Source organism: Xiphophorus hellerii, chromosome 22 (assembly GCF_003331165.1).
Source record: "Xiphophorus hellerii strain 12219 chromosome 22, Xiphophorus_hellerii-4.1, whole genome shotgun sequence".
Classification (NCBI taxonomy): domain Eukaryota; kingdom Metazoa; phylum Chordata; class Actinopteri; order Cyprinodontiformes; family Poeciliidae; genus Xiphophorus; species Xiphophorus hellerii.
In genome coordinates this window covers 9970233-10028723 of record NC_045693.1, presented here as the reverse complement: position 1 = coordinate 10028723, position 58491 = coordinate 9970233, and the positions used below count along the sequence as shown (strand labels likewise).

Genomic DNA, 58491 nt, shown 5'->3' with positions numbered 1-58491 from the left:
TGTAGATTTTAAGTGTATTACTGCTTTAGTAGCTGGCTTTCATTTGTAGCAGAGACAGCATGTTTCAAGTTTTATCCCACGAGGTAATTGATTTATTTTCATGATCCGTTGAAAATTGACTTCTATAATTTATGCTTCTAGTTTTGAGTTTTGAATTCCAGTGAGTTGTTTTGATGTGCATTTACATACATTCTGTTATGTGGTCATTTTATTCATATGTGTGCTTCCCTGTAGTATTTTTCCCTCAGTGTCCTGGCTCAAGTTCTCTCCCAGCTTCCATGCACCAGTTAATCAGAGTCACCTGAAACTTTTCCCAGTAATCATCCTGTTATTATACTCCTTTATTCAGTACTTCACTATCAGACTGTCCTGTTTCTTTGTGCGGGTTATGTTGTTCTTGTTTTGTTCTGGTTGCTTTGCCTGTCCCTGTGCATTTTTGTAAATTTGCTTTTGACATTAATTCATTTCCAGAACGATTCCGCCTAATTTCCGTCTGCTTTTATATTCACAAAAAACCACACATTTTTTTATTTGGTTTGATTCTAATACTTCATTTAATTGCTTATTCATTCATCTTTTCGCCTCAAACTCACTGTGTCATGGTGACAAATTGTTTTCTACCCCTTTACATATGTAGCTCCAAAGTGACAACTCTGGCACGGCTTTCTTAAGACGGGCTCTTTATTTTTTGCCGTGAAAACTACAGAAATAAAACACAAAGCTTTAGACATAGATACATTTACAAACAGACAGGTGACACGTGCTTTGACAAAGGTTACCTCGTGGCCGCCTGCCACTTCGGAGTTCTTTAACCGAATGATTTGTCGTTGTTCACTCTAAACCAAAATATTAAGCAATTAAAACACCATAAAACACCATAACCAATAAATTCACAAAACATTACAAACATAACTACAAAATGCCTTGACGACAGGACATGAGGCTGCTACACATAGCTCTGGCACGGGCTTTTGCTTCTTCTATGGTCATTTAAGTCTCGCAGCCTCACACATGCACACAAATCTCGCGATAACATTTGACAAAAAATAATTTGACACGAAATAAAATACAATCATTTAACACAAATCTTAAAACGTGAACCAAACAACTTAAAATACATTATTCTATCTTTTAGAAATAAACACATTTTTTCAAGAAATAAACTTTTTATTGACAACATAAATGACTCAAATTAGGTATATATTTTGTTGTAGTGAGCAAATTGATACATGGAGATAAACATTTGAATAATTCAACTTTTTTCCATTTATATAATATTGAACTGAGCATTTTCTCTAAAGTCTGCCACACCCTGTTTTAAACTTCTATGTGTTTAGACCAATTGATTCCTACAAAGTATGACATGCAACAAGGTAAATTTCTATTGCTAGACATTTGCTGAATGAGGAAATAAACTGTCAGCAAAAGGCAATTATGAAACTTATCCCTGGGAAATGAGTTCATGAATAGTCAGATGAAATCTGGTGGAAATCAAGTTGAAATGACATTAGATAAATGATCAATTATAGTGGTCAGTGATTGGTTTTGTTTTGTTTTTTTTTCCTCTCCACTCCCATGAGTAGTTACTGATCTCAATGAAGGCTGCCAACTTATTTCAGCCACCTCTTCAACATTTTGTTTGAAAGAAACAGCAGGATGCTCATTCAGCACCTGATTGTCCATGGAATTGCTCATAGGTAATCCACCTCCTCAAACCATATGTCTCTTTATTCTTCAGGAACTACTTTCCTGAAGAATTCCTCAATACTCCTTCAAAGATATTCCAAAATTCCTCAACTACCATAATACTAGAATTTTTTTTTATCTACAATGGTTTGTGTAAATATAGATATCCCTTACACTTTTTCACATTGTCAATTTACAAACAAGAAAATGTCAATGTATTTTGTCAGAACAACAAAGGTTTTTGACCTACATACTCTTTGTAGATTAAAAGCAACACTGCATTTCAGTCTAAACACACATAACTAACCCCCTTCAACAGCAACAAGCGAGTCAATAGGAAAATGAATGCAGTTACATACTGTCACAAAAGAGGAGACAAACACAAGCAAGAGAGGCGGAGATGGAAGAAAATGAATAAATTAATGAAATAGTGAAAACTTACAAATAAAATGGACCTAGGTCCAAAAACCTCAAACCTTAAACTGAAGATGGTGAAACTAAGCTAAATAAATTTAAAAACAAACCAGGAACGATTGGAGGCACAGTTATAGGACAAACAAAACATGGTTGAACAGATGAATCAGCAAAGAACAATGAAAACAAAAATCAAAAACCGGTGATCTTATATACTGTGTGGAAAACGCCACTGAATGCAGGTGATGTAATCATGGGATTAGCAACAGCTGTGGAGCAGAACAAACCAGCAGTCTGAGTGAAGAAGAATAACAGCATCAAAGAAGCTTAACGAAACAAAGAAAAGACAAACCATGTGGAAAAGGCTAGCAATGTTCTAAGGGAAATAAATGCAAATCACAAAATAACACAAGAATAAAATAAGAAACTATGCAAAGAATTAACTAATGGCTACAACTTACTAACTAGGAATAATGAACATAGGTACATTAACTGAATATGGAAAGACCTTTGAGCAATAATAAGGAACTCATAGTGATCAAAACACACACTTTTATGAAAACTAAAACTGAAACATCCAAGAATCACAACAAACAAAGGGCAGCAAAACGGTTGAGAGTGGGGCGAAGGTTCACTTCCCAGCAGGAAAACTTTAAATCAAGCGTTACCTCATTCTACCCTTCTGTGCCCTTTACCAAACTTTGGGTACTCAGGACCTCCAGTTTCTTGCCCCAGCACTGGTAACTTTCACTAAATAAATAAAGGTTCAACATTTCCAGTCTATCGTCTTACATTGGAAATCATTGAACCTTGCTCTGTTTCTCTTCAGATGAATTCCTTCTCCGTTGCTTTGTCCCTTGGCATCTACAGGTCTACTGAAGATTATTTTTTATACAATAAATTATTCTTTATACAATACATATAAGATCTTTAATCTTACATGTAGTTTTTCGGTCCAACTAAGCTTAAAAACTGGATACCTTGGCCATGTATTATGTTTCTGATTATGCTACAGAGGCAAAAATACAAAGAACTCTCGCTATTTGACAACTGCCAGAGTCACTGAGCCAAGCTAGAATTTTGGTCTGTCAGATGTTAGCTGAATATTACAGATGAGGGTAAATTACAAAATATCCCCATCACCAAATTTATCATCCGAACATTTATTTCAGAATTCAAATTTCTATCAAAGAGGTATTACGGGATTTATAAGTAGTATGGTCCCACTGTAATTATATTTGTTGTCTTTACAACAACATAGAAACTTTTCTTTAAAGAGTTTCTCCAGTAAATATGAACTTATGTTTTTTTTTGTTTTTTTTTTACATTTAAAACATTCTTTGCTGATATGTGTCTGCAGCTTGTGAGGTCATGACAGAGATCACATCAAATAAAACTGGATAGTGATCCTCTGCACACCATTAACAACAGCTTGAAGAAGTTTCCACAGAGACATTCTGGTATGCAATGTTGATGCTGTCCCCTTAAGGCTCATTGGCCCTCCTCAGCACACTGCACCCTCAGCCTCAGCCCTCTTTGAGTTAACTAGTGAACATTGCCCTTTCATCACTGTTGACTTGATCCAAAGCAAACACTGCACATTATGACAGAAGCAATAGATTTTTAATGTTGTCTAGCCTTTCCCTCCTGAGGCTTAACATGTCTCTGAGAAAGAACATGAACCTCAAGGCCCTTTTTGGGGCAAGATTATGCCCCATCTAAAATTGGAGAAAAAATAAAACCAAATTCCTATTAAGGTTTTCAAACCCATATGTATTTGGACCTTCCACAATGGCTCTTAATGCTTTTGGTTAAAATGGTGAAGAGCCAGTTATTTTTTTAAAGATATGATAATAAATGCAGATATGAGCAGTTTTTGAATATCAGTAATTTCACTTTTGAATTTCCACTACCAAATGATACCAAAAGTACAAGTAATACTTTTTAGATCTATCCGTCCATTGTCTTACATGCTTATCCCTTGTGAGTTTGCAAGGGGTACTAGTGCCTATCTTCAGTGGCTGACGGGCGAGAGGCTGGGTACACCCTGGACAGCACACCTGTCCATTGCAGGGTAACACAGAGACAGACAGGACAAACAGTTATATATGCACTAAGGAGTATTTAGAGAGTTCAATCAACTTGACAGTCATGTTTTTGGACTTGCTGCAAGGCAACAGTGCTATCCACTGCGCCACTGCACTTTTTAGATCTATTTTTTTTAATTAGTTTGTGGTTTATTTAAACATATTTTCCACAAATTTCAGAATGGAAGAAGAAAGTAAATCCATCATCATAACTTTTTGCAAAAATGTTATTTTCTTTTCTTTATTGAAAAACCTACAAATAGAAATCAAATGGAGATTCTTTAAAAATGACAAGTTCCAATAATAGATATTTATAAAGAATGGAAACCTATTTTTTTGAAAGGTTGTATAACGTTTGTGACTCTAAATGAGTTTTATGTAGTTGAACTGAGCTCATAAAATGGCCCATTGGGTTGTAAATATACAATTGCAGAGTGAGACTATAAATGATGCAAAATAAATGGAGAATATAAAAAAGAAGATAACATATTTTCTACCAGATAAAAACAAGGTTGCCCAAGTTTAGGAGATGGTGTACATATAGAGAAGTGACAAATAAAAGCCTGCATTTATAAAGAAAATGTCCTTATATAAGAGAAGGAGAAGCAATGACAAAACTTGAGTCCCTCTATCTTTGTGGCAAAACAAATTATTGACTGCAATGACATCCTTGCTGTCAGAAGGATGTGTACTTTAGGATTATCACAACTACTTGCTCCATCGTTTATGAAATATACAAATATAGAGCTCCAATATGTGCAGAAAAATTGTGGCAATTAAACATATCTACAATAAATATAAATTTTTCTGTGAAGCTGTGAAATTTCATACAAAAATATGGAGTCACTACTTTTGGAGGACTTTGTTGCAAAAAAACCCTCCAAAACATATCAAACATTTCAGAAAAAAGCAACCAATTTTAGCATTCTGGTAAGGAAAAAAAATCCAGTGACTTGAAAAGTATTTGTTGAGATTTTTCTTTTCTTGTGTTGTTTTCAAGGGGCATGAATGGTTTTATAGAGCACTGAAGCCTGAAAATGTTCTCATTTGGTTTTGAAAGACCAGCTTGGCATGATGGACCTATGTCATTAACCTTGTTTTATCATTTCAAGCCAAAATGTTAAATTGTATTAAGACCTGAGATGTTTGTCATTAAGTTGGCTTGTGTTTCTTGATGAAACATACCAGCACTCGTACTACAAAGGAAGTGCTGTGAAGCACTTCTGATTTGTAGCATGAGTGCTGCAGATGCAGTACAACCCTGAGAGAAGGCTCTTACATCATTTCATCTACTTGACCAGTGTAGATCCATAATTCATCATTGAATGCCATTTTCATTCAAGCCTACTTTCATTATATGAAAGTCGCGCTATCCCCAACACCACCACAGCACACCCAATCTTTGTTTCTTTCAATGTTACCTTGTTTACTTCTATTTTAATTTTTCAAGATTGTTTATGCTTGACTATATCTGTCCCTCGGCTGAGTTCTTATAAACTGCTGCTTCTGTACATTTGTCTTTCATTTCTGACATATTGCTTCAGTTTTTCAGTCGTGACGCTTTGAAGTCCTCCTTGGTCTTAGTGTGTTTCCCTTCTCCGTTTTTTTTTCTTTTTCTAAACTCCAGACACAGCTGATAGGGTGCAGACAGAATCATTTTGAAACACTCAGTGTTGATTTACTTCTTAGACTGAACTTTAAAGTTCTTTCCACAGCTTCAATTGACAACTCTATTGTCAAGGCCAGTAAAGATATTTCTTTCAACTGGAGATTCGGTTAGAGTTTCAGGCATAAAATTCAGGCACAAAATCTGGAAGTTCAACTGTTAAATATAAAATTTCTGTTTCTGTTACCTATGTTTTTTTTTTACGAGGTATGAGCATTTGATTGTAAGGACCTTTTATATGAAGGGAAAAAAAACAACCTAACTCACCATCATTTGATAGGAGTGTTTTTATCTTTTAATTTTATTTTTTACCAAAGGTAGTACAACAATTAGCACATTAATTCCATGTCTTGATAGTGAATATTTTTACTATGTAATGTTCTCTTTGAAAAACAGTAAACATAAAAGATGTAAATAGTTAGTTACAATGTTCTTCCGGGTCAGAAATAGCAGCAGGAATTAAAATTTGGTGAGATCTTTTTCATATTTAAAATAACAATCATAAAATCAGAAGAATTTCCTATGCTCCTCAACTTATGCTTGCAAATTACGTCCTTCCTCAAACCCAATAGTGACTTAACTGCTTCATGCTGATCCATTCTTGACTGGAAAAAAATATCTTGTATTATGAAGTATTGTGAGCCTATTGTGAGCCTACTCACAAAATTGTGAGAAGTTGACAATTTTCTATACTATAAGGCAAGGCAATTTTATCTGTAAAGCACATTTTTAGTAAGATGGCAAGTCAAAGTGATTTACATGATTAAAAGGAAAATAAAACAACAAATAAATGAAGACACTTAAATCCATTAACTCTCAAAAAATTAGGTATATTAAACGAAAGTAGGCATTTGTTATTCATGAAAGTTCTAACACAGTTTAATCTATTAACATCCAGTATTTCAAAGTTTCAATATTCATGCAAACTGTTGCTGTTGGTTTCGGCATAAGGCTTCTTTTTTAACGTCATGATGCTTAATATGTCAGACTTCTACCAACATTGGAAATATTGTGTTTTATGATAGTTTTGAAGATTGATGTTTACATGCTGGCCAGTGTGTTTTCTTTTTTTAATAAATAGATTGATTTTGTCTGAAACAAGTGTGAATATTTATGTTTCATTATGTTGATATCGTCTTGTAATATGCCGAATGTGTGATTTTCTTTCTTTTTTTGTATCGCAACAGTTTCGTACGTACATGTCTATGGTCTAACATTCATCCGTTTCGATGAATTATGGGTGTTTTGCGCCCTTTCGTCCACGTGAGCCAGTGTTTGGAGACCGCACTTCCTTAGCAACGAGTGTCTGAACCCGGAAGTACTTTCGTATGCTTCAGCTAACTAGCCATGGGCTGTTCTGGGGTACGAAAGAGTAAAAATAAAGTTTGTTATGATTAAAAGTATGAGGACAGGTACTGTTCAGGTGTTTTATACCCTTGTCCGGTAATTTGAAGGTTAGGAGCCAGTTCTGTCGCCGATATGAGAGGAGGGAGAACTGTAAGTCGGAAGCATCTTCTTATTGTGTTAGCAAGCTTTTTGTTAACACGCTAAAGTAAACAACTTGTTAAAGTTTTAATAACTTATTTGTTCATTATGTATTTTTATCCGTAAAACCGAAATATTACACACAAAAACGAATGGCAGTATGATGAGGAAAATTGTGTATGTCTTGAAAATATTGTTCGCTGCTCAAAAACTTACTAATAACGTACATTTATACGTAAAAAAAAATGTTTTTCAGATTTTATCCATACAAATCATGATAATAAATTGCATTCGACCTATCAAATGCAGATTTAAAACAGTTTTGGTTGTTAAAAGACCACTGATTGTTGATTACAATATTTTATTCTAAGTAGAATTATAAATACCTGCCTGTTGCTTTGTGGCTTCACTGATACAGTGCTACATACACATTGCTTTGCAAGAAGTTCTTATTGTTTATTTAGCCAGTCAAATAATTCCACTTTTAAATTTCGATGTTAATGTGTACATTTCTGGTCCTCTCACAGGTATGCTATGAAAATGATTTTGTTAAGGCTGCGTGACAGGCAACGATAAGCTTGTGAAGTTATGCTAAGGGTATGGAAAGTTTAATTAATTGTACTGAAGAACAGCAGCCTACTTCTGTGATGACCAACTCCCGGTCCAATCAGGAAGCATGCAGGAGTCAAAAGGCAAAATGTGCTGGGGGATTTGTCCTTGTGCATGCAGGTGAGTCTGGAATTTTTTTTTTTTTTTTAAACCACACATCCACTTTACTTTATTAAGTTCCCAAAAGGCATTTCATTTGCAACAACTAGTTTCAGCCATCACACATTCACGCGAACAATTAGATGAAGGTGAAAAAAATCATAATGTTAAAATGAGATAAGTTTAGAAAAAAAAAAACAATTTAGAGATTATAGAATATAAACTAATGCAGTTAGTTAAACCTTCTTGGTCTTTGTAGTCCTATACTTATAAAACCTCTTACTTTATGAATTATGTCACAGAAATCCTTTACTTGTGAAGCCTTTATTTACCAGGCAACCACCCTCCAAAAAAAACAAATAATTCTGCAAAAATCCTGACACACCATTTGTTTCTTCATACTTTTTTCTCCTATTTTAAAGTTCGTAGAAGTTGACCGTACATATGTGACACACTTCACAATGTTTCTAATCTTGTTATTTTTCTCTCCTGTTAGAAGAACTCAATATAATTATACAAAAAAATAAAACAATTTATTTTTTTTATCAACAAATAGCATTGGGTTTAGGATATTTGCAAATTGATACATTCAGATTTTTCTTTGATCTAATACAACATCCCAAATATGTCACAGGTAATTGAGTAATTTGCTTAGATTTAATTTAAAAAAATTAAAAATTATTGCTTGCTTTCAGGAGCAGGTTACCACTCCGAATCTAAGGCAAAGGAATATAAGCATGTGTGTAAAAGAGCCTGCCAGCGGGTAAGTTTACTTTGTAAATCTTGTGTTCCTACCCTGCATAAAGACTCACTTGCAACAAAAAATCTGTCAGGAGATCCGATAGCCTTTACAAAGACTGGGAGAAGTCTTCTGTTGTGTGCTAGGACTAGTTTATTATTGTGCGGTACAGCTGGCATTGTATTGGATTCTTGATGCTATATAGAAGTGGTGGCATCTATGAAGCGAAGCCTGTGTACTACTGAGACCTGGTCTTCAAGAATTTGAAGCAGGACTTCAAATTGTCTTGGCTGTAGCATAATGCTGTTGTGGTGTGATCTGCAGGATTTTTGCTCTGTCCTAAGGACTTTGGTAAAATGGCAGAGCATATGGTAGAATTCTTATTGAAAGGTAGCGTTAATAAATACAATATGTAGAAGAGTATATCTGTGGCATATTAGAGACATATTCAGTTGATATTAAAATTGCAGCACCACGGTTATTGTTTTCAAACAGAATGTTTTTGCAAATTTGCAGTTATCGTGCTACGTTCCACGTTGTGAAGAGCTTTACAAGTCTAAAGGCAGCCTTTGTGAATTAATAAATCAATTGTCAGTGTACAATTAAGCAATAAATCCTTCTTTATTTGTTTGATGTTGCTAAATATATTTCTTTAAAGTCAACCACAAATACAACATATTTTCAGCACAATTCCAACATTTGTGTTGGCTGTTCTGCTGAGATGCTTTCATGCATTTGTTGGGGAAGGGTTGTGGTGTTCTCTCAAGAGAGTCATCATTCTCTGTCATTTCAAGATAGTTTTCAAGAATCCAGTTCTGCTTAGACTGATTTACATATCATCTATTCACAATACAGACAAGGAGCCAAGTTTCACAGTTTTATTTTTTGACTTAGAAATGTATTTTTGCAACTCCAAATAAGTAGTTTATAATATTCCTAAAAAGTTTTCTTTGTGTTAAGGGTCGTTTTCTTTAGCACTGCGTAACATTTGTGTGCTGCTTTAGAGAGAAGTGCTTTAGACACAGCAGGGTACGTTTATGTTTCTCTGCATTAGATGCATTGTGTTTACCTACATTTATAGAATAAGATAATGCATTGCACCCATTCAGCGTTTGTAATTTTACAAACGCTGAATGGGTGCGATGTGATTTGTTCATTGTTTTAATTCAGTCATTATTATTTCCAGGCTGTAGACCAATTGAGAGCAGGTGCACTTGCAGTGGAAGCTGTGACTGCTGCCCTGGTTGAACTAGAGGTTGGTTGAATAAAAATCATTTCATAATGTAAACGAGCTGGTTTGTATGACTTTGACATGCAGTAAGTGACATATAGTTATTTAAAACGACTGCAAGGAAATTGTACATGCTTATTTTTTTGTCATCGCTTTTATCACAATAAACACTAGAAAATACCTTAACAAAAGATATTATCTTGCATACTAGCTGACAAAACAAAATATTTTGACAATTTCATTTTTAGAAGTAGATTATAAATGAGTAAACTCTGTTGGGGTATTATCTTAAATATTAAGCAACACTCCTTTCTTTAAATGATTTTCCTGATATAGATATTGTTTTTTGTCTACTTTCCACTTGATTTAATTGCTCTCAGGACTCTCCTTTTACAAATGCTGGCATGGGCTCCAACCTTAATCTGTCGGGGGAAATTGAATGTGATGCAAGCATCATGGATGGGAAGTCGCTTCATTTTGGCTCAGTCGGAGCCATCAGTGGTTAGTTTCTACTATATAATATATAATATACTGTATGTGTTTTGATATCCTCTCCAGTCTCTCACAACAACTGCAGCCGTCCATACCACAGGATTTATACACTAATTTTTACATCTTAAAAACAGCTAAAAAAAATATTATGTTGCTGTTTTATAAATCTGTATTTCCACATTTTGATTTCCCTTAGATTTTAACTACACTTGTACACTTGTAGCATCTTTACTGCATAGTTTTTATGCATTTTCTCTTACTGACTTTTACTTCCTTACATGACTATTCACATCTCTAGACATCTTTCCATTTTTATTATTTTCCAAACACAAAGGTTATTGCATTTTCACAAAGATTTTATAGTGAAGTTTCAATTCTTCCAAAAATACTTTAATCTGAATGGGTGAAGAGAATCTGAAATATATTCTCTATTGAATTTACCTTTAGATTTTGACTAGGTCATTCGAAAACATGCATGTATTTTGTTCTAAGCTATTCAATTGTAGCCTTGGCTGCATGTTTAGGGTTGTTGTTCTTGTAGAAAAAGGTTGTTCTTGTAGAAAAGAGTCTGAAGTCTATTACAACAGGTTTTCTGTAGGACTTCTCTTGTATTTAGCTCCATCCATCTTCCCATCTACTCTGACTAGGTCTACTCTCTAATTCCTGTTCAATAAAAGCATCTCTACAGCATGGCGCTGCCATCATCACTATGTATCACTGAGAGGTTTGTTCAGGGAGATGTGCAACCATCATCGTCCGTCACTGTTTTGTGTTAGTTTGTCATAAAAAAAAGTTTAAAGTTTATGCTTGTATTTTAACAAACTCTGGGAAGACTGAAAGGGTATAAATGTGTTTGTAAGGCATGTAACTCAATGAATTCATTACACTGTAATGCTCTGCTTAAATGAGAGACTTCATTTGTTTTTTTCTTCTCAGGTATAAAAAACCCCGTCTTAGTTGCAAGCTGCCTGTTGACTGAAGCACAGAAAGGGAAGCTCTCAGCAGGCAGAATACCACCCTGGTGACTATCAAGCCTCATGATCAAAGATCGGAATGTTAGCACTTCCCTCTTGTTAATTGTGCTGTCTTTCTGCAGCTTTTTGGTGGGGCGAGGAGCACATGATTGGGCAGTGGGACATGGAATACCTCCATGCCCTTCAGAGAAAATGGCAACAAGTGAGTATTGTTGAATTATTTCTAAACATAAGAAAAAAATCTTAGAATTTGTATTTGACAGTGAATAAACCAACACACCTTAAAAGAAATAAGAAGACTCGCTTTACTTTATATGGATGCAATTGGGGCCACATTATTTTGTCACATCCAGAGTTCAGTTTATCTGCATACAAGAGGAACAAGCGAAAGATGGAGCTAGCAGAGAAAATGGACACAGGACAAAACCAGACAAAGAAAAGACGACAATCAAGTGAAAACGTGAGTTTTTTTCTTATCAAAGACAAAAGGGAACATTTCACTAGAAGTGAGTTTCCACACAACTCAACCATTTATCCAGTCATCATGAAACTCAAGGAGAAATGTTTATATGCTATGAAGAAACTTGAGGATGCCTATGAAAGTCTAGCAAGTTCTAAAACTGTCTCCTAAAGTCTCATTTCCTCTCCAGAAATGAACTTATTTATTGAGTGAAAATAATTTAAATCTCAATCTGCCAGGAGTACGACTACATTTGACTTTAAGCTGCATTTAACATCACAACTGCAAATTGTGTAAATCTAGCAATTTACTTGTATATTGCCAGGTCTTTTAGGAAGGAGTACGGAAAAAAACAACGTTCATGTTAAAAGACCACAGATTTCAAATGACTGAGCTAAAAAGAATCAAATGTGTATAATTTGACATAAGTGACTGGTAATTTGAAGGGAAATTAGGAAAAAATGGAGCGAGAGATCAATAGGCAGAGTGGTGAGTATAGCGAGCGCTGTGCTGGTCTGTTGTAGTGAAGACATAGCTGAGCAGAAAGGCAATACTGTACCCTGATGTTCTCTTTATTGAACAGTTTAACTAGTGTGAAGTAAAATGGTTTCATTTCAATAAATTCTTGCACAACACAAGTTTTACTGTTGTAGAATTAACAGGATTTAAATGACAAAAAATAATATATGCCTCTATTCTTTCATTTTATTCTAGTTCTTGTCTTGTTATATCTTACTTATTTCTGTTTTATGGATGTTACACTACATGGTGTAAAGTTTGGTAGCCTGTCACTATTTAGTGAATCAGTTAAAACGTTCGTTCTCTTATGAACTCCCTGCCAATGGAAGCGGTGATAGAAAAGGGTGGGAACGTTTGTCTTGATTCACATGCGAATCTTGTGCAACGTAAATAAACATGTAGCATACAAACTTCATCGGAATTACTTTTTAATCGTATTTTGGTTTAGTAAACCTACAATATAGTTCACTCACAAAATGTTCAGTGCAAAAGAAAACAAATAGCTTTTATGGGCTGCTTGTTTATTCAAGTGACCAATGATTCAATGATGAATCTTTCTGTCAAATGGCTGTTATTCCAAAGGAAGTGTTTGTTTTTCTTTTCCAAATGCGTGACCTATTGGAAGATTAATTTGTGACTATTTGATGCAGTTAACAGCAGTTAAGAAATTATTCTTGGTTTTAAATTTGAAGGTGACATTTAAAAGGAAATTACCAGATTTAAAGTAACAACTTATTAGAAACATGGCCTCAGCTGCCTGTTTTTAATTTTGTGCACAATGTTCTTTTTATGCCCTCCTGACTCGTTACCAAGCAATAAAATCTTTCCTCTTTTCCTCATTCTCATTCATGGCGTAAGAAACACCTGTGTACTGATGGTGTATAGTTAAAATTTCTAAGGAGTCTAAAACATATTGACATAATTTTTATTTTCCCATGTTTTGGAGCCATCATTTACAGTGGAACTGAAAGGCATGGATGCTGTATTGCACAATGGTTTTTAATTTTGAAATTGCTGGCTCTGGCCTCGTTTTGGTCTTACAACCCCAGAGAGATGACTGATTCAAGAGAGCAGATGATGGAAGAGAAAAAGCCTCACATTGTTTTCTTTTCTTGTTTCTTTCCTTTTTATTCCAAAGTTTAATCAGGGTATTTAGGTTCTGGTGAACGTGGAATTGTGATCACATGTTACGATGCCGATTTGCACGTTTCACATCCAGATTTTTATTCATCATCCACTGTGGATTGATCACAGACAAATCACTTCCGACACAAACCGTAATCAGGGAAAGAAAGAGTCAATTTAAATTACAGCAGAGCATTTTTATTAAAGACAAAAGGGGAGGAAGGGAATTCGTGCTGTCCTTGCCTATTTTGTAAATATTCAAAGTATTGTCTTTTGTGGACTCTGAAAGATTCGCTATTTATTTTTTGTTGCCGAAATTTTTAGGTAATTATTTTCATTTGTGTTCATTTTATTCCATCCACGCAAATAGTTTTTCTTTCCTGGTGTGATGTAGGAAAACGGCTCAGGGTGCCTTGACACAGTCGGAGCTGTTGTGGTCGACTCAGAGGGGAACGTGGCTGCAGCTGTGTCCAGTGGAGGCCTAGCTATGAAACATCCTGGAAGGGTTGGCCAGGTAGGATCACCCTCTTCATCTATCGTGATACATTTATTCTCATAGTGGCTTGTTTTTAATATATATACACTTGTTTCTGTTATAAAAAGTAAGCACACAACTCAGAAAAATGCAGTGCTCTTCCAAAAGCATTAATTCGCCTATATTTTTTCCTACTCTGCTTCGCCACAACCACAAATGTCAGTGTAAGCTTTGGTAGAGCTGGAAAAATTCTATTTTAAAAAATATCAATTTTCAAGCTCTATCAGAGATTCTGAATTGTATATATTTCTGGGACATTTTGTAAGAATTTCATTTCAGCTCTGGCTATAGCCTGAGAGTTGCATGTCTTGTTGAAAGGAGAATCCTTATCCCAGTCTCATAAGGGGATGCAAAGACTTGCATCTGACAGGTTCAATAACCACATTTCTGTGCAAATACATGGCACGTTTTTTGGCTATTTTTTTAAAAAATATTTTGAAATCCATTTAATGTTGTCATTCTTCTAAATTAATAAACAGTAATTTGTGTTGGTCTGCCACGAAAAATTTTACATGAAGGTTTGTGATTGTAATGTAAGAAAAATGGAGATGTGGAAGGGGTACAAAGAGAGTTCAAAGTTATTATATAAATAAAATACACTTGTTCATTTCAAAATATATGTAAGTAAACAGATATATTTTGTTCCCTAGTTTGATGTTGGCTTTTCTTACAGATCTAGACTTTCATGACTCAAAAGATTTTTGTAATCTTTTGGTGATGATCATAACCACTATCTTCTGTTTCAACTGAAACATTTGGATTCATTGCTGCTTTTGATATAATGGATAATTCATAGTTGAATCTGACGGCCATGGCCTCTGGGGCAGCAAAGCAGAACATTTCCTCCAGTATGACCATTCAATTTGATATGATGGCCTTCTCTAAAATGCTGCCTTTGATGTCGACTGTCGCCAGATAACTGCTTTTCATTTATAGTTTCAGAAGAGAACATCCCAACAGGTCTGTTCTTTGTTTATGCTGGGTTCACTGGGAAACTATTATGGTCCCTGTAGTGTTTTTTTTTTTTTTCTTGAATAGCAGAGATACAACGGTCAGACCTTTGTGACCCATTTTCTTTCTACAATTTCATCAAACTCTAATCTAACAATATAGATTTTAACCTATTCTCTTTTTCTTTCAATATCTCATAAAAGATTATGTTTAGCTTCTGACTGAGAGGTCACAGCATAAAATCAAGCAAGGAGTCACCAAGTGCTTGTTGTTGTATCTCTAATTCTCGAACAAGATCTCCTCCTGGCAGACATTTAGTATATTTTTATGTTCCACAATCACCAAAATTTTACTGATCAATGCGCTTTTGGAAAGCCGAAACACAGCAGCTTGGATATTTCAGCAAACAGCTGTTACCACTGAAGCCTTACAGCTTTCTGTTCACCTTTTTTTTTCCTTTGCTATTTTAGTCTGGCGCTGCCTCAGCCTGATGTAATAACCCAAATAAACTTCTGGTTCCTAATGCATATTGCCTAAATTAATGAGAGTTCCTACTGCAAAATAACTTACCAGCATACTAAATGTTTTTGTTCAACATGATTGCGAATGTGTGTATAGTAAATGTTTTACTTTGAGCCAGTTACAAGTAGTCCTGGGTTTTTCTTTTCTTTAATGTAGGACAACTGAAAAATGGCTACAACATGAAACTTGAATGGATAAAGTTAGTAGCGTTGTTTGCCTCAAACTAATTAGCAAACTTTATGCTCATATTCAGCCCTGAGTCTTGGGCCTGCTAATTAGGTTGAAATAATTACTGCAGTCTTCCTTTCTGTTTTTATGCCGGTGGTAACATTTAGGAGTTGGTAATAGTTTTCCATTAAAGCTAATTCAGCAAACCCTTTCTTAATTTCCAGTTTTATTTCTCCCTGTTTTTATTTTAGGCTGCTCATTATGGATGTGGCTGCTGGGCTGAAAACGTCTGTAACATGAACTCTTACTCTACAGCAGTGAGTACCTCAGGTATAACCTCTTGTTCTACACAACTTTGCATTTCCTCAGGAGTTTGTGCTAAAATATCCCAGTGCAGTGACTCTGTTGTTTACCACTGGCCCATCTTTTTGTTTTGGCCATGATATGAATTAATAGACTGACTCAAGGCTAAAAAGGTTTGACATTGCTTTTGGATGACCTCTAAATTTTCCTGTTGAGAGATTCACATCAGTCACTTCCTGAGCTGATTGAGTCAACATACTCTCTCATACACTCATGGTTAGCCAGCTGCATGCCAGGTGCATTGCATAGCTGTGTGGATTTTTAGTGACATTTGACATGGGACACCTGCTGTAGATATACTAGGAGAACTGGTGTGAATTGAATGCAATAATGGGAAACTCACTAAGAATAGTTGTCTACATTTAAATGATCATATTTGACTTAACCTTCATGTGGGGTATTTTTATTGGGACTTAAATTTCTATTTATTTGTGAAAAAACATGTCATTTTATTTTTCCAGGTATGTAATATGACCCACATATTGGTCTTTATTAATTTCAGATGTGTAAAGGTGGTAGAGAGAGACCCTGGTAGGTTTTAGGGAAGTGCAGAGAAAAGTGGTTTTATAAGATATTGACTCAAGGGGACTATTACTTGCACATAGTTTACCTTCCGCTTTAGAAGTATGTGCTACTTTGTATTGTTTATCAGACAAAATGTAAATAAATTCAGGGGTTATTTGTGGTGGTAAAATGACAAAATGGGACAAACATTGCAATGAATCTCTGTGAAGTAAGCCCTGCCTTTCTTTGACTTAAGGTAACAGCTTTTTACCTACATAGGTCATCTCCAGTCAAGAAAAATTCACCATCCAGAAAACAGTCTTCCTTCTTTTGAGTAGATTATTGCATTTTGAACAGCTGTAAGTCTGCTTTCCTTTTAGTTTTAAAAATCAAGTCAATGCAGTCTGGTTTTGAATTAAGGCTGTATTCTTTTAAGATGTGTAGATGTCTCCAGCATAGCTTCTGGGGAACATTAGAAGCCTTTTGATGTGGATCTGTAGCCTAATGCGTCTCAGTGCAGATGAGCTGAGTTGATCAGACAGGCTTCAGCTTGAGCTTTATGTACTTGAACCTCTAATACGTCCTGAATTATTCACAGAGCTAACTTGATGGTGTGATCCACTGCAATTATTTGGTTGTTTCAAAGTAATTAACAAGAATCACTCCAAACTTGCTGGCAGATCATGGTAATTTTCTTAAATATGGTTGGTATATCACTCTCTAGATGATCAAACAAGATGACAGATGCTGTCTCTCTGCAGGTTAGAGGTGGTAGTTTTTTTATGCATTTCAGCTGATTGTTCTGTACCTGTTGCATTTCCCGAGCAGCATCTGAGCAGGGTGTTAGTGAAGGTTGGTGTCGGTCTGTTATCTCAGTAGATCAAGTGCATATGCCTCCTCCCTGTGTGTATTTTCGCTTCACCCTGTCTTACTATATTGTGGCTTCTTTGCTTTGATGTAACCAACACAAAGCCAGTCTTATGGGTTTGAAAAGCACAATGTGGGTTCCAGCTCAACACCTGTTTTTCATTTCCTAACTTGAAAGCCGTTTCCATCAAAAGAAACAGAAAAACAATATTTTTTAATTTGTCACAAGGAGCGTGAACCTTACCCTTCATGTCACCCCTTTTTTTCATTTGACAAAGAGCCACACACAATTCTTCCTCCACCACCTCTTCCTACTCCTCCTCTTCCCTTTTTCCGATTTAGTCAGATTTATAATATGTGGCTCATATGGGTCATAGTTTTATTACTTCATCTGGTCTTGGCTTTGCTGTGGTCACTGAGGCATCAGCTTAGAAACAGATTTCATCTGCAATTACTAGCTCATTTATTTATTTATTGTTGTGTTGCAAGTCTCAATTTTATATCCAGCTCTTTGTGCCACATTGATAATCTCTGGTTCCTTTCTTCTGCAAGGCTCTTTAGTAAACTGCAGAGTAGATGGCGAGAGAAGCTCTCTCCTTTGCTTTAGCAAGAGCTGGAAATCCCTCCAGGCACTTGGCCTGCATAGTTACTAACCTGCATTTTGTTCTGTTGTAGTTACCTGGAGGTTTATGGGAGCCTTAATTCGTATTTACAGAAACAATGAGGCTGTATTATTCCTCAGCCTTTATATGAGTTTTCACAAGCGCTGTGTCGTCAAATGGGTTTTATTTTTACTTTCCGATTCCTATTCATTTTTCTATGTAATCATATCCTTTACTTTTCAGAGATTTGAAATGTGTCTTAAGCGATGGAGTCAAAAATGTCATAATTTTTTTTTTATACTTTCTCTTGTTATTGGTAAATAACATTAAATTGAAAACAAATTATTTAGTAGTGATTGTCCAGCTCACTACTTGCTTTATATATTTCCCGCTTAGTTCTACAACGGTTCTTTCATCTTAAGTCTTTAATTAAAAGTCTTTTTAGCTAGATATTAAAGTAGGTGCGAGAGTGACCAGATTTTTTTCTGACTCTATGGTAGCAAGTAGTGCCCATCCCTCACATATTGCTTCAAATAGCAAATCAGCTAGCTGAATGAAAAAAAATTTTTTGCATACGAGAAAAGCAAGAATATTACTTCTTCAACAATATATACAGTATTAAGAAATATTTAAAAGTTTCAGTAATAAGTTAGCTTGTGGCCTGCTTGGTCTGTCTTGTTTTTCTCTTAGTCAAGTGATGTAACAGTGTAAAAATGAAATAAATATTTCAATCATCATGTCTACTTTGGAAAGGTTTGGGGGACAATAGCATAATCTGGGATGACTATGGTAGAAAATATTTGTATTCGACAACTTTATGTGTCTTAAAACTGTGTTGAGTTGACTGCCAGGATCTGTTGAATAGCCTGTTTCTTTCATCAGTGTGATGATGGCAGAGACATATTCCAGGATGACGATGCCAAGATTCGTTTTGCTTTTCTTTCTTTTTTTAAGTGGTTAAGGGAAGACGAGACAGTATTTAAATGCATGACTAGTGTACCACAGACTCCAGACAATGATCCCATTGAAAAATCTTTTGGATGCCCTGGAGATTGACTTTAGGTTGCAATCCGACTCTTCCATCCCTAATTAGACCAACTGGAAAACAAACAGAAAAATGCAGTGACTTTGCATAATGCTCAGATTTTTACCCAGAGATGATTTTAATGGCTAAATAATGTACAGACACCACATGACAATTTATCACAATGGTTTCCCCCACAATAGGTCTTCAACTTGAAAATGTCAAAAAATGTTTTTTTTTTTTTTTTTTTTTTTTTTTGCCAAGGTTTGTCAGTTTGATTTTAGGAATTTGTTGAGCCAACGTTTTGGCATAATTTTCACTGGACTGCTCCTTTTAGCAATATTAGAGTCTATGATAAAGACTCTTTTAATAGTCTAAAAATGTTTAGTGGAGTTCAAGTGTTTTATATTTGATTGGCGACATCACACCTTGATTTTAATGTGTCACCCGTTGGTATTTTGGTTTTTCACATACTAACTCAATGTTCTGGAACAGAGACCCATCTAACATATGAGGACCGGAATTGAGAAACACTGCTCTCAATCCTAAAAGAGCCAATTCACTACCTGTTTGGTCACTGGACAACATTGAATTTTAGTTGAACTGAACTTAACCTTCAATTGAAATGAAAATGATAAACCAAGCACCAAGACTGCAGTTTTCTGCATTTAGAAAAAAATCTAAATAATGATACCAATGTTCAGAAACTTTTAAAGGTATCCCAATGCAGCTTTGGACACTTCATCCCTTATTTCACAGCTAAAAGAGTTTTTGTGTTTAATTATTTGTGAAAGATTTCAAACCTAAGAACCAATTGCCATTCTAGAGATTTCTAGGTAGTTATTTTGAATTATAAAAATTACAAGACTGCGCAACCCATATACAGAGGCCTAAATCCTCTTTGGGTGTGGCCGTCCCAGCCCGCTGACCTTTGTCGCATCTCTTCCCCCTCTCTCACGACCTGCTTTCTTGTAGCGTCACTATCAAATAAAAAAGCTACTAGAGCCAAATAATTATGCACATTAAAAAAAATACAAGAAATTAGAAGTCTGAAAAAAGCTACAATATTGAGATAAAGAATGTGGAGAATTGTGTTTGATTTCTAAGTGCTCCACTTGGAGTAAAGAAAAATTCAAACTTATTCTTAAAGCCTCAGAGTTAATTTGACCTAAAAGCCATATACCCATTCAGTATATTAGAATATTGTTGAAATATTTTTTTTAGTAACTCCCTCACCAAGTAAAACTCATTATATGGAGTAATTAGGCAAAGATGGATGTTTTAGCTCCTTTATTTCTATATCGTAATAATTTTTTGCTAACCACTAATAAGATTAGACCAGTATAAAAACTATTTTTAGAAACGGAAATGTGGACTTAATGAAAAGTGTGTTTAATACTTGCTTAATTTCAAAAGCTATTTCTAATTTGACAAACGAGACTCATCAGGATATACAGTACAGACCAAAAGTTTGGACACACCTTTCTAATTCAATGGGTTTTCTTTATTTTCATGACTATTTATAAGGCAAGAAATCCCACTTATTAACCTGACAGGGCACACCTATGAAGTGAAAACCATTTCAGGTGACTACCTCTTGAAGCTCATCAAGAAAATGCAGAGTGTGTGCAAAGCAGTAATCACAGCAAAAGGTTGCTACTTTGAAGAAACTAGAATATAAGGGATATTTTCAGTTGTTTTACACTTTTTTGTTTAGTGCATATTTCCACATGTGTTATTCATAGTTTTGATGCCTTCAGTGTGAATCTACAATGTCAATAGTCATGAAAATAAAGGAAATTCATTGAATTAAAAGGTGTGTCCAAACTTTTGGTCTGTACTGTATATTCTAATTTTTTAAGGAAGACTGTAGTCTAAATCTATGACAACTCAAAATGTTGACCACATTTGATTTTCGCTGTGTGTGTTTTGTCAGGGTGTGGAGAGCATCTGATTCGCACTATGCTGGCTCGGGAATGCTCCGCTGCCATGCAGTCTGAAGATGCCCACCAAGCGCTGCTGGAGGCTATGCAAAACAAGTTCATCAGTGAGTCACCCGCATATGCCTTGATGACCACTATTTTCCAAACAAACACACATTTTCTGCAAGACAATGCTACGTTTTTGACAAATGCATTGAGGGAATTAAACAAACAGATGTTCCTCCTCATGAAGAATGAGTGAACCACCAGAAACATTTAAAAAAAGAATCAAAAGAGACAACTTTTAACGTTTTATTGTTAAATAGTAAACTGATGTTCCACACATCACAGACGACAGCCGCAGAAGATTTAAGAAGACATGCACATTTTGTTGCGTGCTTATTTGAAGGTGTAATTTTGCTGGATTCCCTGAGGTGGCTAGTTTTAGAGATCCTCGTTAAGTGTGTTTGCTGTGCAGTGAATGACCAGTCTGTGTTAGAACAGAGGAAACAAAGAAAACACAAGTGGATACATGTGGTGGTTTCAGCCTTGTTCTGGCCTCTGAAAGTCCATCTATGTCTGGCTCTGTGATGTATTTGTTTTCCAACACTGAGGTCAGTTTGAAGTTATTTCATGTTTCTGTCTGAATTCACATCAGGTTTAAACACAGCTCCATAAATCTTTATGGCAGCTCAACTTAATCAAAGCTACATGATGGGCTAAAATTGACTAAACGTCTTTGAAGCCATATACATCAGATTTTATATGTTAAGACAATAAAAATGTCAAACTTGTTTCACTAATTATTAGGGCCATAATTAGCCTTTTTTTCTCTTTACAGTTTGGAAGGTAGGGAGGAATTCAGTCCGGAAAGACGGTTCACCCTGGCTCTGCCTCTATCAACGTTTTACTTTTCACTAACATGGAAAGCATTCAGTTCTTCTGTTTCTTCTTTGTGACTGTCAAAGAACCATACAGACAGATCCCACAATAATTGCATTCATTCCAATTGATACTAGTTATCAAACAATGCAGTCAATTTAAGTTTGTTAAAATTAGTTTACAAAAGTTTGCCATCTAAGAAAACCCAGGAAATTGCAGAGTCATTGAGTTGTGGCATTCATTCTTCCTGAACAAACATGTATTGACTGTAAACAATCACTTACATTGTCTTGTTGACTTTGCAGCAATCAATCATATTTACTAAGCATGTAGCAACAGTGGAGAGGAAAAACTGGTCTTAAGCAGCTAAAAACCTCTATGAGGACCAGAACCTGACTCAGCGTGAATATGTATCTGCCAACTGGGTGTTTAGGAGTAGAGAAGACACAAAAAAAAACAGAAGCACTGACCCAGGAGTACTTTCTAGTTCAGAGAAAAGTAAGGAGTTAATGGCAACAGGAGCTCCTTTTAGGAGAGAATCACATCTAGCATGATTTAAAAGGCCTTAACATGAACAAGAGCACATGTAGTTGGTCACCAAAAAGCTCAGCCAATAGCTTTGTGTAGGAGAAAGGCAAGGTTAAACACTTAAAGACTATCACCTGTAGAAGGAGAATGTGAAATAGTCTCCAGGTCTTGTCTCAGATCAGAGTACAGTTCTCCCAGTGCCTTTATATGTTGAAATAACCCTTGTTGAGCTTTGCTCATTTTTTTTAAATACACTGCTGTTATTTTGAAGACAACTCTCACAAGGTAAATTCTGGGTGTTTCTGTGTCCTGCAACCAAAACCAAAAATTACATTGTGGACTTTTTAGCAAGTAGAAGTGACAAACACATACCATTCTGTTTCCCAGCCCAAACTGAGACTTTTGAGCCAACTTCAACATTTTTGAAGAACACAAAAAGAGCACTTTAAAGAGCACAGGATATTTTAATTATTATTGTTTACTTTTCTTGCTGTTGTTTTAAGAGTTTTGTAGTCTGTTTCTTTTACTAGCCTATCTCCAGCTAACGTTCCGGAATACGTTGTCCAGGTGTGTACCCCGAGAGGCGGTCTGTCGCAGGGCAACACAGAGACAGACATGACAAACAACCATACACACACACACCTAGAGAGAATTTAGAGACCAATTAACCTGACTGCGGGAGGAAGCTGGAGTACCCGGAGAGAACCCACGCATGCACAGGGAACATGCAAACTTCGTGCAGATAGACCCTGGGCCAGGAATCGAACCCAGAACCCTTCTTGCTGCAAGGCAACAGCTCTACCAACTGCGCCACTGTGCAGCCCTTGCAGTTTCATCATGCAACAAATTAGGTGCTTCTTTTTTCCAATTGGTTTTTTAATGCGAGGTGGGACAACTATTTACCCTGTTAATTTTGTTATTATTGCACATACAATAGTTATATTACCTGTCATTATCCCTTTTATTTTGCCCACATGAAGGCAGTGAAATATTTGTATTTAGCAGACTCCTAAAGAGGATAATTGCATCAGAAGAGAATAATCATTTCCAGTTGTTTAACTTGGCTAAAAAAAAGCAAATAACTCAAACGGGGAAGAAAGGTTTTCAATAAATCCCTTTCATTTGATTAAAGGGATTGGGTTATGTGTAGTCCACACCAAGGTTTCAATAATTGTTTCAAAAAGTCAGGCAGAAAAAATATGCCTCTGAAGTTCAATACTCCTGGATTTAATCCAATGCTAGGGGCACATTTAGGACTGATTGTTCAAGGAAATCTTTTCAAGTTTAAAGCTTATTTACATTTTGTGGTAGTTATGATTTAATAAAAGTGAGTCCTTTCTGAACATGAGAGCCGCTTACGTTTCAATGTTGGCCTATGATTTGTCTGATTAATAGCTTATTTGCACCTTTTACTACTAGCAGCTACATAAAGTTTTTTATGCACCGAAACTTACTGTTATCTTAAAACTTTTCAGAATAAAGGGTTTTCTGTGAAAATAGAACACAAAAAACTGGTAAGTCTCTTTATTTTCAGTTGGTTAGATCACTGATACCCAACATTGCGGTCGGGTCAACAAGTATAGGGTCTAGAAATCCTATACAGAAATTAAACTAAGCAACAAAAAGTGGTGAAGCATATTTACGTTTTAATATTTGAGGAAATAAAAACAGCTGCTGGCTGTTGAGACTGTTTGGGTTATTATTCATCAATTATATACCCACTGCACAGTTTAGGCATTAGATCAATCTGCTATTGTCTTGTGTCCTTTTTTGTTTCTTTGTTTGTGTATTTCTTTCTAAATTTTTTTCTAAATTTTGATTGAAAGAGATGCCGTGTGGACACAGATAAATATGTTGGCCTTTTATGTTTCTAGGCTCACCGTTTCTAGCCAGTGAAGATCGTGTTCTGGGTGGAGTTATTGTCTTGAGATGCTGCAGATGTGTGGAAGCACAGCCATCTCCAAATATTCAAGCTGCAATGGGTAAAGCATTAATATTTTCATCTCTGTACACAGATCCATTCCTCTAACACCAGTTCTGACTGTGAATATATAAAAAATGAACGATTGGTTGAATAAGTAAAAGTGGGAGGAGATGCCGTGGCTTTCCTCGCTGGTGGTCTGGGGTTTAACTTGTGCAGTCAGGCTCTGGTTTCACCCCCTTCATCTCAGATTCAAACTCAGACCTCCCACTTTGGAATCAACTGCTAATCTTTGCACAAGTGGCTCCTTCTGAGAACTGCTCAGTTTGACTGTTTGTATTCATGGATCTGGTTTCTCTACCTGCAGCTTTGAGACGGAGTCGTCTCTTTCTGCTAGGCTGAGATCTTAAGATCAAAATCAGGTTGAAATGTTTTCAAAGTTGTGACCATTTCTCACTACTTTGGCACTTGGCAAAATGTAATGTTTACTGGTTTTCGCCATTGTTGACGGTGTGGTGTCTGCTATGGCTGTTTATTTTTGTGTTTTTATTCTGTAAAGCCCTTTGAACTGCCTTGTTGCTGAAATGTGCTATATAAATAAACTTGATTGGTTGACTTCATAACTGTTGATGTAGGAATTAGCAGCATGTCACGTACTTCACATTAGAAAGGTAAAATGGTCCATTATCAAGATTTGCTTCTAATCTTCTGTGTCTTTGTGTGATATGTTGTAGGCCTTTCAAATTATGTACATTTTGTGAATTTGAATGCTAAAAGACTGCCTCATATTATTTATTCTGGATAAGCTTAACCCTGTTTTATGTTTTATTGTTCACTCGCAGTGGAGTTCCTGTGGAGTCACACCACAGAGAGCATGTGTGTTGGCTACATGTCTGCCCAGGACAGCAAAGCAAAGGTGAGCGTTTGAATTGCCAGATAATGTAAAATATGTTAATATTAATATATAATATATTTAATAACAGTTGTCCTCCATAAAAATTTTACAGGTTAAAAAAAGATTTTAAAAAAATAGCATACTGTTAGTAATATACTTTTTTGGTTTATAAAAGTCAAATAACTCTCGTGTTACAATTTTTTAATGTAAAGAAAAAACAAACAAAATCCTCAATTATTTTGTAGTGCAAGCAGTGTTTGCTAATGTTCCTGACATGCTCTTATTCTTACCTTGGTTATATGTGAACTTTATGCTGCAATTTAGTAATATCCTCGGAAAACCTTCATCCTCACCCAAGGATGTTACTAGTAGAGATGCACCAATAAGATTTTTGTACTTTAAAAAATAAAGCACACTTATTTCATTACAAATTCATGATTTGTGCTTGAATAGCCTCCAAACTATTCACATTCAACAGTAAAAAGTTACTTGCGTAAAGTGAGTGCAGCTTCAGGAGTCAGCCATCTCTGAATCTCCTGGGGCCGGGTGTCCACTTCCTCTTCAGGGACCAGTGGTGATTTTGATATTGAAGAGCGCAGCCAGGATCACAGCTGCTCCACCAAACCTCACACTGCCTCTGCTGGAGGGCGACTGTGGGATTTGAGCTGCGCCTCTTGTGTTATGCCATCTGCACACCAGAGCAGCTGGCTTTTCTGTCCGTCATGCTCCCTCGTCGGGCGCAAACAAGATTTCCCTCGCTGATCCCCAGCTGGGACCAGAGATGTTTTCTGCTCAGTGCCTACATACGTTCATTAAGGGGGTACCATGTTGAACAGCATCTGTTTTCTCTCTCCCGTCAGATGAAGTTCAAATAGCAAGAGATAGGAACTTTAAAGCGTTCAGACTGCAGTCCCAGCTGCTGTGGTCTGCTATAGAGGCCCACGAAGTGCCACCTGCATGGCCATGACCTTGATGGTAAATCTGTGGGAATGTTCAAACTCGAAGTTAGAGAAGAGTAGAAGCAGAAGTAGCTTGGAACAAAGTGTGCCAGTGTTGTCCTAAGACCTTGTTTAAAACAAAATGAAGCTTAAAATAACTAAAAATCTTGCAACACATGTATTTCTCACACCATGTTTTCATGCACAGTTTTCTGAGCTCAGACATTCACTGCCTTGGCTGTGAATCTTCAAACATTCCTTCCATTCCTATTGGCTGACCATTTCTGCCCAGCCAGAGTTCACCTTTCTCTGATTAAATGTGATAAAACATGAAAGGTGCTTTTACACAGCAGCATGAGTATTTAGTAAAGAGGTCACTGGGTTTCTGGTGTCTTTTGATTTGTTTTTGCTTCAGATAGCTTAGTGTTCGTAGAAAACCAGACAGAGCAACACTACATAGGGGACATTTCTGACCTGTAAAATATCACTTTAGCCATTTGTGATTGAACAGATTTGTTTTTTACCATGACTAACAAAATTTTAAAAAAGCAACATTTGAGTCTTCTTTTAGTAACAGACTTCACACTAAAGAGTGTTTTCAATTTAGTCTTTAAGCACTTAACATGGTGGATTTACTGGTAGGACAAAAGAGTGAACGTTTTGGTTTCTGACCAAACATTTTCTGGTCAAGGCCAATCTGGTGCATATTTTCTCTACATCTCAGCTAACAATTTAGCATGGATTGTCAGGCACTTGTATGGTTGTGTTATATTTCTCCCATTTCTAACAGATATCTGTTAAGTCTTTCTCTTGTCTCTCCACTTTTTACTGTGACACAACCAGTGTTTTCATGAAAAAGAGCATCTGGTTTTATTCAAATATTCACCTGAATTTACCCTGAATTAACTTCAGGGCATCAGATTATGTTTTGCAAAGCTACAAACCATTGGTTTAGACTGAATTTTGTTTTCTGATCACCTCGGTTGAATAAAGACAAAGAATGACAACACTACCACCATAGCTTTGTTTTCTCCATCTTAACCACTATAAAGATTTTCTTCTTCAATTGTGTAAAGCCAGAGAAAATCAAAAAAACATGCATGCTTTTCTGGATATTATTTGTTTTGTATTTTTTTTTTTAAAAAAATACTTTTTTTATTATTCATCTTTCAATGAGTTAAAAGTTAAAATAGCATATGATTGTCTTTGTAGTTATTCTAAGAGGGAAAAAATCTGAAAACCACAACAAAAAAACAAGAGCTTGGTTACAGAGCTACATTTATGCTTTCGTGTACACTGTGGTGTTAATGTGTGGCTTCTGTAACTCTTAAACACATTTATGTCAACAAAGAATGTTGTTTTTCTTAAACATTTGAACAATGAGCTGTCCTGTCCATGCTATATTTTGACACAGCTGTTGTCCTGTCATGTGGTTACTTTGGTCATCGAGTAACAAGTTGTAAACAGGTTTGCATGCCTTCTTTCTTTTCTACTTTATTTTGCTCTTTTTTGAAGTTATTTTTTTGTGCAGAATTTTTGCAAGTTTCTTAAACAGAAATTCTCTGTTGGTCAATAGCAGTGTTATCTTGTGAAGGAAATGTTAAAATTGACACCACTGACAATCCTAAAAGCCACATTTGATCATATTTAGACTTTTTTCTTTTTAAATAGGGCTTGAGCCTTGTTTATGACAGATGTGATAGAACGCCTTCAAGCATGCTATACAAACTCTTTAAATTTGTCAACAGTTATTTTCCAGACATGTCATTTAGCCCTAACATCATTTTGGGCTTTTGATTCCCATGAAATCAATTTTTTTTTTTTTTTTTTGTGCGATCATGTTAAAGTAACTAATTTTCCTAGTGAAAATGAAGAGAAAAACTTCATGACCAGTGGTTGCCTATCCATCGATGGGTTCTATGGTTGCCTATGCTTGCTCTTGTACTGCAACAAATGTGCAGGAATCAAACAAGAACTTTTGCAAAACTCTCACACATTTCCTCCATACTAGGATTTCTCAGGAAAGTAAGAGTACTCACTCAATCCTTTTCTGTGTTCCCAATAAGTGGCTGCAGATCCATTTGTTGTATTCCCAATTTCTTTTTGAAACAAATCAAAACAATCTATTTTCAGAAATTGGACCTTGCACTCTGCGGTACCAGGTGACCCCTCATTTTATATACGGTGGTGGCATTTTCAAGGCTGGCTTCCAAAGGCCACCAGTGTATCAGACAGAGCTTTTAAAGCAGGTTTTTTGCCATTAATATATGTTGAAATACCCTCCTTAACGTGAGTAAAAGCAAGAGAGTTAGTCTGTTTAGGCACTTGTTGCTGTTTTCAGAGTAATGTTATTATGCTCAAAGCTGTTTTCAGAGATTAAATCAGACTTGTCCCAGACATGTTACAGCACTGCTGCCTGTATAAATGCATAATGTGCAACATTTACTCAACATTTCCTGCATTTTTTTCCAAGCTAAGAACAAAGCCCTAAAAATCAGTATTTGGGGTATTACTAGCCAAAAAAAGCCATTAGAGAAGCATTTTTATATTTGCTTGAAATACATGTTAATCTCCTTTTATGAAGTGTAAATCCTCCCCTTTATCCTCAATGAATGTTTTTGTAAAACAGTTTTCCTCACTTGTTTGGTTATAAACCCTCCGATTTTTGCTGCTTAGTAATGCTGCCCTTTCTATCTTATAAAATTAACATCCCATTTTAGATATTTTCTTCTTTTCTTGTATTGTCAGATTCTGTATCTTGAGTTGTTTACATCAGAATAGCGTTATTACTTGACCTTATAGCTTTTAACAGGACACAATTCTTACATATACTGGTGTAAATACAGTATATTATAGGTTTAAGCTGTCTTGTCTGTCAGCCGTATGAACTCAAGAAGCCAGTTAACTGTGCCCTGTGGGGATTTTCAGTGGAGTATTTGGTGTGAAAACTGTTTCCCACTTGTTATAAACATCAAAAGGAAAACATTTAGTTTAAGTTGATCATGACTCCTATCGAGCAGTTCAAATTAGACCTTCCTTTAACCTCATTTTCACAAGATGAAGGGAAGAAGATGAACTCAGACGTGTACGAGGCATAATGGCCCCCTGAGAGTATTGCCATGTGTGGTTGGCCTTGTCTGGCTGCTGTCCCATTGTAGTGACAGTTGCCCTCGAGGTGCTCAAGGGAATAGTCTGAGCCAACACCAAACAGCACCAGTCAACTCTTGCATCTGGATGAATTATGTGGGACCAGCTCAGTGGCCTGACTCATCAGTTGATTTTCTCCTCTCCCAAGAGGAAAGGAATCAGTGTTAGCCTTTCTGCCAAGAGAAAGGAAGGAGGATGACAGCCATTATTGGCACACGGGGGGTCGATGACCTGTGATCCTCAGATGGACATATCACTCATGCCTTCACAGCTGTGTTTGTGACTTTCTTTCAACTTTTCATTCAGTTCAAATTGAAAAAAACAAACATGATTCTAAATACTGACTAGAATCAGTACAAATACAAATTTGACAAATACTGACTGAATATCTTCAGGGGATCTAATCACAAATGGCAAGTTTCTAGAACACTTCCACAGATTAAAATAAATGCAAACTTGTATTCTCTTGACACTAAATAAACAGTCCAAAATTATTTAAATTAAGCAGTTAAATGAAACAGTTATAGCTTAGAATATACTGTATATGTAGCATCCCGATCCACACTATATTCCAGTAGATGGCGGTAATGCATATGAGTAAGTTGCTTGCCAACGGCCATAAAAAAGAAGAAGAAAAAGAACAGTTATAACTTTTTAAATCTATCAGTGTATATGGTTCTGTAATGTGCATGTTTTGAGTTCTTGTGATTCAGTTTCTCTATTCTGTGTTTTTTTTTTTTTTCAAATATTATACAAATGAGATATTATTATTATTATATGAGGGATTATTTGCTATAATTGTCTTTGTTAGTCATTTATTTTCTCAGTTTCTTTCTGGGACAAGTTGGTAAAATAAGGTTGCTGAATACATCTCTTCACTGTCCTTAGGAAAATTAAAATGTAATTTTTATTTTATTTTTAACTTTTGCAACTTCTAGAAATGACATGCTAAATTACTCATAACACTACTAAAGATAGCCACATAGCTTGATTTGGACACACACTGCCTACTTGTAGCTCATGAATTAACATGGTTGGAGTAAACTGGTAATATACTTCTCTGTGGCAAACAGTGAGAAGTAGAACCAGTGGAATAGAGGTTTATATCTCCCAGTTTTTGAGTTGAAGTTTCCAAGTTTGAGCCTCATTGCTTTTTGTGTTGTGATTTACTGATTATTCACTCATTTGAAGAGTTTCCAGGGATTGTTTCCAGTTCAAAAACAATCCCTGGAATGTAGGTTTTACCAGTGGTATATTTTAGAGACTTCACCTTTCCACCTCACCTGAACCAAATGACTGAATTCCCTCATCAGCAGGTCATTCAGCTCTGCAGAGGGTTGCTAATAAGCCATTCATTTGGTTCAAGTGTGTCGGAGAAAGGAGGCATCTAAAGTCACTCGCGTGGGCTGGAGTTTGGCACCTTTACGTTAAACCAAATTAGAATTGAAGCCTGGTGTGAGTCACTCTGTACTTAAAATATACATAGACTTTTAAAAGTGTTTTTTATTTGTTGTTGTCTGCAGACTCACATATCCAGATTGCCTCCTGGAACTGTTCCTGGCCAGTCTTTGGCAATCGAGGGAGGGGTGTGTCGGCTGATGGGCATCGTGGATTGAACCGCTTTCCCTCTTCCCTCTCTCTTCTTCGGGGCTTCCTTAGCAATACTCCTATACATACTCAGACAATGCACATACATGCACTCACAAATATGAACAGCACCCCTAACTTCCCACAACCTTTGCGATGCCAGAGATAATAAGCTTTCTTTGTTTGAACAGGTGTTCAGGAAGAAGTGATGAGCGATAGCTATACTTAGTGCACTTATAGGACTTCCCTTTGCCGTTGCCGGCCTCCAGTATGCATTCTATGCCAGTTTACCCTCCAAGCTCTCCAGTGTCACCTGGAATAAACTTGATGCATCATTATATTGATGTACCATTACTTTTCTTTGATACTTTTTCCCCCCAGCTAATTAATACGTCCCTGCATTTTGTACACAAGCTATAATCTAGGGAAACAGGGTGGATGTTATATTGTGTTGCAGAAGAGATGTGACTATTTTCACATTTTTATAAATTTCAAATCCAGGATATTTTTTGTTTTCAAACAACAATAAATGAAATATGTAAAAGTGCACCTTTTGAACTGTCTGCTACTCACGATTTGTGCTTGCAATAATTTAGAGCCTTGGGGTTTTAACAATAATAAAAAATGCATTAGTTTGTTATGTAACCACCTGTACTGTTAAGACTCCAGCATTATTTAAAATAGAGCATAATGCTTATTTTCCATCATTTCAGGCATTGAATGTTTTGCTTCTTTTATAAAATGTGCATATATAAATACTGCATGTCTAGAATGAGCTACTTTCTCTTACCCTGTAGTTAGAGTGTTGATCTGTAAGGAGGAAGCCGAGTGCTTTGAGAGTGGCGACTGTTACTTGTCATTTATAAATCACATTTTATTTTTCCACAGTCCCACTGGCAAAGAGGTTGTATTTTCCTGCTGGCAGAATCCAGCTAAAACAAATGTCTATGTCATGCCCATGAAATGGGGCTGTTGAATTGTACTTGAAAAGGGTGACTGTCTGAACTAACTATATTGGGAAAATGGAGTTAGCTGATGTGCTGATTTTACTTTATTACTTAGCAACATGAAAAAACTCCTGTTGATTTCTACATAGAAATTATATTGAATTATATAAGCTTTGCAAACCATATATGTGCAACACTCTGCAGTGCTGAGGAACTGAATAAAATCTACCTTGCTACACTTTTGCTTGTGTTTTAACACCCCAATATAAAATGAGTTATTCCACCTGTATCCATCCATCCATCCACCCATCCATCCATCAAACAATCCATCATTTCCCTCTTAATGCAGGGTCGAGTCATAGGGGCAGCAGAGAGGTAGATGTAGTTTCTGCTCAGATTCTGACCACATTGTTATTCTGAGGCGTCAGTGCTCCAAGTATGGGCACTTTTATGCCTATAAGCTTTCTGTTTCATCCATGAGTGTGCAACTCCACTACTGTAAGATATTTGCCATTTAAACTCCATGTGAAGCCCCTCTAGAACAACTTGCTTGTTCCTAATAAGTCAATTTAAGCTAAGCTATTATTACTGGGTATTTTAGCTACCCAGACAGACAAGTTGCTGTCAAAGGATCCACATAGTTAATGCAGCAAAAATACTCAGGCAATCAACAGCCAGACTATTGAGGTGACTGCGAGTCTTGGTTGTAGGCATAACGTTTCACAGATAAAAAAATTTGTTCCTTTCTTGCAGTTTTTATTTTTTTATGGAACCCCTGCTGATATACCGTCACCAAAAAATCTCTAGATAGGCAATTAATTAAATCGTTGATGTTTTATAGCACTAAATTAGTTCCTCTTTTTTTTTTGAAAATAAGGAGGTTTTCCTCATCCCTTAGCTTTGGGGCAACAAGCGTTTTCATATCAGACTGTTCACTGTTTGGTGAATAGAAATCTGGTTACGACACCTATTTACTTTTAGAAAGCTTGCCCATGTAACCTTATAAAATTATGTTTTTTATTCAAGTGCCAACTCTATCTTTTTAATATTTTTCCAAAAAAAAGGCCACCCATATCAGTTTGACATATTGCTCCTAAAAATTTATTATCAAGTAAACAGTGTATTTTCTGTTTTGATGGTGAGTCAATAATACCTGGCCACTTTATCAATCAGATATACAAAGGCATATTGCTTTTGGTTTGACTCAAAAGGCTGTTTTTCTGTATGCGTAGTGTGTTTTAAAGTTACTTGTTTGATTTAAAACCCAACAGAAATATTTATTGGGATTTATTTATGTTACATTCAAGATTTATGGGCTTTCTGGCTTTAAAATGTGATGAAATATGGCCTTTTAAAGAAAAAAGGAGTTTGAGTAGCTGGTATGTGATGTAATAACCCTACATAATTATCTGCTTTAAATATTGATAAGTCCTGCAGATCAGTTGTGAACTGATGCAACTTAGTTGTTTACTTTTTGGACAGCAGTCAATGTGGCGCTTACCACAATGAAAAAACATTGTTCAATTATCAGATTTTGGTGATGTAAAAAAATTAATAAAAACATGGTCTGACAATTATCCTACAATTTAACTGGAAAACAAATCAGTAAAAAAGATTGTAAATAAAAATGCGCAATAACGTGGCATGAATGGCACCTACTAGCTGGATGAACAGTTTTTGATGTAATTTCTACATTTTATTTTCTTTGCTATTAGTTTTGGTGAATCTGATTAATCTGGAACAAAAATCTGCTGTACTTGAAGAAGATAGTACTATAAATTTTAATTAAAACATGCTTCAATAAAGTATTACCGTAGTTTCATTAAAAATTAGTTTCGGATTTTTTTTTTCTCCGATCTGAATCGTACAGGGTAAATGTCACTTTATTTGGGAAAAACATAGAGCATTTTACATATGACGGGGCTTTTTATTTCCGAGAGCCAAAGTGTATGCCAGAAAAGAGCTGAACATCAAAGTAGGTGAGGTGTTTGTGATGTAATAACAGTGAAGAAGCAGCTCCCTTTCTGTTTAAAATCAATGTACAGTATATATCAATATTCCAGTGCTTTTTCCTTTCCTCTTTTCTTCTCGTCGTTCTGAAGCTTTTTACAGGCTGGGAAGTCTTTCTAGCAACACTTTGTCCAGCTGCTGCTGACTCTGGATTGTGGCCATTGTGGTGTCTGGGTGGAATTTGCAGCAGAACTGTGAAAAGATTCATATTCACCATTTGAAAGTAGAAATGCGTCAGTGTCAGTGCCTTATGCCAGATTGTGAGATCAGCCCACATAGTGATGACATGCAGTCAGTCTGCCCCTGAGGTGTAACATGTCACAGTTGTTTGGTGTCACTAAGGTGCAAAGTGAATTTGGGAGGTCATAAGTGTTGCATGTTAGCTAAAAGTATGCTGTGTGTGTTGTTCTGCAGCCACCTGTCCTCAGTTTGATGTTAAAGGTCCATCTAAAGGGAGACTGACGTAACCGCTGACAATAACCCTCCCATTCACTCACAACTTTCCACTAACATGATCAGCTGTGTGTTATTAGCGGGCAAGCGATTTTCATCAGGGCTAATCTGTGCCACTGGGGAACCTTCCTCTCTACTCACCGTGGAGTTTTCGTCTTCGCTCTGGATCCCCTCAGCTTTGAAAAAAGATCCCGGCTCTTTAAAACGCGGACCGATCCTCCTGAGCCATTTTCCGTGTGTCCAATGCCTTACGTTCAGCAAAGCTCTTAAATGCAAAACAGACATGAAGCAAATAAAGATCAAAGGCAGCAGCCTTGCCTGTCTGCCCTGCTGTCCTCAACATGCCAAGCGGTGCTGTCACCGCGGAGTCACGGCCACGCAGCTTTTTGTTCCTCGTGCTCGCTACCCCTCACCACCTCCAAGACACCATTCCGCCTCAGCATTGTCATACCAGCCGCCCTTTGTGATAGCCTGGTTAGTCAGTCAAAATCAAGATTTAAAATCAAACCATATTTTGTTTTGTGTCTGCACAACTTTTTTTTGATATGTCTGTGTTGAAGACATATGGGTTATTACTGATGATATTAGCTCAAACAAAAAACATCTGGAAACGATGCATTTTCCTTTGAGCCTGAAAAAGGTAATCTATACCCTGCAACATTGTATACAGTGTCTTGCAAAAGTATTCATGTGCCTAGTTTTTAAAAAAAAATATATTTGTCATATTATAATCATAAACTTGCCTTTTTGAGTTTTTATGCGATAGACCAAAAATGAGCCTCTAAATTTTTCACATATAAACGTGGAAAGCAGAAAAGTGTTTTGTATTTGTATTTAACTCATATTTTCTCTGAAACCACTAAATAAAATGCAACCATTTGCCTTCAGAAGCTGCTTAGCATATTTAAGAGTCCTCCTCTTTGTGTATAAATGCAGCATTTCTGAGAAAGATAGTTGAACATTTGCATCAAAAGGTGGTACAAAATATTCACCAGTGGGATGCACATAACACTTCTCAGATTTTTCTATTAGTAACGTCTCCTCCCACTTCACAATTAGGAACTACTATGTGTTGGTATATAAGATGGAAATCTTTGATTGAGAGAGAATTTTCGCAAGGACCTGTAAGTGAAAGCAGGTGCATGCTTCTATACAGGACCTGCCAGCAGCAGGTGCCTGTAAAACCAACCCAAACATCTAACAAGTCAAAGTAATTTGATTTGCCATTGTCTACTAGCAGCAGAGCTCTGTTTTGCCCTCTCAGGTCCTACACTTGTACTTGTCCCGTTTGCTCAGCTGTATGCCAATATTTGCTCCCCCGACCCCTGCAGCTTACTCCTCCCTTGTGTTGCCGTGCCAAAGATGAGAACCAATGGCACGGTGCCTGCTTCTTTTTTTTGTTTGTTTTTTTTGTCAGTAAAGTGCCGGGGGTGATGACTGGGGGTGGGCGGATGAAAGATAAGCAAGGTCCGGGTCCAGGGCAGCCCTTTCAGATTAGAAGCCGAAAGAAAAACCTTTTAATTAGGTTTGCCATGAAGTTAGGGCCCTGCGGTATTGCGGCCCAGACACTTCCTGCATTGTGCCACACCACCCATAAAGCGACAGTGTAAGGGAGCGAGTGAAAGAAAGTGAGGGAAGTGAGACTAAAAATGGCTCAGCCACATCTGCAGCACACCCAAAACAAAGAGATGTCCCTGCCCCTTTACCTACAGAAGCCTTCAGACTGAGATCCTAAAACAAACATTTGCTTTTCTGCTTGTAAGATGATGAGGCAGAGCTTTAAGAATACTCCATGTTGAATTTATTACACCAAATTAGACTTATGCATAAGTTTGAAGAGAATCTAAGTTGAAGAGTATTAAATCTACAGGGGCATTTTAACACATGGATATGCTTTGATCTTAACTAATCCAGTGTTCCTCTGGCACTATGTGTACGGTCGCTGTGATGCTGCAAGGTGAACCTCCACACCAGTCTCAAGTCTTTTGCAGCATATAACTTTCTGACAATTTGGTTTTGGATTCAACTCCCCCCACATGAAGAAAAACACCCCAAAAGTGTGATGCTGCCACTTCCATATTGAGGATGAGGATGGTGTGTTCTGCCACGCAATGTTTTGCATGTGGGTCCAAAAAGTTCAGCTTTGGTCTCATCTGACCAGAGCCAGATGAGGATCTTCCGCATGTTTGAGCTGTGAATTTCTGCAGCTCCTCCAGAGGAATAGTTTTAGAACTTTACTCTGCTTTACACTTTTCCACAACTGATTCCAGACCTGTCTGCTGTGTTCCTTGGTCTTCATGATCCTGCTTGTCCACTAATGTTCTCTAACAACACTTTTAAGACGACTAAGACAAAATTACGCACAAATTACGTGATGTGTAATTTTATTGGATTTTATTTAATTGTTTCAAAGGGATTCCAGTACAAATTCATGGCACCCTTTACATGTTTGTGTAAGCTAATGTCAAAATCCATTTATTTAAGCTGGATGTTGAAGTTAGTTGACTGTTGCACTGTGGCTCTGGTGTGTAGATCTGTTGAGAAATCCCAGGGGAAGCTCTGAGGAGCTCAATCTAAAGCCGTGTCTGCATAATTCCTTTCTCATAACAAAAATAGAGGCAAAATACCAAAACCCATATCTTAGTGATGCTTAATGAGCCCTTTCGGGTCCTTGACAATACACCACTAATGTGCAGCCTTTGAAACATACCAGAACGCTATGCTGGAAATAGCAACACAGCAGCGAGGCCTCACAAACAATCCAAGCAGCGAGGTTTCTTTCCTCTGGCGGGCGTAGACTTTTTCTGCCCTCCTCTACAATTTCACACCAGTTACCCTCTCTAGCCTTCTATCTGTATTCTAATCCTTACCTTTGCGCAATAATCACAGCAGCAGTCGCAGCGGTGTGCGGCGTGCATGCGAGTAACTGCCTGCTCTGGAGCCACAAGGAGAGAGCCTGCCTGGAGGGAAAATCTGAGTGGGGGTGGGAGAGACGTGGCGAAGTGGAAGGTATGCCGTCAATTTGAACTTGGCGCTAATGTTGCAAAATAAAAGGTGAACACCTCGCTTTGATCTCTAAACCTGCTCAGCAGACGCCGCGTCAAGATAACGATCCATGCTGCTCTCTTTAATCTCTGCAGTAAACCATGCTTTAACTCGGGGGACTGACATGAGATTAAGCAAACTTCTTGTTCAATTTTTCAGTGAACACGTTGAGAAAAAGCAGAGACGCGGATTAATGTGTCGGACGATGCCCGTGGAGTTTTCCATGAACAGAGAAACAACTAGGTGGTTGCAAAGAGAGCGCCTCGGGGGTGTGAAACGTGCTGGGGCCTGCTGGTTTATAAAGACAAGCCCCTGCACCCGGCCAGCTGTGCAGCACACGAGACTGCAGGAATGAGGGCACCATGAATGGCTTTCTCTGTGTGACAATGACTGCAGCACTCAGCGGAGAGGGAACGGTCAGAGGTCCCCCTCACCCCCCGCTACGGACAAGCAGGGGTGAATGTGTGTGTGTGGGAGTGTGTGTACACTGAGAAATTACTCAGGAATGTGAGGATACATGCCAAAGAAAGAATCTGAGTCGCATTCAAAGGAACCTTACTCTCCTTGCCCTCTGAAGAAATATCACAGCCCCATCAAAAGGCCTGGCCTGACAGCCACTCTGGATGGAACTAATGGAAGTCTTGTGCACTGGCTTAACTCTGTGGAGGAGTGTAATTGATTAGATGAGATGTTTTTTTTTCTGTTCCTGGAGATGATTTTTTTTTTGTTTGTTTGACAGCAGGAGAGAAATCTAGGAGCAGCTGATGATCCTTGAAGATGTTGGAAAATGACAGTACACTTCACACATTCGCTTTTTTTTAGACATTTCTTATTCAATTGTTTCTCTGAATGTTTATTTCTCTCGTTCTTCACGCTCTGCTAGTTACATCGTATGCTTTGGGTGATGGTGAGGTATGAACTAGAGACAAAGCTCTGGTTTAGTTTTTGTCAGTGTCTCAATGTATTCAAACCGCTTGAACTTTTTCACATTTTGTCACATTGGAACCACAAACCTCAGCGTGTTTTATTGGGATTTTATGTGGCAGAACAACACAAATTAGTGAATAATTAGGGGAAAATGTCAGGAAAAGGATCCAACAGTTTTTTTAACACATAAACACCTAGAAAGTGTCCACATTTAGGCCCTTCTATTCTAATACCGCTTAATAAAATCCCCTGGGGCTCCACATGTCTCAGTGGTAGAGCCGGCACACGACCCCGATTCGATTCAGTCGATACATTTACGTCATGTCTACCCCCTCTCAGACTCCTTTTCTTCCTGGTCAGCTGCTAATGAATAAAGGCCACTAGTTGCATTCAGAAGTCACTTAACAGAGTCCACTTGTGTGTAACTAAACACTGCACAAAATCATGTTGTGATCCTCTTTTCTCCAGGAGGAGTGAAAGCGGAGTCAGAATTAACGGAAAGCTGAATGGAGCAAAAACATGGAAAACGACAAGAAAACCTGTTAGAGGTTGTAAAATAAAAGTTCACATTCCAGCAGGATAAGCATGCAGGATACTAGTCGTTGAGGACTGACTTTGTTCACTATTGGGTTGGAGCAACGCATATTCATTTGTTGGAATGTAGTAGTCAAAGTCCAGACCTAAATCCAAATAAGAATCTGTGATTGCAGACAACCTATATTTAATCTGCACTGAAGCTGTTTTTTGCCCTTAATATTACATCCCAATTAAATTGTTTGAAGTTTGGGCTTGTAAGAGTAGAAGAAGTGTAAAAATGTTCATGGAGCGTGAATGCTTTATCAAGAGAAAAAAAAACCTTTATGTGAAAGACAATCTAAAATCACAGACACCCACCACAATCACAGCTACACTTTAATAAATACTTTACAAAACTAATGCAGGCTTTTTACAATGAACTGCCTCACAGACAGAATATTACAGTGGTAAATGAACAAAACAGAAATGTGCATGCTAAATATTTATACCCACAAGCTTACATGGATAAAACCTGCACAGAAAATTATTAAAACTGAGCCGCTCTGTTCTTTGGCCCCTTCTGACCAACACATTCCTGGGAGAGGGCGTCTCATTACTCTATCACTGCAACATCTACAGAGACAAACTTGGACACGGTCTAACCTGACGTTTCTATAATAGTAACTTTCCCTTTTTAAAAAATGAAGAAATTTCTCCCTTTTTGTGACCAACTCTGAGTAACATTTTGCAGCAACGTTATAAAGGAGTATCTTTTAAAAACGGAACTTGTCAAGAAAGCAGAAAAATGGACGACAAGTTTATGACAAGTGTGCTTCTTGTGAGGATGCATGAGTCTCTGAGTCTAGTTTGAGCTGCACAGGCTAGAACTCCCTTGCTTCTTCAAACTGTTTGTAATAATCCTCATCCTGAGGATTTTCTGGACACTTCTGGCCATTGTTTGGCGGCCTGGCCTGGTTGTAGCGGCTCCAGTCTCCTTTGCAGATGATCCAGGGCAGGATGTCCACCTTGTAGTGCAGGTCTGCGGAAAACTCTGTGCTGATGAGGTTGGGCGTGCCGGCCCCTTTGCCGCGGGTGATGAGTTTCATGCCGTCGTCGTAGCAACAGTGCTGCGCGGCCAGCGTGGTCGACTCCAGGGTCAGCATGGAGCGGATGCAGTAACGGGCCGTAGGCTTGTAGATCTCCAGCTTCTCCTTTGGCCCGCTGGCGTCTTTCCAGCGGAAATCGCGCCGTGTGAGGGGGTCGTGCACGTCCGCCGTGCTGTACGCCACCTCAGTCGGGTAAGAGCAGGGGCAGCTGGGAAGGTCGTTAGCCACTTTCGTCATGTACTTCTTCAAGAACTCACTCTTGCAGTTCATCCATCGCTCACAGCTGTCTGTGTCTGGAAGAAATAATGTTTGGTGGCCAACATTAAAGTTGAAATTCAGAAGTGTGAGCAGGAGTAGCTTTTTTCTATAAGTGTGTGGTTTTACTGAAGACTTTAGGAACATTGGGATAAAAGGTGGGAAGATGAAAGCTGAGACCTTCATGCCCTGCAGCACTTTCACAGTAATGGCGCTAAATGTGTAGATCAACATTCTCTGCGATAAAGCAGTCACATTTATAAGTAGGATGGGGTGGAGAAGAAAAGTAAATGGACAAAATCTTACCAACACCAAAGAGCTCTGTGGCATTGAATTCATTTTTCCCAGCTAGCAGGCTCACTTCAGTAGCTGCTGTCTTGAAGGCGTCTTCAAAACCTTAAGGGACAAGGATGGAATGAAGAATGAGTAACTATGAATAAATGGGTTTTGTTTTGCTCCTTACAAGGATAAAAACAAACAGGAGATTACCTGGACAGTTGGGCATGTCGCAAGTCCGGGACTCTGTGGCCGTACAGGCATAACCACAGGACCTGGTTCTCTTCTGGTTGCCGTTTCCACAGGTGACACTGCATGCTGACCAGCTGCTCCAGTCTCCTTCACCATCCATGTAGTCTTGGATCAGAGAAAGGAAAGACGAAGGAGACGGTAAGATTTTTATTTTACACAAAGTAGCAGGAGGACAGTACTACATGCGGCATGCATTTTTCTGCTTCCTTCTTAACCTCAATATTATTTAATAAAATCTAGTGTAAAGCCTGCCTTCATCACTTCATTACTAAACAGACAGCATCGTGAAGACCAAGAAGCATAGCACAGAGGTCAGAGATAATGTGGAGAAACCTAAAGCTGGGTTAGGTCATAAAAACAATATTCCATACTTTAGTCATCTCAAAAAGCTCTTGTCAATTGGAAAAAAAAATGCAAACTTATCAAGACATGGCTACCTGAACTTATTCTGGTGTAGGCAGAAGCAGGAGGTCAATGGTAACTTGTACAAAGAAAATCAGACCACTAGACATGTACTCCACAAAACCGACCCTTATACAAGAGTAGCAAGAAGAAATCATTGTTGAAGGAAAGTCAGAAGTAGTATCATTTACAGTTTGCCACATAAAATCAGCAAATGCGTAGAAGAAGGTTCTCTTGGCAAATAAGACCAAACAAAACTTTTTTTAATCTGCATGCCAAATGCTATGTGCGGTGGAAAACCAACACTTGGGAATAATAAAACCTGGGAATGCTTTTTCTCACCAGGGACAGTTAAATTGGTCAGAGTTCATGGGAAGATAAATGACGATAAAAATCAGAGCAGTCCTCAAAGAAAACCTGCTAGGAGCTTTAAAACATGGGGAAGTTTTACAGTTTCTGCAGGCAAAGGATGGTAACGATACAGCCAGCTAAATATGTTTAAATCAGATCCTATTCAATTATTCAAATGGATAGTACAATTTTTGAGAATTTCCATCCAAACATATGCAAAACCTTTTAGATTTCCTGTATGTTTTTCATATAAAATCCCAATAAAATATATTTGTATGTGTGGGTGTAGTATGAGAAAATTCACAAAAGCTTTCTAACAAAAGTTTGTTGACAAATTTTAGAGCACATTGAACATCTGAAAGCTGCTGTATGTTTAACTCCTTAATTTCAAAATTCAAAGTGAAATAACAGCAAATGCAAACAGAGAAGCAGTTACATGAGGGTCACCTCGTCCCACCACCACTGTCACTCTGCCACACACATTGATCCACGTTTGAAAAGCCATATTCAATCAGAGAGAAGCATTAATGTGGTCATTTTGGGATGCAAGTATTTCTGGCTGGCATTCAAACCACCCTATATATCCTCCATCTGCCCTTCAGCATGTGCGTTTTTCAGTAATATAAACCACATTAGCCATATTCAGTTAAGACAAAAATCTGAATTCAGGAAGAAAAAGAAAGTTTTCAGGCCACACATCAGTTAAATAATTGTTCCATCGGTGGATCATTAACTTTAAGACTATGACAGTAATGCAGATAAAATATTTCACGTCCATTACTGTGGTGTGAAATACAGGAAGAATGATGGAGATGACCGCAGTGATAAGCTAGAGGCATTTAACAGGGGTTATGGTTTACTAAATATCAAACATCTTTCCTCCAAACACCCCAGTGCAAGTGAATAAAACGACACAGAAATTCCTCTTTGACTGCGTTGGTTTGGGCATGCTTCAACACGGGCCGCACTGTATGACAGTGAGCATAAATTCTTTCACGGCAGATTTATCTATGGGGTTTGCTTTTGGAGAGCGTGGTTCGAGTCCCTAAGAGGCCCTAATGGTGCTTCCTGCTCCTTGACTGTGACTGAACTTTGATGCAACGACGCAGCTAGCTTTGCACCGCAGCGGAATCTGTGCCATAAAAACGCGTTAGGGCTTCAATCAGGGCTTGCCTAGCATGACTGCCCTTATTATTCTGACAGCTTAAATCAGTAAATCTGCAAATTACAGATTCCACATCAGACTGCAGCCATCTGGGAAGCAGTGCTCAAATAAGAGCCCCATTGGAGCCGGTGACGTATCATGCAAACAGAAACAAATACCCACACCCTGCCGTCTGTCTCACCGTATTCAGTTTGAGCTTTGCTTCCTCTCCTGTCCCAGTCTGATGGTGGCCTGAGAAAGTTGCTGTCCTCTGTTTTTCTCCCATAGGAGCGATCGTGCTCTTCCGTTTGATGAGAGGACGAAGAAGAGGTGTGAGGCCACCAGTTTCTCCAGTTGGGGGAGGCCCAGTTGGGCTTGCTTTCCTTGTGAAGTTCTCTCTCAGGTTCATGGCCTTCTAGTCCATCCACCACTTCAATGGTCACCTTAGAGATAAATGATAGCTCATGATAGTTATAGTCATTGCCATGCCAGGAATTTGGAAGATTAGATTAAAAACAAGTGAGCACAGGAAAGCCAAAAGTTGATAAGTGATGACGATGTATATAGCTGTCAAAACATTTCCAAGGACACTATTTGTCACACAACCTACTCGTGATTTTCTTAAAACAAGTTGTTTATCCCTAAAACGTCAATTGAAGTTTATGCTACACCTGCAGTGGTTCCAAGTGAAGTCAAAACAGTGAGAGAGCATCTGCTTTCAAATGTTCTCTCATTCATTTGGCTCAGACACTGAGAAAGAAAACAAGCACAGCTCCCAATTATCTTCCTGGAGGAATATTGTGCCCCCAACTACAATTTCAGTTGTTTCATAACCATAAGGCAAAAAGCATTTCCAGGAGACATTTATATGTTATCCCTCCATGATTCAGCCACCTTTTCTTTCACTGATGATTTGGGCTAAAGCACTTGTCAAATCTTTTTACTGTCACCATTAAGCATTCATCTTACATATTCCAGTCAAAGCTGTTCTTATGCAAACAATTTGTTTTATGTCTCCAGCCATACAGTGACATACTTCAAGAAGGTGCTATTATCCTCACATATGAGGGTGTTTTCTTGTTTTAGTGGCCATGAATTAAATGGTTCTTTTGGTTTCAGTAAAGGGAGATTCAGAATGATGCTAAAAACTACCAGAAAGGCCAACTAATTTATGCTTAATATTTAATATTTTTATGGTTTTTTGTCTAAAATTGATATATATTCCTCTTAAAAATACGAATGATAACATTGGATGCAAGGGGCCATTTCTGTTGCCCCAGCACACAACATCACTCCCTCCCCCTTTCTGTCCTGACACATGTGCCTCCCATATGAAGAGTGGGGGACACCACCCCTGCCCTCCCACCTCTCTGGCTCTCTCCACCTAAACACAGAGTTCAAAGGGCTACTCGGCCTCCTCCAGACCATGAAAGCCAGATGAATCCCAGGATCAAAGACACCCCCTCCTCCTCCTGCCTTGCTCCCACAGCCTCACGCCCTTGCTCAATTGGTTGCTTTCTCTCTTCCCACATCTTGAGATGTTAATACACTTTGTTCATGCTCATATTTAGCAATGATGCCCTCAGAAATGCAAAGAGCCCCCTTTGGTGGATTAGACAGGAGAATGATTTAAACATGGCAGCCGTTATTCAACCATCTGCTTCACTGAGGGATTTATGACCAAGGGCCTGCCACACATTTACATAAGGCTACCGTCCATCTTCCTGCACATGGGTTAGTGCAGCAGCGACGCTCTGTTGGTTAGTCTCTGCCTTTCAGCTGTCAGCATGATTGACGTGGAGTCTCTCCTACGCTTTACTGGGATCCAGGAAGTGTGAAAAGGGGCAAGAGTAGAGAAGATGTATGGAGAAAGAGGAAGAAAAAAGGTGCAACGATGTGCACCAGACTGTTCTCCTTCCTGTTATCTCTTTTCCTTCATTGTTGCATTGCCAAAGTTTAAAGGGGTCATTTTAAATTCAAAGGTTATAAGGCGTTAACATCTAACCTGCAGTAGATAATCTTCTTGTTACCTTAATTCATATCATAAATCCAAATTAGCTGGACTTGGTAGCTGAAGCCAAGAGGGCTCAAGACTAAAAAGGACTAATGCTGTCTTAAGGCACCACCTGCAACACAGAGCTCATGAGATGATCTGATACACAATGAGATGTGTCAGGTTTATCACCTATATTTGCAGTTCAGCATTCACAGATTTTTTTCCCGGTGGAACGCAGCTTCAAATTATTTATGGAAAATCGACATATTCATTAATTTTTTTCATAGAGCAAATAAAAAAACAAATTTAAAAGCTCAGATGCCTACATTAGATCTGTACATGATTGTTAGTGTTTGTTTCACACAGGAAGATCATTAGTGGCACACCACATCCTAGCTCACTTCCCTGTGTAAACAATCAATCCTCTGTGTAAATACCTGCCCAATGCAAACATGATGACAGTTTAGAAGTCTTCACCAGGATAAAGTAAATTCTAAAAATATAAAAGTGGTTTGAGTAAATACTGTTATATTGACCTTTACACAACCTCACTTTAAATTGGAATGGTCATTGGTGGTGCACCACATCTACCACAGAGTAAATAATTTACAGATTACGTGTTAATAGCAACCTGGTGTCAACGTAGCCATGGTTTTAAGGTTCCTAAAACAGGATTCCCAAGTTGTTTAGCATTTTGGAGATGAAGAAAATCTGCTTTGGTTTTGCAACAGCTTAAACAATCTGTTAGCTTTGGCCTCTGGGAACAAAGTGAATTGGTCTGTTTGTAGCAGTTAAAGTGAAATTTATTGATTTTACCCTTCTTTAATTTTTTACGAGGTAGATACTTTGACTAGAATACTGGTCATGTTCCGTGCTTAGAATGCATTTCACGATTTGGTGATGCTTTGTCTCCTACTTAGTTTCCTTGTAATCATCAGCTTTAGTGGAAAAACCCATCCAATGCAATCAAGATAGCTGAAAGGGTTAAAAAAAATCTGCACTCCCATACATCACCATGAGGATTTTGACTGTAATAGTTTTAATGTCTCATCTGAGCAGTCTGGATATAAAAAGACACAAATGTCAGGTAAAGTCAGATTGAGGGATGTTCTACTCTTGTTATGTTTGACATAGGAAGATTATTGGTGCTGCACCACCTACTCACAATTTCCTATGTACATATTGAGCAGTTTCTATGTAAATAAGCAATAGATGCAAATTGTTTTAAAAATTAATTTTGTTTTATGACATTTTTGAGAGAGTTGTAGAAGTCCAATTTTTTCTTGGTCCCTCTTAAACTAGCTACCGATTTAAAACTCTGGGACCAACGCTTCTGCATTTATTGCTAAATGAAGACGCCAAGAGTTATCTACTGCAGGCAGGACATTAACTGCTTATCACCATTTCACAAAGCCTCACTACAAAAATTCTAGAGTGTCCCTTGAGGTAAAGAAAAGCATAAAAGTGCATCAAACACTTTGCACAGACACACATGTTCACCTGGATGTTGGGGTTCTGTCCATTAATATCAGCTTTGGAGAGGTCCGGAAAGTTATGCAGATCCAGTAGGAAAGCCCCAGGACCATCCTTGTGTACGTTGCTGCCCTGCACCCAGGGGAGCGTTGCAGGCTGATGGGCTGGCCGGTGCTCGGCACCAGACCTCCGGTCTTCAGGAGCCAGCTGGGCGAATGACCTACTTTTTGCATTTAAGGTGTTTTGCTAAAAAAAAGAAAGAAACAAAATTATGTATACAATTGAAATGTATTTGAATACATGTAGAATATATTTAATTCCTGATTTTGATCATTTTAGAACAAAGACCGCCACATTTTTCTTTTACACAGCAACATTGGATGAATTTTTGAGTTCATATGAGTTCGACTCTGAACCCAGACAGAACTGTCTGCTTCAATCAAAATAAAATCTATTCTGAGCATGCATTTAGGTACTATGTACATCCTTACTATATATTTTTCCTTTTTCTATCCTGACTAAACATGCTGCAACTTTACCATAGTAATATGTTGTGTACATAGATAGCATGTTCTGCTGTATTGCTGCCTAAAAAAAGAGCTGTGTAAGAGTGATGGTTTTCCTGCTCTGCTATACAGAAAAACCTAAGCAAACATTGCAAAAATAATTTCATCTGCCTTCTTGAAGACAGAAAAACATTTGGTCTTCTGACAGGGTGTTGTAAATCCATCCCATAATGACAGCTGAGGCATATGTCCTCGATCAGGTATGCACAGAAGGATCAATTATTCCTAAATTGGACAGACAGCCATAAGTAGTCTGCAATCATCCATTCTGGGGTGGCAGAAAATAAGATCAAAGCAAAGCATCAATCATGTTTCTTGTTTTTCTTTTTTCCTTTTCTTCCCAGTGTTTTTGTGGCCAGACCGAGGCCTGAGAATATGGAAGCGGTGCTGCACGGTTGCGGTGGCCTGTCACAGACAAAGTGTCAGCCCAGCCACATTGTGGAGGGCATAAAAGCCCCCACTGGAGCTGTTTGTGTGGAGTAAAGGTGCACTCTGCGGCAAAACGGACACTGTAAAAGAAGCTGCACAGCAAGGGAGCCGGGATTATAAATGTACATTTAACTTCTGTTGGAGGAAGCAGCTGCATTGCTTTTTTTAGATTAGCTTAAATGTGACAAAACGTTAAAGAATTCCTGCTGCGTGTCCTTAAAATGATTAATTTAGAGAAAGAAACAGATTTTTCTGTAACCTCTTAGTAAAGAATTTAGCTTTTTTCTGGATGATGAGGATTCATGTACAAAATTATAATATTTGTGGGAAAAGAAATCATAAAACTGAATCCAGTTAAAACCCTAGCAGTGTTGTTTCCAAAACCAGACACTTATGGCTATGAGCTCTGTAAAAGAAAATAAAAAAATAAAACGATTTTGGGAGACCAATTTATGGTTCAGCAATCTGCTCTTTACGTGAACATTACAGAGCTCTCGCTGCTTCAAACAAAAGTACTTGGACTTTGAGATGCCCATGTGATAACCCTGCCTTTCATGTTCCCAGTCTTCAGATTTCACTCGTTGGCTGTAACTGAGCTCCGCTGAGGGAGCAACCGAGACGGAGCATTCACAGGTTTAATCACAATGTAAATGCAAACATACAGTGGCGTAACACAAAAGCAAGTGTCTCATCTGTGTAGTTTGTTTCAGCAGGGGCCACTATCAATATTTAACAGCATAATGAATGGATATTTATTTTAACAGAGCAGATTATTAATATCTGGTACTATGACAAATACCAGGGCTGTTTTAGTAAACATGAGTCTAAGAAATTAAAAGGTTTTTTTAGCAGATTATTCACCTGTCCTCCTATATTGTTTTCAGAGGAATTTGAAACACATGTTAACGAAAAAACAAATCCTTTCATCGTTTTGCTCTCAAACACAACCTTATCTGTAAAAAAAAGCACAGGAGAAACCCATTTAAATGTTAAATATCAAACTGCTTTGACAGCAGGCTGCTTTATAGTTCCTATCACTCATATGTTGAGGAGCATCCTTTCATTTGGAGATCAAAAGTGACACACCAGCCGTCCGCTCATCTGGGACTTCCCAGGATGTCTCAGTGCCCCCAAACCCCAACTCCCAAAAGGCATGAATGAACACTTGTTGTACACACAAGCCACCTCCTTTCTTCCCTCATCTCTTCTTCATCGCCTTCTTTCCCGCTTCCTCCCTTTTTTTGGCTTCATATTGTGAGGAGCTCTTTAAAGGGCCATGACTATTTTCAATTGGGAGCCACTCAGTTCTTCCCCCCCCCCAGGGAACTGACAGGAAATTAAGGTAGTCTACATGGTACTACCACATGGTTTCCAGCAGTGGTGGAGAAAAAAAAATCTTCCTTCCCATCTCACACATCTAAAAAGTGGATGCAAATGAAACTGAAAAGGTACATAGTTTAAAGTAACCTTTGACAAGAGAGGACATAAATAAGCTAAAGTAAATTTTTTTTTGCTGCTTTTGTTAATTTGACACCTGAGCTGTGACAAGCCTGGCTGCAGAATGACATCACTTCTTTTCATTAGGAATCAGTGAAACTTATCTAGACTTTATGCGCACTTATCTAGACTTTATGTGCAAAAAAAACATTCAAGATTGGTTTCATTTTTCATTGTTAAAGGAATCTCTAGGATAATTGAAATGTGGGGTGATGAACTTGGGATGAAGAGTTCAGAATCCCTCCTTTGATTTCTCAGAATAAACTCCCCGCTGCTCCTCTTCCTGCTCATCCAATTCAACATTTGGCCGGACGACAAATATTCAATAAATTCCTGGAATACTTCCTCAGCTTTGTATGGCCTAACATCCAGGAAAACACAGACTTGAAAATGTGCACCTCAGTTATTAGCTGTAAAAATGAAAAAAAAAAAAAAACATACCCGACACATGTTTTTATTTTTATTTCAACAGAAACTCTTCCAAGGAGGATACATATTTATCTGCTACATGGAATGAACATTTTAAATACTTTGGCAATTGAAGGATGTTTAAGACTTACAAACAGTATTGTTTGTAAGCTTTGGTCAAAATCCAAAGCTTTAACAAGAGGGAAGGGGAAGACATGCAAACCAGCAACTGATCCCAGGGCAGCTGCATTGAGGACTCAGTGTCTGCAAATGGGGACCATGCAGCGCCTCGAGCACTGTGACTGTACGTCTGCATGACGCTCATGTTAAAATGGGCAGTTAAGCCATTAGACATGTCTCAAGTGGTGTCATGCTGACAAGTGTTTTCCTGTTGAGGCACGCCCTCACCTGAATCATAGAGGAAGCACTGAAAACAGCAGTTTGAACAGATCAGTTTACCATAAAGCAGAACGGATGTTATCACACTGAAAACATACATCACATGGTACAGAAAGTGTAAAAGTCTAAATTAAGTGAACATTTTAAAATACATAATATCTAGGGTGCAAAAACTACAACTAGTTATGCGTTTGACCCAGTTGATCATATAATAATTTAATGGATGGGAAAAGCAGGTGAGATAGTATTAAGACAAAATAATTTGACTTAATCAAAGATCTGCAACTTTTACAACCCAAAGAGTCATTTTTACCCACCGTCCTGCTAAATAAAACACATATGCCCTTTGAATAGAGGATGATTCATTCTTTTTAAAAAGCACAAGAAAAATATACTATTGTGCTTTTAGAATGACTTTATTACTGTAATTACATGCATAAAAAACTAAGAAAGCTGCTAAAACCTGCATTTGTGCATTAAAACAAACTGCTTGGTTCTTTAAAAGTTTATATCCAAAGTTATAAAGAGCGATTGTGGAAGGTCCAAAGAGCCACTTATGGCTCTGGAGCCACAGATCAAGTAAGATCTTAACACCTGGTCAAGAACTTACTTAAAAGTTCTTGATGCTGCGTATGGATCATGGACATGAAAAATCTAAGAAATCAATTAGATTTCTTTATTCGCTTAAGCGAACAAAGTTCATGTTAAAAATTCCCCTGGGCTATTTTGTGGGATATTTTTATGCCAAACCAGAGCTTACCTCTGCTGTCTTAAAAATATTCCAAACTCAAGAGGATCACAGCGGTTTTAAAGCAACACCATTTTATAAACTCTTGTCACATTTACATTGGATTTTATGACTACATGGGAATTGTAGTTAGGAGATGGGGTGCCACCAAAAATCACCCTGTGTGAAACATGCATGAAGAAAAGAACATGTAAAGGATTTCAGATCAAAGTAGCCAGTGGCACCTCTAAGGGGTGGTCAGGAGGGGGCATGGTCTCCCGCTGGATAATTTCTGGCCACCCCATTTGACTCCAGAGAAAATACTGATATTTTGATTTTAGCTACTCTTTACTTTTCTAACAGTTAATATAACTGGAAATACTTTGACAATAATTATTGGTTACTAATATAGATTTTTACTAAATAAAACACAAAGAGCATTATCTGTTACAAGTAGAATGGGAGCTGCCTATGAGCCTTTAACACACCCTCACTTTAAAATTCCTGTACTATACCTGTGACACTTTCTAAAGAAGCCTGTTGATCCCAAACCCCTCATAAGTCCTTGGTGTGGATTTATGGCTTTGTTGAAGTATGTCTGCTTGATGTTGCTGTTAAAATGGGCTGCTAAGCCATTAAACATGTTTCAAGTGGTGTCATGCTGACAAATGTCTCCCTTCTGAATTTTGTTATGGCACGTTTTGACCTGGATCACAGGGGAGTCAAAAACATCAGTTTGATCAGATGTGTGATAACAACTGATGTTATCACACCAAGGAAAAATTAACCCGATTGATTTATTGTGCAAAAGCTTATGTTGAACTTCTGATTCAGTAATCCTGGATTTCAGTGCTGATTTCATTATTGTCTTCTTGGCACACCAGGAAAGACCAGGATTGTTTTGTGTCATTTGACAATAATGAACCTGAGTTAACAAAGATCACATGTGGGGTTCCTCAAGGTTCTATTCTCAGGCCACGTTCATTAAATATCTAGGCTCCTACTTGCTCAGAATATGGAACACATACTGAAACACCTCCTAATATCGGTAATATGTGGCATAACCTAAGTGAGTGAATGTTCCAGAAGTTCTTCTAGCTCAGAGGCATCCAAAGTATAGCCAGAGGGCATTTGTGGCCCTTGAAATGATTTTGTTCAGCCTCTGCACCACAATTCGAGAATGGCACAGTACTGGTTGAACAGCACAAGTGGTTGACGCAGAGATACTTAAAAAAAAAAAAAAAAGGTGATATTTCACATTTTAAAAAGGAGGTAAAATGCAGTTTTCCTAAAATAACTGCTCCTCATTTCTTGCCCACATTTTATGCTGTTAATGCATCTTTATAGTAAATGGAGCCACAAATATCCAGTGGTTTTCGCTCAAAAGCAGAGGTAGATGCACCAGTTTCTGCAAAACAAGTGACATATTCTGTTCTTCATACTAACACCACACATGTAGAAATTTTTAATTTTAAAATCAAATATTCACCCCTTTCATTGTTTTGCTAAATTATTTTCTATTTAGTTACGTTTTTTTGTGCTTTTAATACATATTAAAAAAGTAATTTTGTGGCCCACGGCTGCTTTGAAATTGACAGTGTTGGCTCCTGTAGCAGAAGGTTCAGACACCTCTGCTGTAGTTTAATAATACTTAAATCAACTAAAAACCCACCTGTTTAGAATTGCATTTGAAATGTAATCAATTACAAATTTATTGATGGAACTTGACTTAATGTCGTGTTTTGATTGTTGATTCTATGTTGCATTGTGTTTCTGTGTTTGTAATGATGTAAAGCACTTTGAAATGCCTTGCTGCTGAAATGTGCTATACAAATAAAATTTGATTGATCTGATTGATTGATTGATTGATTGATTGATTGATTGATAATACAGAAAAGTTAAAGACCATTGTTTTAGTCCCAAAAATGCTAGAGATCAGCATTCAGAATCAGTGAGGCAAAAAAGCAAACACAACACCTCTTGCTAGTAACTTAGCTGTTTGACTCAAATGGAAATTTTAACATCCACATAAAAACCATGACTAAATGGTCCCACTACCATCTCATAAACATTGCCAGAACAGGAGGTTTCCTGTCAAAACAGGACACAGAAAATATTTTGCATGCTTTTATATCCAGGTAGAGTGTTGTAAAGTTGTTTTTAGGTTTTAACATTATTTTCCTGCAACACTGAATGATCTTCATTCTAAATATATTTCAGGGGTACATATCAGGGAAGCAACATCATTTTCTATTTATTTCAATTTTAATAAATTCATCTTATTAAATGTTCTTCGTAATCATTTAACCATTCCTGCTTGTAATGACTTTTCCTTTCCCTATGTTCCGATATTTTGCAGCATGGCACCTTATTTGGTTTTTGTATAAATAGCAAACACAACAACAAACACAATTTTCCTTGCCTGAAATCCAAACAAGGTGGAGGTTTGGTTTATGACAAAGTGCTGTCCAAACACACATCAGGGAATCTTAACAGGAAATGGGGCACCATCAGGGGCTCAGGCCTGATCCTCTGCCTTATCAAGTAAGGGTTTGGATGACAGTGAGGAGCCCTTGATGACAGAAGTGCCTGCAGCTAGCATTTAACTCCCTGACAATAGGAGGTGTGTCTGTTGTGGGGCAAGGGTGCTGATCTCTGACCCCGGATCATTTTCTACCCCTCTCCTGGCACACCATCATTCCTGGGGGTTCCCTTTTGGAAGAATGCACCAATCCCCAGAGAGTCCAAGAGTCTTCCTCAGTAAGTGAAGGCTTTAATTAACCTCACAGAGCCAGCCAGAAGCATAAGCAAACTAAGCGGCTGGTCAAAGTCACCAGGCCCGCACTCTCTTGTTTGGCAAGGATTCTCTTGAAACAAAGATTTTGATCTCATTGGGATTTTCCCGGTGGAATCAAGGTTTATAAATAAAATGATAATAATAATAAAAGCCACCATAGGGCCCCAAAGAGCACTTAGATTCCGACTCAAATGAGAACTCAAAACTTCTGATGTCTTTAGAAATAACGACTACCATTAAATTGCCTCAGACAGTTTTGGAGTGATGAATAACAGTTTTTCTTATTTATAGAAACTATTTGACAAATGTATCAGTTGTAAACATTAAGAGAAGTCTTTGAAGTTTAATGAGTCATAATTTATCATAAACTCTGATTATCTTTGATATGCGTTTTCTGAACTACATCTTCAGATATTAGTTTTTTTAGTCACAGAAATGTTTCCAGAGTTAAACATGTAGTTTTATGAGTAATTATTTAAGTTAAGGAAAAAAAGCTATGCAAACTAACTTGGCCCTAAAACATAGCGGTCAAACAATCAAATCATTATTTGACAATTAATTTATTGTGACTAACTATATTTTTTGGAACACAGAGTTTAATTTTATTAGCGGCTCCATAGCAGTTTTACTACCAGACTTGTACAATCAAGAAATCACCTAAACAGAACCTGTCCAACAACAGGAAGTAGACTAGCAGATCTAAAAAAATAAAATAAAAAAAAACAGATGTCACAGCCTGATCAAAAGAATTCAAGTACAGGTAAGATTAAAAAGCATTGATTTGATCAGTCTGGAAAAGCTTACAAAAACATTTTTGAAGGATTTGGGATTCCAGTGAATACCAGAGGGGAGTCAATATCCCCCAATACAGAAATCATGGAAGTGTGATGAACCTTCCCTGAAGTAACGGCACAATACCAAAATCCCTCCAGAAATAAATCAAGAACCCAAAACAACATGTAAAAAACATCATACTGTCAACAAAACACAGTAGTGGAAGTGTGATGGTGTGGGGCTACTTTGCAGCTGTCAGGATCTAGATGATCCTGACAGATGGATGATCCTGACAGCTGCTGCAATATTAATATTGTTGCAATATTGCAACAATATTAATAGTTATTAATATTGCTTGCAATGAATCCCAAGGAATCTCGTTGCATTCGTTCTGATAATCAGTTTTTGACCTGAAAACTCCAGCAAAAGCAGGTAATGCAGCTGAACAATCGTCCAAACCACACCAGCAAGTCCAGGAAAAAAAAAAAAACTAATAGAAGAAACAGATTTTGGAGTGGGCTCGTTAAAGTCAGTTAATTAAGAGGTTGTAGCATGGCACTGAAACCATCCAAAGTGGCTGAATCAGATCTGTTCCTCCAGTGATGTCAAAGACTCACTGCCAGGTGTCACAAAGGCCTCATAACATATGTTGCAATCAAGGGTGGCATAACTACTGGTTTCATCTGAACCCTTGTCTGATACTAACGGCTGACAATCTAAAACTTTTATGACCAGAATGCAGAAACGCAAAAAAAACTTTTCATGGTCCTGCATTTAGAGGATGTGCTCCACTGAAAACTGGCATAGTGAGCCTACAGAAATAAAGATCAAGCATGGGCAGTTCAAGAGTTGCAAGTGGCTTTGTGGTGAGAAACCACTGAACCCCCAAATCAAGTCCTGGTCAAAGCCCCCTGTAGACTTGTAGTCGGCTCTGTTACCTGGACAACACCTACCCTACCCACCTACCTAACACCATTAAACTTAACACCGTTAAGTTTCTACTTCGTGGCAGCAGATTTCCTTACTCACCTCCGTAAGTGTTGTATCCTGATCCAGGCTCACAGTAGCATTTCCTTGAGGCAGCGGGTTGCTCCGCAGCACCGTGATGTGTAAGGTAAGGAGGAGAAGTCCCAGCAGCAGCAGGAGCTCTGCCGCCAGCCGCACCATCCTCTTGACGCGGCCGCTCTTTGGAGCCCGCGGTGTGGCCGGAGCACCAGCTCCGCCTCCGACTCCCACCGGTGCAGAGACTCCAATCTCCGGATCCGCCGGGGACGAGGAGCCGCAACACCACTTCGGAGCCACTTCGGGAATCAGAGGTGCAAAAGAAAAAGAAAAGGGAAAAAAAAAAAAAAAAAAAACCGGGGAGGAAACCGATCGAAAAGGTGGACAAGCAGTCAGAGAATGCGAGGAACTGGAGATGGAATTGGATCCAGGTTTTTTTTCTAAACCAATTCTCCTTGGCTTTCTAATCATATAATCTTATTTAGGCTGAATGAGTAAACACTTGGCTGAGTTCAGAGACTACTCCAGCCTGTAGTGAGTAGCTGTGGTGTTGATCCAGCATGGAGCATTAGTACTTTCCGCTCTTGTCAGATCTCCAAACTCAGAAAACTCGCAGCTGCGTTTCCTCGCCGCATTTTCAACCTCATGCCACAGGTTTTCCTCACTTCCCCACTTCATCCGCTTTGCGCAACTTTCTGCACAGTCCGCATTCTGCGCGGCATAGTCCAGCGAGAATACCTTTGGGCTAACGGCACAGGTAGAACCGAGGAAAAACGAGAGATCTTCCAAGTCAGGGTCAGCATTAACCTCACAGAGTTGAAGAAACCTGCGGGAGGAAATAGGGCAGACGCACGCTGGTGTTGTTGTGCGATCTGGAGCTGGTTTTATACCAAGGCACCCCCCCACACACACACACCTCCCTCCATGTGCCCGCGCCCTCCCCTCTGATTAACTCTTTCATCCCTTTGAACCCTCCTCATCAAACTGAGGTGCAGCTGGCTTTAATTTCCACTTATTCTGGTGAAAGATCAAGAGGAGCGCTCGCCCACTCCGATTTGCTTTTCGGTCCTAGAATTAAAATGACCAAAATGCCCTTTTAAACACCACTTTCTGTAAATTTGCAAGGTGAAATATTATTCCCTATACACCTTAGCTGAAATTTATTGGGCCAAATCAAAGGACCTGTAGGCGCATCTAAGGTCGCACCAGGAGGTTTACACCTCAGCTTAACGCGTGCGCAGCTGCAGCGGAAAACAGTGGTGACACTTCGCTTAAGCAAGACAAATGGTGCGTAATGTGCTTTTAGCCAGTGCGAGAGCGTCATTGTTCCCTTGGAAGGACATCCCACCGTGTTAAAGCATGCACCTAGCAGGGATGCTGCTGCCTCAATTCACTGATCCTGCACGGAGAGGAAGACGCACTTTAAACCGTTCCCCTGAACTTATTCACCATGAGATACGAGAGGTGGAACAAAACTCCTGGTAGCAAACATGCAGGGGCGGTCCTACACAAAAACTGGATGAGTAGAACGACAGATAAATAAGCACGAATGGACAAATATGAGGATGGTTCAACTGAAACATGGATGCATGGAATGATAAAATAAGTAGACGAATAAGATGACGAATGGACAGACAGATAAACACAAATAAATAATAGAAGGAAGTCTAAACAGTGGATGGAGGACAAGATTATTAGATGGATGGGTAGATGTAATAAAAAAAAGTAAGTTGTTGAATAGATAGACAGATGGATGAGTGGACAAGTACGTATATGGATGGAATATCAGATGCAGTGAGGATGATTGAATGGATGTACTGATGCAATTGTTATACAGTGGGATAGGTAATGAAGTACAGTAATATAATTATTTTTCCATTCTCCATTTTCTTTTTCCATATTTATTTGAAACACTTTTCCAGAATGAATGGGGACGCTGTAAACATATTAATATGTGAATAAATACACATACATTTTCAAGATTAAAATAACTTACTCTTTATTATCTGTCATGGTTTGAACTATTAAATAGAGAACAAGAACAACAAACCATAATAATACTGAGAAATAGCTCCTTATTTTGAAAAAACCAAAACAATAATATAAAATAAAAGCATAAATCTTTTATCGCATCACTTTATTGTGTTTGATCATGTCATCTATTAAATCCATATCTTAGTTTAGAGTTTCCAGATTTAGATTCTTAATACAACCTTCAGTCTTTCTTTCTCAAAGCAGAGAACAGATGTCCAAAACATGCAAATGTGTCCTTTTGTCTGCTTCACTTCAAAACTCCTCTCCCAAAGTAGAAAAATATCAGACTAAATGGAAAACAGAGAGCAGGTTCGCCTGCCTTGGACACAGTGGTGGACATCAAAGGCGTAGCAGAGGATCCCCCTTCAGAACAGCAGCTACATGCCATTGCAATAAGTGCAGTGAATTAGGATGTGAAGTTCAAAAGAGGCTGGTGCAGGCAGGCCTTGACACCCGTAGTGTGGCTTCGCTGATGTTTTAATGTCAGGACAAACCATGTGCCACTCTTCTGCTGATGCTGAAACTTGTTGCCTTGGCATTACCTGTCACTTTGGTTGAGTACCTGCTTGGACCTCATTCCTCAGAGGTAAAAAGTAAATTTAAATGTAACAAATTTAAATCTTGATGAAATAATAAAAAAAAGGGAAAGCAAAGCCAGTGATGTAATGTAAAATAGTGTTTTAGGTAGCTGTGTTATCACATAAAAAGTCCGAATTTTCTTCTAATGATAAATAATTTGAGCTGAGAGTCTCCGATAGTACTACATGTTACAGCTTATACTTTCACAAAACTTTAAAGTGACTTTCCTTAAACTTGGAGATTACTTTTTAAAACTTTTAGTGTCTTGGAAATTTTATTAGACTTTACTGGATTAATACCTGTAATTTTCAAGGTATTTTCCAAAAACTTAAAGGTCTCTTTTTTTTTTTAACATGTCAGGTACGTTCCTGTTACTTAGTGGTTATTTTCCCAGAACTTAGATGTTTCTTTCAGGCGCTCATCAATACTTTCATGGATGTTACTGATTACTTTCACAGAGCCAACCAGATGCTTTTCTCAAACTTACAATGTATTTTAAAATAAAATTCCTGGAACTCATTGATTACTAAAGTTCTGGGAAGTACCCTATACGATCCAAGAAAATACCTGGCCATTTCTGGTAAAGTAATCAGTAAACTGAATAAACATACATGACAAATAACCTCCAAGTTTGAGAAAAGTATGTGGTAGGTTCCAGGACAGTAATAAGTCTTATGAAAGTTTCAAATTGTGAAAGTAAGTTTTGAAATGTATCAAGTATGTTCCCTAAACATTTTCTATAAGTTCTGGAATGGAAACCTCTAAGTCCAGGGAAAGTACGGGGTGTATTATGTAATGCTACCCTTTTTTATTTCAAGTTCAAGGTTATATGTGCAACGTGCAAACATTTTGAGCTGTCAGAAAAGCGCCTGAAACAAAAATCCACAAATATAATATTCCCTTTGAGCTTAAATTCTTATATTTCCTCTTCGAATACAAAACTTTGAGAAGCTTAATGGCACCCATCCGGAAGACATTAGTGCATCCTAATGCTTCGTATCAGGCCACCTTTCAGCTTCTCCCCCAGATCTCGATGGAACGGTGCATTACCCTGGCGTCACAGATTTGATGATTAAAGAAGCTGTTCCTTATTGTTTCTGGCTGCAGGAGCCAGATGTGAAGTATTGACTTACAGAACAAAGTGATTGAGCAAAGAGCAGAGTTTCTTTCCTCCCTGTTTGTCT

General features: G+C 37.9%; 2 protein-coding genes across 3 annotated transcripts; one reads left to right on the top strand and one right to left on the bottom strand.

Moving 5' to 3' along the window:
• The first annotated feature begins 7144 nt into the window (after positions 1-7144).
• On the top strand, positions 7145-32127 carry tasp1 (taspase, threonine aspartase, 1). Of its 2 annotated transcripts, XM_032553086.1 has the most exons (14): positions 7147-7350; positions 7866-8067; positions 8742-8809; positions 9972-10040; positions 10397-10517; positions 11445-11529; positions 11605-11684; positions 11836-11942; positions 13981-14100; positions 16014-16092; positions 21059-21169; positions 24329-24436; positions 25218-25291; positions 30879-32127. In XM_032553086.1, exons 2-14 carry the CDS (start codon positions 7938-7940, stop codon positions 30969-30971), a joined length of 1245 nt encoding a protein of 414 aa, XP_032408977.1. In that variant the 5' UTR covers positions 7147-7350; positions 7866-7937; the 3' UTR covers positions 30972-32127. The 2 variants fall into 2 exon arrangements, with proteins under 2 accessions (XP_032408978.1, XP_032408977.1); XM_032553087.1 differs by lacking the exons at positions 24329-24436; positions 25218-25291; positions 30879-32127 and adding an exon at positions 21886-22375 and having other exon boundaries at positions 7145-7350.
• Positions 32128-39218: 7091 nt separating this feature from the next.
• Positions 39219-55568, bottom strand: ism1 (isthmin 1). Its single transcript, XM_032553085.1, has 6 exons — positions 54722-55568; positions 46123-46341; positions 42829-43069; positions 40691-40834; positions 40508-40597; positions 39219-40239 (listed from the first exon to the last, which is right to left on the bottom strand). Exons 1-6 carry the CDS (start codon positions 55163-55165, stop codon positions 39722-39724), a joined length of 1656 nt encoding a protein of 551 aa, XP_032408976.1. The 5' UTR covers positions 55166-55568; the 3' UTR covers positions 39219-39721.
• Positions 55569-58491: the final 2923 nt, after the last annotated feature.

Excerpts from the sequence above, each read along its gene's own strand:
- tasp1 (XM_032553086.1), top strand. The coding sequence starts at position 7,938 with ATGGAAAGTTTAATTAATTGTACTGAAGAACAGCAGCCTACTTCTGTG. Across the intron at positions 11,943-13,980 it reads GACGACAATCAAGTGAAAAC|GAAAACGGCTCAGGGTGCCT; the intron begins GTGAGTTTTTTT and ends GGTGTGATGTAG. Across the intron at positions 24,437-25,217 it reads AAATATTCAAGCTGCAATGG|TGGAGTTCCTGTGGAGTCAC; the intron begins GTAAAGCATTAA and ends GTTCACTCGCAG.
- ism1 (XM_032553085.1), bottom strand. The coding sequence starts at position 55,165 with ATGATTAGAAAGCCAAGGAGAATTGGTTTAGAAAAAAAACCTGGATCC. Across the intron at positions 40,835-42,828 it reads CAAAGCTCAAACTGAATACG|ACTACATGGATGGTGAAGGA; the intron begins GTGAGACAGACG and ends CTCTGATCCAAG. Across the intron at positions 40,240-40,507 it reads CACAGAGCTCTTTGGTGTTG|ACACAGACAGCTGTGAGCGA; the intron begins GTAAGATTTTGT and ends TATTTCTTCCAG.